Genomic DNA, 72,089 nt, shown 5'->3' with positions numbered 1-72,089 from the left:
GTCCCAAACGGCATAACTCGAAACTCATACGAACCATATCGCGTGAGAAATGTTGTCTTAGGAACATCTTGCTCCCTGACCCTCAGCTGATGATACCCAGAACGCAGATCAATCTTGAAGAAATATGTGGCTCCCCTTAACTGATTAAACAAGTCATCAATCCTGGGCAAATGATACTTGTTACGAATCGTAACCTTGTTCAACTCCCTGTAATCTATACACAGACGAAGCGAACCATCCTTCTTCTTCACAAATAGAACCGGTGCTCCTCAAGGTGATGTACTCCTACGAATAAAACCCTGGCTGAGTAACTGCTGAATCTGATCCCTCAGCTCTCTCATCTCTACCGGTGCCATCCTATAGGGTGCCCTAGTAATAGGCGCAGTGCCTGGAGCTAAGTCTATCACAAAATCGATCTCGCGACTAGGTGGCAACCCTGGAATCTCTTGAAATACATCCGGGAAATCCTGTACAATCGGTATGTTATCCAATGACACAGTAATCCCCTCCTCATTTTCCTCCTCCACATGGAACAAATAGGTGCTACCGCCTCCTTTAGAACGTGGCATAGCTACTACATACATATCCTGACCAGGTATGGTAAAAATAATAGATCTATCAAAACAACCAACTTGGGCATGGTAGTGAGACAACTAATCCATCCCAAGTATCACATCATAAGTGTGCATGTCCAGGACCAATAGATTGGCTAGAAATCTGAGTCTGCCAATATCTAGTGTCACAGGCCCATCATTCTCATATATAATAGTTGTATCACCCAATGGTGTAGAAAAACCCTGAGGTCTAGTACATACCCTCGTCCTCATCCCAGACAAAGCAACAAAAGTCCTAGCTACAAATGAGTGTATAGCACCCGTATCAAATAAAACACGTCCATGCAAACCATGAATAAGAAACTTACCATCAATAGTCTGAGGTGCCTGAACATCCTGTGGCATGGGGTTATACACCCTGCCATAGTGCAACTGCTGTGGTGCCTGTCCCTGAGTCTGCTGCGATGCCGGTAAAGCCAGATGTGTCTGTCCCTGAATCCGTGGAACCTGTGGAGCTGATAGAGGCACTGGCGCCCTCTGTCCCTGCTGCACATACTGTCTCTATCCCTATCCTTGTCCTGCTTTAGGACACTGCCTGGTGGTATGACCATACTCTCCACAAGTGTAACAACTACCCTGGAAAGTACCAAATGGCCTCCTCTGTCGGTTAGCCTGTGGCTGACCCTGTCCTGCCTGTGGTCCCCCATTCTGTTGCCTCTGAATAGGTGCCCCATTCCGGTGAGCATCTGAACCACCTTTGTGCTTCTTCCAAGGCTGTTGTCCTTGGAACTTGCCTTTGTCATTCTGCCGGTGACCATTGCCATTCCCCTTTTCAGCTGACTGATTAGTAGAGTCTTTATCTCCCCGTTTCTCACCACGAGCCTGTCTGATGTCCAAAGTCAACTGATACTGTTGTAGAGCGGCGTCTACCACCTGAGCATAGGTAGTATAGGCTGGACTACCTGTAATAACTCTCTTGATAGACCACATCAGTCCCTTGACAAAACTGTTGCACTTCTTCTCCTCTGTATCCACCTCCTCCGGTGCAAAGAGAGACAAGCGTGTGAACTACTGCTCATACTCCGCCACTGTCATATTTCCCTGCTGCAGACTTAGAAACTCGGTCTTCATAGCTGCCCTGACTGCATAGGGAAAATATTTCTCATCAAAGCGAGCACTGAACTCATCATAAGACAATGTCATCCTTTTCTCTGAGGTGGTAACTGACTCCCACCACTGTAGTGCATCCCCAACTAGCTTGAAAGTAGCAAGCATCTGCTTTTGAACCTCCGTGCACTGAACCAAACGAAGATGACCCTCAATGTCCTGTTTCCACTGGTGAGCTGCTCTCGCATCGGTTGATCCTGAGAACACAGGTGGACTCCCCTTTGTGAAATAGCTCCTAGCCTTTCCCCAAGAATCCGTCTGAACCACTGGTGCTGGTTCAGGTGCCGGCTGTACCTGAGGCTGATTCCGAAGTGCAGCTGTTACCCCAGCCTCTATAGCCCGAGCAACAAGGTCATTGAGGTGAGGAGGAATCTCTGGATCTCTGACCTGGTCCAGAGTCTGTTGAACATTCTCCTATTCCTCCTAAAACTGATCAATGTCATCTTGAAACCCAAGCCTTTGCTGTTCTTCCTCCATTTGCTGACGCCGTAGGAGATATTGTTGCCTACGTGCGGTTCTCCTTTCCTTCCTAGTTCCTTGCATGTTCTGTCCATTTCTAGCGTTAACCATCTGTTAACACTAAAAGACAGACGTCAGTACCCTTTCTATACGAACCATAAGGAATACAATGAATCCTAACTTAAGCTCTATTCAAGAGAAAACGCTACGCGGAAGACTTAATACGAAAACAACCTAGAGACACTTGAACCTGGAGGCTCTGATACCAACTGTGATACCCCTCGGATCCGAGACACGGGTTGATCAGGCCCAGGCCCAAACCCGAGGGAATATCAAACAATTAATATTTTATAATGAACACGGAATACAAAATAAATTAAGAAATGAAATTAAAGCTGGAAGAAACTAAAAAAAATAGAATCCACAAAATAATATAATTATTAAAATCCATCAAACCCAAACTCCAAAACTCCATCAGTTTACAACTTGGGAATCCATCTCTAGTGGACCCCTATTAAACATCCATACGGAAGATAGAACAACTGTAATAAACGTCCAGAAATAAAACTATAGAGAGAGCCCTACATCGTCGGAAGAATGAATAGAGACCTCTGCTCAGCACGAACACGTCTAAGCCTGGAACTGTCGTGTACCTGAAAAATAGAAGTGGGTCAGGCCCACGCGCAAGTTCTATACTACTACAATCCAAACAGAGGCCCGATAAGTATGTACATCCTAAACAATTCAATAATAGCTAATAGTCCGTAAATATATATATAGTCACACTAAAGGACTCTCACTGGACTACAAGCCGGTCTCAACCTGAATAGAGGTAATATGTTAAAACGCACACGAAGTGGGCATATGTACCTATACCTAAACAGGGTACACCTCCAACCATCGTAGCCAGCTACACATCCCGATGCATATACGCTCCTTAGCCAACGGTCCTGAGGCTCAAGCTCATACCGAGGCACCACAACAGTACATATATAAAATCCATCCAAAATCCCTGGTATTACCGCTCAACAAGTTGTTGCCATGACAATACAAATCCACGGGACTTAACTTTTAGTTAATCCCATCCTTATTCCAAGTAGGTGGGTAATGGTATTGTTTTAAAAACCAAACCCATCCTTAGTATGCCACCGTCCCATACCGGTACCTACTTTCCAATCCTCCAGTAGTCAATAATACCAATAAATCAAGTATATATCAACTAAATTCCAACATCCAACATTCAATGTTAGCAGTGATAAAATAAGCATTGATAAACAGGGTCCCAATAACAACATATACATGCCCAGTTTACGTTGTTCCCTTTAGTCTGATATAAAGACAGAATTAATTAAAACTTCCATTTAACACCTTACAAATGACATACAGATATGTAGGGTATGTATCACAAAATCATAACCTCCACAGTTGATACTAACTGTGATAATGTAAGCATCAAAACAATATTCACAGTATGTATGTAGACATGCTCAAATTATAGTGTTCCACAAAACCGATCTAGTGTTAAACTCAAATCCTCCTAGTATTTAAGTTCCAACAGTTGCTATTACAGAAGTTAAGATAGCTATCATCTAGACCCATCCTTCCAATAATTTATACTAGCAGTGGTAAGGAAAAACGTGAACCACAGAATCACAATGCATCCACAAACATGCTTAGTCTAGGTTGAACAAGCATACAACACTACTGTAACTACCAGTTTCATAGCAAAACAGATATCATTTTTGTTTGGTTTAATCTTCATTAATCCTGGAATCATTTAAGAGTGCAAAGAGTATGAAGCCTAAGGGAAAGAGTAAGGATAGAATCTTGCCTCAGAAACTTTTGTTCAAAGTTTCAACGTCGTCTTCTTAAAAAAATCCCGGCGAGTTCCAAAATCCGGTTACTGTTCACGGGTACGAAACACTATTCCCGAACTCAAAATCTGATCTTCACCGTTCAGATTGTGCGACACTGAGTCATGAACCTATCCTCCAAATTTCAGCTCGATCGGACCACGGACGAAGCGGTATCGGATGTTTGATGAAATCTGGGCAGAATGGAAAAAAAAACCTATGCGACCCGGTTACTGTTCACGAGTACGAATCACTGTTCCCAAGGTAAAACTCTGATCTCCACCGTTCAGATTGTGCATCACTGAGTCGTGAACCTCTCCTCCAAAATTCAGCTCGATCGGACCACGGACGAAGCGGGATCGGAACTTTGATCAAACCTTGGCAGAATATGAAAAACTGCGTTTTTCCTTCTCCACTTCCACAAAACGTGTGCTTTGTTTTAAAAAACTCTACACAGACATCTACCTTATGCTTATAAAGTTTTCCTAAACCCTAGGTTCATTTAAGTCCAACTCACAATCCTAACCGGTCCATCTAATTAACGTAGAAACCTACGACGGCTATAATGTAAAACGCTAATTTAAACTGTAATTAAAACCCTAGTTAGATGTATTTACCTAATTACCCTATTCACCATTAAATACTTAACAAATAATCTAATTGAACAAAATAATAATTAGTAAACCCAATTAAACCAAATAAGACACACATAAAATAAGACACACATAGAATAATTAAACCAATTACACTTAAACCATTAATGCCAATTAAATAATTAAAACACTAACAAGTAATTCAAATCAAATAACTAAACCAATTACACTTAAACCATTAATGCCAATTAAATAATTAAAACACTAACAAGTAATTCCAATCAAATAACTAAAAATAAATATCATTTAAATAAATTAAATCACCACAAAAGAAAACAATTAAGCACCTAATAAAATAAAAAAAAATGACACATAATCAAATAAAATGCACTTAAATAATAAATTAAATACCATTAAATACCAGGAATATCCTTTTTAAAATTAGGGGTATTACAGAATGTTATGAAATGACTAGGTTAGGTTGTATTCACCTCAGAGTCAAATTTCCCTTCTTATTTGTAAATTGACTATTTTGCCTTTAATTGACGGATTTTGTCCGTTTTGACTCTCGTTTGCTCATTCACTTTTCTTTGAGTTCGTGACTTCATAGAAGGTCACATTGGTGTCTTGGGGATAATTTACATCTCTATAGACTTTGATTTTTATCTTTCACTTCCGCATTTCAAATCCGTTATCAGGTCAACTTTCAGTTCATCACTGATGCATCGGGTTACAAAAACTTGGGCTGTCACATTGATAACCCGATAACGATCCGAATCCGATAACCTATTAACTTAACAAATTGGATATGGATTAGACTAATCCGATTCGATTATAATAATATATATATTTATATTTTATATATTATGTATATATATATATATATATATATATATCATATATCAACACCAGATTTGTATTAAATGTAATGACAAAAAAGGAATCACAATGCTTCAGGTACAATATTAGGGTGTTCTTACCCATAGAGTAATATATCCATCACTTATTCAATTGATACCACAGAAAGAAAATTCTAGAAGCCACTACAATTTTCCGTATTTGGCTTGAAGACTTGAGAAAAACAATAAGTGAAAGCAGAGTGATAGATCGATGGCAAAAAGCAAAAAGGGAGAGCCAGCGATCGATTGTCCAACCTTGCGGAGTAGTTTATTCTATTTTTATTCTATTTTATCTTTTCTTTTTTCTATTATAAACCTTAATTTTTCATCTTTCAAAGCAATTCCCCCATTAAGATCCAACAAAGAATCGTGAGGCCAAGAAGCTCAAAGCATGCATTATATTTAGTAAGGTCTTATTTACTCATTTTGTAGTTCTTTGTTACAGAAACTGAATTATCTTCTCTTTTCGTACCCTAATATTGGATCAATTTGCTTAATCTCTGTGTCTAAATTGCAAAAGGGTATAACTGATAATCGGATCGAACTTGACGGATCGAACATCCGATAGAGTGGATACCGGATATGGATTGACTATGTAAGAATCCGTTGGATTATCGGATCAAATCGGATCGGATTGCTTAATATGCTTATCGGATTTGGATCGGATTGACTCTGATCCGGTCCAGATCCGATCCGTTGACAGGTCTAGCTAGCACTATACCAACTGCCCTAAGCATGAAAGTTCCTCAGTTGCCACTTGTCAGATTCATGAAAGGCACTTCTAGATCTTGTCTTTACGCCAATGCCCCCCTATGGTTTGACCAAAGGGAGGCATTTAAGGAGATTCTTTATAGTTCGGGATGAGACATTCATATAGAAGAGATTATGTCCTTTTTTTTTGTTTACAGTCGAATAATTTAAAAAATAGATAATTTATAACTTCTATAACAGTCTAACTTATTATTATTATTATTTTAGTTAATAGTTGGAGGGATAAATATTTGTAAAGGGTAAAAGATGACTTATCCCTTCCATTATCCTTTCTCTCCTTGTCTCCTCTCTACCGAACTGATGAAGTTTATTTACTCTTTCCTATCTTCCCTTCACTCATCTTCCTATCCTTTCCACCTAACAAAACATATAGATTGGGTGATATTTCTATGGTTCATATAATTTATTTTTCTCATAATTTGATACTATCACACAAGTAGAGTAGAGGGTTTATAGTTATTTGTTATAAACCAAATATATATGTTGAGAGGGATAAATCAAAGAGTATGACGTCTCACATTATTTGGGGAAGTTATTTGTATTTATATCCCAATTATATAAATTTGACGTGGACATGAAAAATGTGCAAAGCGAATAATATATGTATAGATTCGATATTCATTCACAATCTCTAGAAAAAAATATATTTTTAAGTGGAGCATAATTGGCATTATAAAGAAGTAGAAAACGAACCAAAATTACCAAATTGCGAATTAATGAATCACACTCATTGGCTCATTCCTTTTAGTAGGAACACAACATATTCGATTCAAAACTATGCTCCTATTTTTTTATATTATATTTTATTTTATTTTATTTACAAAAAATGATACACTTTCAATTAACTTCTCAAATAACCCTCTAATTCATTTTAGATGATAGTTTTAAAATCATGCATAGTATTCATTAATTATTGATTCATTTATCATAAGTGTTTATCCCATTATTTTTAGTCAAATGGAAAGGTGACATGTGGCAAGTTCTAATGAGCTTGCCACACTAGATTAGTGCTTAAATATTCAAAAGAAAAAGTTATACTGTGGAATTGTTGAAGATTAGTTATATGACATCTACCAATGAAAATGAAGCATGTGTCGAGTTCTAATAGAACTGACCACACTGGATTGTAACTTTGGCAAGTTTTATTGGAGTATTAAAATGTGTATGGTTAATTTCATGTAGCAAATTAAAGCAAGGATCAAATAGGTCAATTATATTCCACCACATGGAATCTTTTGAGGTAAGTTGTAAGTCCTATAAGGACTTGCTATTTTAGAATGATGGCCCACGATTTCTTAATAAGGTGAAAAATAATAATTGCATGGAAATATTACTATACATGCGACCTTATGCCATTATTCAAGACAAAACTCATGCAAACAATCAGCTTTCAACACATGGAGCTTATACTATAATAATATTGGTGGACCAATTTAAAAGCAACATGTGGCGAGTTCTATAGAGCTTACCATGAGATGTCAATTCTTTTAAGGGTTAGTGTATGAGTTTTGGATAAACTGTGTGTTTTCAAAATCCTTAAAGGAATGAAGACTTACCAAAATGGCAAAGCAAAGTTGACCAAGCTAGCAAAGAAGGGAAGAACGTGGTCCTAAGATCTTTCCTATTTTTTTAGGGATTTTAAAAAATACTCAACCACTAACCATGCTAAGTCCAGGGTTGCAAAAGAAAAGGAACGTGGGGGATGATTTGTATTTATGGGTATATATTTATGTGTATGTATATATATATATATATATATATATATATATATACCACAAATACAACCCATATAGAGGAAATCACTAAAATCATGGGGCCACGATGCCATGGAAGCAAACCAGAAAGGAAAGTTCAAATGGAAGAAGTTACCAAAAGCCAAGGAGAACTTGGGTATATAACTAACAAATATATACATGCATGATATATATATATATATATATATATATATATATATATATATATATATATAATTATACAGGAAAAAGGTCTCTGTCAAAGGAAAAGACTACTAAGATCAAGGGACACTTGGCCAAACCCAAGCACATCAGTTGAAAGTGGTGGTATTTCATGCGGATACTACCACTGACTGAAGGAAGTTGTCAAAGATGATGGATAACATGGCTAAATTAATGTAATCGTGTGTCTGAGATAAAAGAAGAAATCGATAGCATGATAAAGAAGAACAAAAAAACGTCGGACACATGTAAGCTTGTGGAGAGGCCAAGTGGAAAGGTTCACTTCAAAACTACCCATAACTTAAAATTGTGAAAGGCTAAGAGGACATGGCTGGAGTTATGCGTCAGAAGAAACAAAGAGAAAGAAGAAGATGGAAGAAGGTGGATGCAGAAATAAAGGGTAACCGCTAAGGACATGGGACACTTGGCAGTCCGAAGCAAAGCCAAGGGGAGGCTGCCAAGGCTGCCACACATCAATTTGCTATATGAAAAAAGTCTATAAATAGAGGACTAAGGCTTAACTTGCAAATCATGTTCAACACACACAACAATACAGTATATTTGTTTATCAATTTCATTTCATGTATCTTTACATTTTAGTAATGTATTTCAATTATGTCTAATTTAGGTTCATCTCTTTCTTTTCCTACTTTCCAACAAGTAGTACATAGCTCTTTTTATTCAAAGTCCTGCACTTCAATACCGTTTTTCTTTCCACTAGTTATAGAACAATTCCGAAATCCTTTTTCAAGGCAAAAAGAACCTTTGAAGGTGGTTATTTCAGTCCTTCATACAATCACCTGATCTCTACAACTTCCTTTGGACCTCCACTTTGGAATGAGAGCAGTTCCTGGCATGCCTGCGACACCCACTCTCTTTTCCACACTTTTTGAGAGCCGAACAATAAGAATTATATAAGCTAATTAATTGTCTCAAACTTTCTTTATGTGTTTATATAATGCTTTTAACATTAATAAATCAATTATATTAATAAAATTCTGTTTATAGTTGTCACATAAAGTTATTTAAGATGAGTTTGTCAGGGATTTAAAACCCCTCCCTTCCCATCACTTTGTTTTCTCTTCTCTTTCATTTCTCAATCCGATTAAAGTTTTCCTTCCAATTTCTCGTACGCCCCTTCATTCCAATGGACCATTAAGCTATTAATGTCACCAATTTCAAGATTTATGTAATTAAAACTAACGTTACATTTGAGGGCACCAAATCAACATTTTAAATTTAAAATTGAATGAAATTTAGTTCAAAATTTTATGTGAAGTTTTTCAAATTTTAAATTCAAACAACAGATTTGATTTTCCCAAACATAACACCATGAATTGAAATACATTTAGATATAAACTATGCTATATTGACATATAAAAATTAAAAACAAAAATAGTAAATTGAAATAGATTTACATATAAGCTATGCTATATTGACATATAAAAATTAAAAACACAAATAGTGACTTAAAAAGTGTTCATATTCATCAAATGCATTGAACTCCAAATCTAGTATTTTTTTTTTTTTTAATTAGTCTTTAAAATAGGGCGAATTGCAAAAAACCTCCATGAACTTTCACCGATTAACAAAAAAATTCCCTTATGAATTTTTGTGGTAAAAAACCTCCCCTCAATCATAAGAGGGTATTTTAACTTTAAGGAGTTATGTTTTGGACCAAAATACCTTTAAACATTACACTGTTCCGGTCATGACCAACAAACGCCTCCATCAACCCAGAGGCCGTTGTTCATGGAGAGTAATTTCTATCTATACATACTCACATCATTTACAGCCCTGTTCCCTTGTTGAATTGAAACCTAACCTCACAAACAAGAATCCCCAAATCAATTTACAAGACTCCATTTCTAGGGTTTTCATTCCAACTCCAATTCTCTCTCTGTGGTCACTTTTTTTGGTCATAAAGTTCTTTGATTTCACATTTTTAAAAGAATAAGGTTTTGATTTTTGCGAGTTTCGAATCTTTCGATCAATGTGATTAGAAGATGTTGAAGCTCCAATCTGGATTAAAGCTATTTGGATCAATGCCGAGTCAAATACGCCATCAATGGTAGTGATTGCGAATAATGAAAGTTAGGGTTTCGGCGACTCGCGAGCGAAGCGGCGACAAGGACCTTGCGAGCGAAGCGGCGACAGACGGTTATTAACAAGGACCATCCGGTATGTATGTGCACCGCCGATCGCCATTTTCAGGTCCGGTGAGCGCAACAACAGCAAAGGTCCCCGCGCCGGTGACTCGCGTGAGGTTGTTGACAAGTTTGGTGACGAATCCAGAGAGCTCTACGCCGGTGTACGTCAGTTCCGGTGACGGCAACTTGCTCGCGTAGCTGTCCACCTGAAATAGCATGATGACAACTCATTGCCCAATCGTCGGATGTGAGGACTCCTTATCGGCCCGTCACAATCTAGCGGCACGGAAGGCTAAGATGACATTCGACCTTCTTGTTGTATGCTTTGGCGAAAGGTCGGTGCCTTTTTCGCACACCCACTTGAGCAATGCGTAGAGAGGGGGGTCAACCTTCACATCCATCCTTACAGTAGTGTGCGCTTAACTGTGTAACTAGTGTGTGCCTTATCCAGGTTGCGGCATCAATGACCCAGAACAGAGCTTCAACCGTTTAAGGGCCATTTTCGTTCAAAAAATAACTTCTTAAACCGACATCAGTTTAATTACTCCTCAGGGGGTTTGGGGTTTTTTGTCACAAAAATTTATAAGGTGTGTTTTTTTTTTTCTAACGAGTAAAAAAATAAAGGAATTTTTTTACAATTCCTTCTTAAATATATATATATATATATATATTTAAAAATTCGTCATTCGCGAAGCCTACTAGCATCCATTTAATACTCGTGAAAGCTTTTTCGGTGATGGTTACCTAATTGAAGGACTTCTTGAAAGTTGAAAGTTGAAAGTTCTGACTTCTTGAAAGTTGAATGTTCTTTCATATCTTTTTTTGGCCTTTTTGGTTTGGTTTAGCAAAACCAACAATACACAAAAGTCAATTTAATACTACATAATCTTTGTTATGTTGGTCCAAAACACCGTTCTTAAAAGCACGAGGCTAATTATGAGATTGTCTTCTAGAAGAATGGTCCCACAACCAACTTGCAATTATTCCCAAAAATGAAACAGGCTTCATTGTCTCTGTCCTATAAATTTATTATTTTAAATCTATGTGTTCCATGTCTTTGACTTTTTTTATCTCTTTTTTTGGGTTTCATTTTGCCACAGCCAACGGAATTATATCAAATATAAAGAACACAAAATTATAAAGAAGTGCTAGTTGCTCATTTGCTTTATAACTTGTACAAGGATAATGAATAAACATTTATATAATATAATTTGTGTGTGTGTGTATATATATATATATATCTATGAATAACGTGAAAAGTCGAACACAAGGACTTATCCACTTGAATCAAAAAGTTTATCCATAAGTTTTTTATTCAATAATCCAGCTTAATTATATGATTTTACATAAATTTCTTTTTCTTTTGGTAGATGATAAATTTAATAACAATCAATCTTTTATTATTTTCAATTTATCAAATTATTACTTCATAAAAAATATCCATCTTAATATATTTAATAAATATATCTTATTTTTATAAACGGACTACACTCTACTTTTATATTCGTGTTTTATGCAATGTTGAAACAACCCATTCTTACTCTACTTCAAATTTGTAGAATTACACCGATGAATATTGACTCGAATGGTATAATCTCTCCTTCAAATTAGAGTTTAAGTATACTAGTTTTGCTAAAGGTAATATTGTGAATTTTTATTCATTACTTGACTCTTTTGAAAAAAATAATAATAATAATAAATTGTAGAATTGCAGTCTTATAACAAGAAGTTTGCTCTAAAGCCTCTATATATATATATGCATTCTTCTTATAATTTATTATTGCTTTGTTTGGTTAGATAAAGGTACTGAAAATATATATATTTTATTTTGGTGTGCGTCAACAACGGTGTTGTTGGTATGGCTCTAAATGAACTGAGATGAGCTTGAGTATGTTCGGGCTCGGCTAGGTTGGGCTCGTTTATTTGTGAACTCAACTCGAGTTTGATTCGGAATTCTGATGAGCTCGGACTTAGCTCATTATTATATTGAAAAGCTTGAGTTCGACTTGTTTAATAACAAAAGTCGTTCGAACTAGATTGATTTGAGCTCGTGTTCAAAATCCCTTTGCCTTATTCATGAATTTAAGCGTGCTTACGCAAGTCTGAGCTTATACTCATGAAGTTATACAATTCTATATTTGTGAACTTGCTCATGAGCCTATACGAACCTACGCGAGAATATGTTCACGAGCATACACGATTCGAGCCAAATATTGTATAGGGTCGACTCGTTTACTATCTTGTTTACTTAACATTCGAGTTCGAGTTAACCCAGCTTAATTCATTTGCAATCTTAATTGTTGGGATTTCTAAATGCACCTTACAATTCATTGTCAGACCTACGTGGACTCCACAAAAATTTGAACTCAAGCCCACTTTTGTCCTTATGTGAATTTGAAATAAAGTATTAGTATACTATACACCCGACTAGTATTTTCAAATTTTGAATAATAAAAAATAAAAATAAAAATAATGAATTTTTATGAAAGGTGTTCTTTCATTAAAACTTAAACCAAATTATTCTTAAAAAAAAACACACACACACACATAACTTTCGTGCTTAGCCAAACCATTAAACGGAATTAATTACAACTTTTCTTATAAAAATTTTCATTCTAAATATGCAGTAGAAAAACTTTTCCTCACTCACACTTCAACTTTCAGTCAAACCGTGCAACGAGATCAGATTATTTTCCTCCCACCTAAAATTTTATTTTAGCTGATCCCGTGTAAAACCAAAACTCCAAAGTTGACTCCACACATTAAAATCACATCATGTGGCATTTACGTAATTATATGCAATCTCTGTGTCCACGCACTATAAAATTAAAATCTATCAGTAGTATGAAAACTCAGAGAGCTCACCAAGTTTGAAAAACAACCGTTGGTTTCCCCGATATTTCCCGGGAAAAATCCATAACCTGGAGCAACAAATTGAAACGTAGTCAAATGTCGAAAATACCCTCACCCTTCGTTTTCTTCTTCCTCCTCATCATACCCTTCCAGGTAAATTCACAATCTCCGGCCACCGACCGCGAAGTCCTACTGAAACTCAAGCAACAGTGGGGCGATCCACCGTTGATCCAATCGTGGAATGACTCATCCTCGCCGTGCGATTGGCCGGAGATTCTGTGCACCAATGGCACCATCACCGGAATTAAACTCCGGGACAAGAACATCACCGGAGAAATCCCGGCGGCGATATGTGACCTCAAAAACCTCAGCTACATCGACCTCGCCTGGAATTATATCCCGGGAGAGTTCCCAACCGTTCTATACAATTGTTCGAATCTCCAATACTTAGACCTCTCTCAAAACTACTTCGTCGGCACGATTCCGGCTGACATCTACCGGATTTCCACTCTCCAGTACCTCGATATCGGCGCCAACAGCTTCACCGGAAATATTCCCCCGTCAATCGGCCGGTTACCGGAGTTACAGAGTCTGTATTTCCACCAAAATGATTTCAACGGCACCGACACTTTTCCATCAGAAATTGGAAATTTGTCGAACCTCGAGTATCTAGGCATGGCCTATAACGACTTCGTGCCGTCGGCGATTCCACTGGAGTTCGGCAAGTTGAAGAAGTTGAAGTATCTGTGGATGACGGAGACGAATTTGATCGGAGAAGTGCCGGAAAGTTTCTCTAATTTCTCAAGTCTCGAACACTTTGATCTCTCGTCGAACAATTTACACGGTGCGATTCCTCGGGGATTGTTCTCGTTGAAGAATTTGAGTTATGTATATCTATTCAAGAATCGATTATCAGGTGAAATTCCTTCGTCGATTGAGTCGTTGAATTTGATCGAAATCGATATCGCGATGAACAATTTGACAGGTTCGATACCTGAGGGTTTCGGAAAATTACAAAACGTAACCATTTTGAAACTGTATTCGAATCAATTGTCTGGCGAAATTCCACCAAGCATTGGCCAACTATCAAATCTCAAGACTTTTAGGGTTTTTACTAACAATTTGAGCGGAGTTTTGCCACCTACATTAGGGCTTCACTCGAATCTCGAAGCTTTCGAGGTTTCAGATAACGAATTCACCGGAAAATTACCGGAGAATTTATGCGCCGGAGGGGCTCTGACCGGAGTGATCGCTTTCTCCAACCATCTCACCGGAGAAATCCCAAAATCGCTTGAAAATTGCGAAACTCTGCGCACGGTCCAGCTCTACAGCAACAACTTTTCCGGCGAGGTTCCTTCGGGTCTCTGGACTGCATTGAATTTGTCCCAGATGATGCTGAGTGACAACTCATTTTCTGGTGAGCTTCCGAGCAAATTAGCTTGGAACATGTCGAGGTTGGAGATCAGTAACAACAATTTCTCAGGTCAAATCCCAGTTGGGGTTTCTTCTTGGTTGAGATTGGTTGTTTTTAAAGCCAGCAACAATCAATTTTCCGGTGGAATTCCGGTGGAGTTGACCGGCCTTCCTCAACTCACCACTCTGTTGCTTGACGGCAATCAATTGACCGGTGAATTTCCACCGGAGATTTTGTCGTGGAAGTCCCTAACCAATCTGAATCTTTCTAGGAACAAACTCCAAGGCCAAATTCCAGCATTGATTGGATCATTGCCGGACATTCTTGAACTAGACTTGTCCTCCAACCAGTTTTGGGGTCCAATTCCACCTGAATTAGGCCATTTGAAGCTTACTTCTCTCAATTTGTCCTCCAACCAACTCTCTGGGCAAATCCCAGATGAGTTTGATAATTTGGCCTATGAAAACAGTTTCTTGAACACCAATCTTTGTGCCAGAAACCCAATTTCAAACATCCCCAGTTGTTTCACCAGAAGCAGTGAATCCAACAAGTTATCGACGAGGAGGGTTGCTTTGATCGTAGTTTTCGTGGTACTGGTATGTCTAGTTACTGTTTTATTGATTTTGCTTGTAACCAGAGACTACAGGAGGAAGAAGAAGAGATGTGAAATCGCGACATGGAAGCTGACCTCATTTCAGAGGTTGGATTTCACAGAGGCAAATGTTCTGTCCGGTTTGACAGAAAATAATTTGGTTGGAAGTGGAGGGTCGGGGAAGGTGTATCGGATTGCTGTCAACCGTTTGGATGATCTTGTTGCGGTGAAGAGGATTTGGAACAGCAGAAAATTGGACCACCACCTGGAGAAGGAATTTTTGGCAGAGGTCCAGATTTTGGGTAGCATTCGACATTCCAATATAGTGAAGCTGTTGTGCTGCATTTCAAGTGAGGATTCGAAGCTACTTGTCTACGAGTACATGGAGAATATGAGTCTTGATAGATGGCTTCATGGGAAGAAGAAGAGGGACTCATCAGTGAATGGTCCGGCTCAAAACGTTGTCTTGGGTTGGCCGAGGAGGTTGCAGATTGCCATTGGAGCTGCACAAGGCCTCTACTACATGCACCACGATTGCTCTCCACCCATCATTCATCGCGACATGAAGTCTAGCAACATTTTGCTGGATTCCGAGTTCAATGCAAGAATTGCTGATTTCGGCCTAGCCAAGATTTTAGTCAGCAGGCATGGTGAGCCTAACACAATGTCTGGTGTTGCTGGCTCATTTGGTTATATTGCCCCAGGTAAAAGCCTAACACTTCACTCTTCTCTTCTTTTTTAACTTGCTCTTGAATCAGAATTCGGTTAATTGGATGCTAAACTATATTGTATCTTGATCACAGAGTATGCTTATACGACGAAAGTGAATGAGAAGATTGACGTTTACAGCTTTGGAGTTGTGCTTTTGGAATTGACAACGGGAAGAGAAGCCAATGACGGAGATGAGCACATAAGCCTTGCAGAATGGGCATGGCGACACCAAGGAGAAGGGAACTCTGCTGCTGATGCATTGGATGAGGAGATCAAGGAACCATGTTACTTGGAAGAAATGTCAACAATGTTCAGACTAGGGCTCATATGCACGTCCACATTACCCTCCTCTAGGCCTTCCATGAAAGAGGTTTTGCAGATTCTTCGTCGGTGCAGTCCTCTGGAGGGCGATGGAGGGAAGAAGGCCGGGATGGAGTACGACGTCTCCCCCCTCCTAGGCACTGCCAAGTATCTCGCCAGTTATAGGCGCAGTAAAAGGGTATCAGATGGAGATGATGATGATGATGATAGTTTGGTCTCCAGTGTGTGACATTCTAGCTTGCTATATGATGATTTAAGTATTTGCTGTACTTGAGTTTTAGTTGGAAGAGTTTGCCCTTTTTTTCTTTTTGCCAGAATCAGCATAGGAATATATATGATTTCCCTTCATTATATGTAAATTTTGTACTCAACTGGTTAGCTCTTCTGCTAGAAAACAATCAAGCAAAAGTTCACTAACTTGTCTAAATTTGAAAAAAAATAGCTTCAATTGGGCCAACACCTTGGCTTTAAAGTTGGTGAATATATCAATAATACTTTGCAATTCTTTCAATTTAATGAGTGATACATCAATATGAATAATAAGAGTGGATAATCATTAATCATATAATTTAATCTCGATAATAGAAAAATAATATAATTTTAGAAATCAAGAAAGAAAATGACAATGGTAAAATAAGTAAGAAAGTGTTAGCTTGATAGAGGACGCATATGTAAACATGTTGACCTAGAGTTGATAATAGTCTCCTTCATGTGGGTTTTACAACTCAATCAGCTTGCAGCGAAGTCTTCTCCATTTGTATGATACAACAAAAATTAGATCTAAAGTTTATGTAAGTCTTCTTGCCAATAATAAACTCAATATGTAAAATACTCTCAAATAAAAAGATGGGAGATGTTTTTCTAAGAATAGCCTCGCAAACTGATACACAAAAATGTCACTCTATAAAATTACACTCCACACACACAGAAATAGTAGATACTTTATATATATATATATATATATATATATATATATATATATATATATAAGAGAGTATAAATACATCATTATTATAAATATGACACCAACATCTCAAGTAGAGAACAGAAAATATAACATGGAGTATAAGCAAACTAATAGAGAGGAAATAGCAGGGAGAAAGCGTTCACTTTTATTTTCTTTTAAAGGCTTTGTTTAGTTAGATATAATCAATTGAAAAAGAAAGGAAATAGAAAATTTTAAAATTGTTTGTAGTTTGGTTAAATAGAAAATGAAAAGATCTAAAAAAAAAATTAAGATTCTCATAACCCTGCACTAAACATTGGCAAATTTTATTTCCCCGTAAAAGCAATTGTCTTTTTATTTAGTATTCCTATTTTATCCAACAACTTTATTGACATTATTTTACCAAAATCATTTGGAACAAGTCATTTTCACTCTAATTCAAATTTAAAATGGTAGTCCAAGAACTGCAAGTTTGTCATATGCATATGCATCCTTCCTATAATTTACTATGGCTTAGTATGGTTAGACAAAAAGTAGTGGAAAGTGAAGAAAATAGAAATTTTATTAACATTAAGAATTTGAAAAAAAAAAAATTTGATGAAAAATAATTGTCATAAGCACTTAATTATCTTTCAAAAAAATTCAACAAAAAAAACGAAATTTTTTAGAAAAATTCTCGAAAAATTATGTTTGAACTTACAATTATTTCATTTTATTTATCTCTTTAAAATGAAATGTCTTACTGCATAATGTTTTAAATGGATGGTATAAGAATTCATATTTCCCTAGAAAATTACTCATTTAGCTTTTCAACGTATTTACTTTAATTTTTAAAATTATCCAAACAAAAAATTTCAACTATATATAAATTCATTTAATAAGAATGATAGATCCTCTGACATTAATTATCAATTTTTCCTTCAAATATAACGTGGTTGAATTCTATTAGAACTCTTAAAAAAAATATTATATCTTCATTTTGATTTTCCTTTCTTTCGGTCTAACTTTCTATTCACTTTTCAGTCAAACCAAACACATCTGCACGTGACATTTATATCAGGTCAAACTATTTCCTCTTACCAAAAGTATCACCGAATTCACGACCGGACCCACGAGAAATGTTATCTGAGAACCAACACTCCAAAGTTGACTCCACGTCACCAGGCATGTAAAAGTCCGTTCACACGCCATACAATTGTCTGTTCCATAAAAAGAGTTTTATTCCAAGACACAATCATTTTTCAGTAGCCGTTGCTCATTTGCTCTGAGTGTGTTTTCACCACATTCTCTGTGCATTCTCGTTTAAATTCTTTCTACTTATGATTTAATTCTATTATTTTCACATTTTCATTCCCGTATTCAGTCTCACTCCTACTTCTACGACTTAGGCGTGACTTAGGTTTTATTGTGTGAAAGGCTAGATTTAGTATAATGGAAAAGGAAATAAATAATAACATTAGTTAGTAATTATGAGAGAGGAAATAAAACATAATGTTAATCATGTGTCGTATTTGGTTAATTAATAAAAAATAAGAAATAGTAGTAATCATGTTTGAATAAAAAAAATATATGCCTATTATAAAAATACCAAGTATTAAAACAAAACCAATATTTAAAAAATTTTATTTAACTTTCTAACTCTTTTCGATATGCCTAAGAGCATCTCTAATGCCCCTCTCAAAGGACCTCTCAAAATCAAAATATAACAGGTAGATGAATATAATACATTCTAATGGACTATAAAAAAGACTTCTAATATTTTGAGATTATCAAAAGTATTGCCATATATAACAGTTCTTAAAAATTTTAAGAGATTTTTTTTTCTCATAAGGTGTCGTTTCTCAAAATATAACAAGTGAATGAAAATAGTACACTCCAAATAATATTTTGGATGAAATGCACTATTGAAACATAATTGTTAAAATATAGCATTTTGACACTGTAATTCCTCTCAAAATAATTTTGATATGAAAATATCATTTTGCATCGGAGATGTTCTAAGTTGTATCCCTTTAAATTCTTTTATTTCCTTTCTTTTTCTTTAGTAATTTATTCAAATAGGATATAACATTCACCTCCATAATTTTTTTGTTTTTTTTTTTCAACCAAATTGTGCCTAAAACTTTTTATAGGAAGATATAATTAATGCATTATTCCTTCTAAAATTACGATGTAATCCTTTTAAGTTTGAATATGTATGTTATTAAGTTTAAAAAAATTTAAAATTTAAAAAAATAATTATGAAACAAGCATTTATTTTTCTTTAAAGAACAATTAATTTAGAACCAGCAAAAAAGGAAATATGGATAATTAAGTTGGACTGAGAAAGTATATATAAATCTGTCATCGTAAGAAAAGTTGAAAAATCGCTCACCAATTTTGAAAACCGACCGTTATTTCTCCAACCTCTCCCGCGGAAAAAACAAAACACACCACCGAAGCAAGAAACGTCTTCAAATGTCGAGAATACCCTCACCATTTCTCAAAATCCAATACGCTTTCATCTTCTTTTTCCTCATCACCATACCCTTCCATGTAAATTCACAATCTCCGGCGACTGACCTGACAGTTTTACTGAAGCTCAAACAACAGTGGGGCGATCCACCGTTGATCCAATCGTGGAACGCCTCATCCTCGCCTTGCGATTGGCCGGAGATTCAATGCACCAATGGCTCGGTCACGGGAATAATTCTTCGGGACAAGAACATCACCAAAGAAATCCCGGCGACAATATGCGATCTCCAAAACCTCACTGAGATCGACCTTAGTTTGAATTACATCCCCGGAAAGTTCCCTACAATTCTATACAATTGCTCCAATCTCCGATACTTAAACCTCTCTCAGAACTACTTCGCCGGCTCGATTCCGGCCGACATCGACCGGATTTCCACTCTAAGGTGCCTGGATATCGGCGCCAACAGCTTCACAGGAAATATCCCGCCGTCAATCGGCCGGTTACCGGAGTTACAGAAGTTGTATCTCTACCAAAATGAATTCAACGGCACCGGCACTTTCCCTGCGGAAATCGGAAATTTGTCGAATCTTGAGTATTTAGGCATGGCGTATAACAACTTCGTGCCGTCGGCGATACCGCCGGAGTTCGGGAAGTTGAAGAAATTGAAGTTTCTTTGGATGAGGGAGACGAATTTGATCGGCGAAGTACCGGAAAGTTTCTCGAATCTCTCGAGTCTCGAACACTTGGATCTCACGTTCAACGATTTACACGGCGTGATTCCTCCGGGATTGTTCTTGTTGAAGAATCTGAGTATTGTGTATCTATACAAGAATCGATTATCAGGTGAAATTCCTCCGTTGATTGAGTCGTTGAATTTGATCGAAATTGATATTTCTAGGAACAATTTGACCGGTTCGATACCTGAAGATTTCGGAAAATTACAGAACCTAACGATTTTGAATCTGTATTTGAATCAATTTTCTGGTGAAATTCCGCCAAGCATCGGCCTATTACCGAATCTGAAGCATTTTAGGGTTTTCAGTAACAATTTGAGTGGAGTTTTGCCACCTGAATTTGGGTTTCACTCGAAGCTCGAAGCTTTCGAGGTTTCACAGAACGAATTCACCGGAAAATTACCTGAGAATCTGTGCGCCGGAGGGTCTCTGACAGGCGTGGTCGCTTTCTCCAACAATCTCACCGGAGAAATCCCCAAAACGCTCGGAAACTGCGATACTCTTCGCGCGGTTCAGCTCTATAGCAACAACTTTTCCGGCGAGGTTCCTTTAGGTCTCTGGACTTCATTGAATTTATGGATGTTGATGCTAAGTGACAACTCATTTTCCGGTGAGCTTCCGAGCAAGTTAGCTTTGAACTTCTCGAGGTTGGAGATGAGTAACAACAAGTTTTCGGGTCAAATCCCAGTTGGGGTTTCTTCTTGGTTGAGATTGGTTGTTTTTGAAGCCAGCAACAATCAGTTTTCCGGCGAAATTCCGGTGGAGTTGACCGCCCTTCCTCAACTCAACACTTTGTTGCTCGACGGTAATCAACTGACCGGTGAATTTCCATCAAAGATTTTGTCATGGAAGTCTCTAACCAATCTGAATCTTGCTAGGAACAAACTCCATGGCCAAATTCCGGCATTGATCGGTTCATTGCCGGACATTCTTGAACTAGACTTGTCGGAGAACCAGTTTTCGGGTCCAATTCCACCTGAATTAGGCCTTTTGAAGCTCACTTCTCTCAACTTGTCCTCCAACCAACTCTCCGGTGAAATCCCAAATGATTTTGATAATATGGCATATGAAAACAGTTTCTTGAACAATACCAATCTTTGTGCTAGAAACCCAATTTCAAATCTCCATAGTTGTTTTACCAGAAGCAGTGAATCCAAAAAGTTATCGCCGAGGATTGTTGCTATGATGATAGTTTTGGGGGTACTTGCTTGCTTAGTTACTGTTTTATTGACCTTGTGTGTGATCAGAGACTACAAGAAGAAGAAGCAGAGATGCAGAATCGCGACATGGAAGCTGACCTCATTTCAGAGGTTGGATTTTACAGAGGCCGATGTTCTGTCCAGTTTGACAGAAAATAATTTGGTTGGAAGTGGAGGGTCAGGGAAGGTGTATCGGATTGCTGTCAACCGTTTGGGTGATCGTGTTGCAGTGAAGAGGATTCAGAACAACAGAGAATTAGACCACAACATGGAGAAGGAGTTTTTGGCTGAGGTTCAGATACTGGGAAGCATTCGACATTCGAATATAGTGAAGCTACTGTGCTGCATTTCGAGTGAGGATTCGAAACTGCTCGTCTACGAGTACATGGAGAATCAGAGTCTTGATAGATGGCTGCGTGGGAAGAAGAGGATTGGGGACTCATCGGTGAATAGTCTTCTAGCTCAGCATGTTGTCTTGGATTGGCCGAAGAGGTTGAAGATTGCCATTGGAGCTGCACAAGGCCTGTGCTACATGCACCATGACTGCTCTCCATCCATCATTCACCGGGACGTGAAGTGTAGCAATATATTGCTGGATTCTGAGTTCAAAGCAAGAATTGCTGATTTTGGCCTGGCCAAGATTTTAGTCAGGCATGATGACCCTAACACAATGTCTGTTGTTGCTGGCTCAGTTGGTTATATTGCCCCAGGTAAGAGCCTAACACACTCTTCTCTTCCTTTTCCATTCTCTCTCGAATCAAAAATCGGTTAATGGGTGTAGCACTGTATGTATTTTGATTACAGAGTATGCTTATACGACGAAAGTGAATGAGAAGATCGACGTTTACAGCTTTGGTGTTGTGCTTCTGGAATTGGCGACGGGAAGAGAAGCCTGTGATGGAGATGAGCATACAAGCCTTGCAGAATGGGCATGGCGACACCACGGCGAGGGAAACTCTGTTGCTGATGCATTAGATGAGGAAATCAAGGAACCAGGTTACTTGGAAGAAATGTCAACAATGTTCAGACTAGGTCTCATATGTACGACCAGGTTACCCTCCTCTAGGCCTTCCATGAAAGAGGTTTTGCAGATTCTTCGGCACTGCCAAGTATCTCAACAGTTACAAGCCCGGTAAAAATGTATCAGATGGACTGCGCTGATCAAGCATCTATATGAGTATTTGCTGTACTAAACTTATGGTTAAAAGACACAGTTTTTTCTTCTTTTTCTTAACCAGAATCAGCATGGGAACATATGATTTCCCCTCACGGGCATAAGTAAATTTTGTACTCAGAAAATAAACAAGCAACAATCCACCAACTTACCTAATTTGCAAAAAAGTTGGTGACTTCAATTCCCAAGATGTCCATCTGACCATATTTGCTAAAAAGCATATTTGCATAATTCAATATGCCCAATACTATATAATTTTGTGAGGAGTAACCATCTGCTTCTGGCTAAAAGTTCGTTTAATGTTTCTTGATTTAATTTCCTAACCATTAAAAGTTCTTGAACCCATATTACTCAGATCTATTGTCACAATGAGGTAGCTAACAGTGCGTTCAAGCATGTCATGTTCATGAGGAACCAAAACCCTATCTCATTGCGTTTACCGCGGTTTGGTTGGTGAAATACTTAATTTCACCACAATAATTTCGCTACTATGACGGTGAAATTTCCCCGTTGATAATAAAATTCACCCAATACGGGGAACTGCTAAAAACAAACGTGTCTTAAAAGAAGTTTGATCCATGCATGAGAGAGAGAGTTGGGCGGTGTGTGGGAGGGGGGGAGAGGGAAGAACTGCATTACCAAAGCATATGTGTACCGACTACCACAGGTGACATAGTAAAACAGATGAAAAAGCACATCCCTTGCAACTCAAACCACACCACTCACTGAGTCTTATCTAGAACAGATGGCTGGATGACCTCATATGCACAATAACAAGAAGAAAAGCTACTAAAATAACACGCTGCCAAGTCTAGAAAGCACCAAGCTTCCTTTCATGTAGCAACTTCAAAGTTCAAAGGATCACAAGTTTTTTTTCTTTTTCTTTCGTTTTTTGTTTTTTGTTTTTTGTTTTTTTTTTCCTTTTTACTTTCAGTCCTTGGTACAGATGGCTAAAACAACTTCTAAGACAGCATAATACACCACCAGAACGGTATTTACTAAAAGGTCCGGTTATGCACAATTCTCTCCATTGCTCTTGCTCCCCAGTCTGTAAGATGACACAAATGTGTGCACCTTAAAGACCATGACGAAAGCTTCCCGTCCAAGGTGTTGGTCCTCTCCTTCCACAGCAACAGTTCATAGGATAATTCATTTCCCAACTTCTACGCAGTTGATTTCAGGCTCAACCTGCTAAAAAGAAAGCCACGCAAACAACCAAACACGGCAGTATAAAGATAAGATCAATCATACACAGAATTTAAGGCTAAAAAACACGTGCCTTAAGACCGACTTCTGCACAGATTCAGAACTAGCCCATCCTGAGCTTCTACCGTCCCAAGGGCAGTATTTGGCTACATAAAACAAGAGAAAAAAACAGAAGGTTTAAAATTCAAAAAATAAATAATAACTAGGAAATAGATGGAGAAAGGAGGATCATGTATCCAAGCCTTGGACACAAAACATGGTCGGGTTCTTAAGCACAGTAACTGCAGCTGTAGCACGTATAGTGGTGAAGGACCCAACCACGACATATGCACCAGTTAAGAGATTGTCTGAGGAAAAAGTTACAATGATCAAATGATAATGGAACACCTGATTATATAAAAGTTGCAGTCAGTTAACAGAAAACATATAAAAAATAAAGATTAGACAACGTCGAAAAACATCTGATTATCCTTCTCATTCAGCATAAGATCCTCTATTCCAAAATCATCCAATTATCCTTCACCACGAAGTCCTTTATTCTACCTTTGGTTCTGGGGCCATAATATGTATTCCCTTAAATAGGAGGGCTTTAGGTATCCTTCCCAAGCTTAGGGAGAGGTTTGGGGGATGAGTTCAGTTTCAGGACTTGTTGATCTGACAGATCTGTATGGTGGCGCACAACCCAAGCCATCTAGATTCAGCCCCAAGGGTCGGTTTATACATTGATTGTTGGCTGTCAGTCTTCTACTTGAAGGCCGTATATAAGTGCTCGACATACTTCATTAAATCTAAGTACCCTGCTTTAAGATTTTTCCAAAAAAAAAATCTAAAGAAAGGCCAGTGTGTCTGCCACAATGACCCACCATAAAAATAAATAAATAAATAATTGGACACGAAAAAGGGAATAGAATATATATCACACACAACTATAATAAATGCAACAGAAGGGGAAAAATTATATATGTAGCAGGGGGGGGAGGGGGGGAGATCAAGTAGCTTAGATTCACAACCTTCAATTCTTCCATCAAGTTGTTTTCACATATTCCGTTCCCATTTAGACACCCATTTCCCAGTAGTGAGTCTGAATCTGCTGCACACACAGCACCCTGCAAGGATTCCTAGTTCTCACTATCTTCAAAACTTTAGGTATTCTCGTTGTCATTTGCTAACCCAAAATCCTCAAGCGGAAAAACTCACCTCGCAATTGAGGTTCTGCATGCTGGAATCTGATCCAAGAACACTTCTGTCATTTTCTGACCCTGCTGTCTGCTTACATGGTTTTAGTAGCTCTCCATCCCCGCCAAAAACCATCTCCATCTCATTCGGCAGTCTCCTAGCATTTCCAGTCTCAGCATCAGTTAAAGCCGGATCTTCAACTTTATCCTCCTTTAGTCTAACCTTTAAATTAAACTGAGTCTTAACTTCACATGGAGCGAACAGCTCTTTGCTAGGAGGGGGTTCTGCCACAGGTTCATTTGGCTTTACCTCATTCCAAACTCCTGATGTATCACATGCATTTAAGGAATTACATTCATTCGGGGTGACGGATTTCTGATCATCAGTTTCTCCCAATTTTTGCACATCACACACAACATTACCTCTTTCACTCTCTACTAGCCCACTAGATGACCTATTCTCTAAATTGCTATCCACATTCCCAGCCACCAAGTGCTGTAATTTAACCTCCTCACTGAAGGCAGAAGAAACCGAATCAAGCCGTTGTGGGCTAATAGAGTTTCGCTTCCCTCGTTTTTCTGCCTTCACATCTTCCATTTCAGGACCATGTTTCCTCTTGGGGTGCCCTTCTGATCTTGACCTGCAGCCTTCAGCATCAACTCCAGGACTTCTATCAACCCCTTGGCTTGTATGCCTTGATGGTCGTGGTCGTTTATACCCATCAGGAAAAACATATGCCGGAATTTGCTTCCTTCGAACATGAGAAACATAGATATCCATCCCATGTTTCCAAAACATATACATGTTTACATCTTGTCTAAACTCGTCAACTGTTCCGCGTATATCAAATTGCTGGCCTTCCTGAACTCTCACTCCCTGTTTCCTCTGCAAGCCCATGAAAAAAGAACAATGGGGGCATGGCTTGGATGTGTCTGTATACTCATTTGGATAAGGATGGCACTGCAACATCCCATACGTGTCCCTTTCTATCTGCAAAGTGATTAAAAGAAAGCAGAAATAAGGGAATAACAATTTCTCTCTCATTGTCATACCCTCCAGACAAACTATCATGCATAAGTAACTTAGTTAATGATAGACCAGATAAACATAAATATTACCTTCAGTGTGAGCTGTCTGAGCCGCGATTCCACCCAGCCTCTCCAAGCTAACAAATCATCTGCATCTGCAGCAATTATGTCAATCTGCAAATAGTTTTTGTATGCCTCAAAAAACAGGTAAGGCTCAAAAAAAGAATTCCACTGGGCTTTGTTCAACTCTATCTCCTGGATTCATCAAAAAAAAAAAAAAAAAAACCGCAGGGGCATCAGTAATTAAACAAAAAACAGATAACGGAGACCAGTGAGCCAGTAGCCCAATGGTATAACCTCTCCTCCCTCAAAGGGAAGGTGGGGTTCAAGCCCCATAGTGGGCAATTTGTGAAATGTGTGTGTAAGTACTTACCTAACCAAAAAATAGAAAAGAGGAAGAATATCCCTTTTGACCTTACCTCACAGATGCTGTTTCCATGGTGAAATTGATCCATCATTACCCGCAGAGTACTTGTTGAGACATTGTAGCTAGAGTTCATACAAGGGTATGCGGGAGTTATAATTGGCATATGATGAGTTCGGTCCCGAGGATTTTTTCGAGGATCCCAGACGGGAAACCCAAGTTCATCCTCTTCTATCAAGCAAAGCATCACAGGATTTGGCCAACGCCACTGTGTATAGACTCTGAAGAATCTGGAAACCAGCATACTAGGAATAGCATTGGGATAAAGCTGGCATATCCTAGCAACCAAAAGAGCCCAATTTACACCGCCAAGAAATCCAGTAACCTATAGACGACGGGGAAAGAGAAAGAACATGAGAACCATAAGCTGAGATTGATATAATAACAGAAGGAAAAAAGTAAACCTGAAGGATCCCATCTTACATTTGAATAAACACCGCGCCTTTTAGCCCAAAACTTTAAACATCTGAGAGTCGTGCGGAAGTGCTACATTTTTTGAAAGGGTTAAAGAGCTGTAAAATCAATCAGATTGCTAGATAAGTCAAAATAAAGCAGGTAATATGTTCACCTCAATATTTGGAACAAGTTTAAGAATTTGATCTGCAACCCTGCATCCATTAAGACTTCGAACAGTTTGCTCATCCACATCATACAGAACAGACCCATGTGAGATGTCCAAATCCTGCAAACAAGTTAGTTCCGCAACAATAATATATCAGCCAGAGAGAAAAATGGATCAGAACCTCGAATATATATATATATATATATATATATATATAAGAAAGTTAAAATAAATTAATATAAAGTAAGAAGCACAGTATTACTGGAATCATACACCAACAATATGAACTGGAAGTAAGATATCAGATCTGAAATTGTCTCCATCAATTTTTTTTCACATCCCACGCTAATCATTCAACCAATATTTAGGACTACAAACTCCTCATTCACTTTGTCCTCCAAATAGCTTCTCAGGCTATGATGTGGCATGCAGAAAAGAAATAAGGAAGATAATAATGAAAGAACAAGAAAAGAACCACTGAAACTCGAGCATCGGAGGTAAGATTTAAATAGTGGTGTTAAATTAAAAAAGTTTCTATAAAGGCCGAAGCAAAAGAAGAATAAACCGCCAATAAGAATTAACTTTATACAGTTTACAGAATCAATGGAGGCTAGTTGCTAACTGGTGCGTCTGAATTGTCTGAAAAGTTTTTAACGGTCAATATGCTTATAGATCATTTAGTAGTTGAGAGAATGCTTTGCTGAGATATCCTCACATATCATTTACTGAACAATGTATTGTCAAATGACTACAATTTTTCCATGCAAGCTGAGTGCCAGATCATACACAAGCCCCACTATGTAAAAAATAAAGGCAATAGCAAAAATTTCATATAAGCTTGAGCAGAGTACAATCATTTAACATTTAAATATAACATATACAACAGTACTGAAATTCAAATAACAAAACAAAGGCTACAAACTCAAAAACTTGTCTGCACTTACTTCTGGTATAACCAAAAGGGATATACTTGCATAAAGGAGATCGATTGATATTCCCTGAAATTTGAACTTCATTACTGGGACATGAGCATCTGGAACCGGCTGAAGTTCAGTAACCTCTTCCATTTCAGCTAGAATATCATGCAAAACAATAAAGAAATCTTCCTGGAGGAGAATACAAACATTGAGTAAATCTTTTCAAAAAATAAAAAAAGAGTAAATCTTCAAGAATGATACTTGCAGATTCATCAAAACTAATCAAAATGAATCAGAAGACATTTATTATGCACCTCTCGGTTCACATAAGACGGCCCAACACACAAGGTGTCCATGTCAGACCCCGGCCCATGTACCTGTCAACAGAATAATTTGTTGCTATATCTCCCCATATCTAGAAAGAAACTCATTCAGCGATGGTATATGAAATTTGGAAACAATATAAAAATAAGTATTACAAAAGTCAGAAATTAAAGAAGTAAGGAATTCTTGCATTCTTTTTGGCTGCTATAAAACTTCCATCTCAGAATTCCATGTCAACACTACATCCATCAAACATGATTTTAGCTCCTACTCCATCTCCAGTATATTGTTTTCTTCGTTGACAATACCTTTATAGTGATCCTTCTAAACTGCCACACTTAGACCAATCCCTTCTATTAGTTCTCAGCAACTAAATAAGTGCAAGGCCAAGACCTGGATGTGGATTATGTTGCTTAATTCTTCTCGATAGCATCTTGAAACTCCAAAAGTCAACACTATTCCCATCACAAGATTTCAAATTCTACTCCATCTCCTATGTAACATCTTTTCCTTTTCTTTTTTTTCTTTCTTTTTTTCTCTCTGTTTTTGACAAGCTTGCCTGGTTATTCCTCTCAAACACCAAAATCTAAAACCAAACCACCAGTTGCTAGCTTGAGTGGTATCTCCTGCAGTCCCCAAAAGGGGAAATGCAGGATTCAAATTCCAGTTAGGACATGAGTGCATCTCAGTTATCAAACAAAAAGAAAAAGAAAAAAAAAAGTTCAAAATACAATGCCATCACTACCTTATGATTAAAACTTTAAATTATGAGGTCCAAATCAATTAAAGAAACCTAATATCAACCTGAAATTTTAACTCTGTAGCATGCAAGTTGGTCCAGCCCTAAAATTACCACAACCAAGATTCTCAACCAAGATTCATATGCTCGGTAGAATAGAAAAAATCTCCTTGTTTTTCGAACAGTAAATTTGGAAATTTATTATGGTAAGCTCTCCAAATTTTCAAATGGTTACCAAATAAATTTTTTTTTTTTTGATAAGTAAGATTTTATTAAAAACACTCAAAAGGGGAGCGAAGCCCAAAGAAACAAAAGGAAACAAAAGGGCCAAAGGGCGCCTTAGACCTTCAGAGAGGCCAAGAAAACAATAAAAATTGTTACCAAATAATTTGAACTCTCATACCGTTCCAGATAGTGTTATCGAAGGCCCAAGCCGCACTAAGGTGCTAGGGGTCCTCTGGAGCCTAGGCGCAAGGCAAGGCGTGTGCCTAAGTGAAATGAGGTGCACAATGGAAAAAAATAAATTACCATTAAAGTATTCATCTTCCATATAAAAGGCGCAAATGTTGTCAAAGGCACTCCTGGGGCACAGAACAGGAGCAAGTCTTGTGCCTTTATGAGCCTAGCGCCTAGGCGCACCTTTGACAACACTGATTCCAGATAATTCTAAGTGATACACTGTTCTGAGTGGCTTGATATGACTATTCTTTTGGCATTCATTAGAAATTTTCATCTTTTTATTATTATTATTATTATGTCATAATAATTATGAAGAAACTCTTGCAAAAGTTTGCATTTTAATGATTTCCAAATTTACATACACCAAATAGCCGAGCAACTGAGAATAGTGTTGCATTCTGACTCCCATGAGACCAACATCTTGAACAATCCTCAACCAGAACATGAAAAGCATCACTTTGTGATGCCTCATACGCAAAGCTCACGTGATATGGACAATTTAAACTCCCTAAAATTGTAAGATCCACCCAGTGGAGACCAAAGAGGGAAATCCAGAGCAAAAAGAGGTTCTCTTAAATCAAACAGAGAGAGAAGCATTGCAGGCTTATACTTACCCCCAGCCGATATGACCCAAAAGTAAATATGACAGCATTTGCATCTTCCACCATTTGATCTGTGTACCCTCTCTGGCGAGTTAACTGCTTCACCCAATATTTTACAATCTACAATACATAATTATCTTGGTCACAACCATTTGATTCATAAGGAATAATGCATCTAAAAATAAATGGTTATTGAACAAATCACCTACAAATAAGCAACTATTAGATCAACTAGAAAAGCAACAAATGGAGTCTGTCAAACATGATAATTATTGACTGCAAAAATAGAGAGGAACGTAACACCTCATCAAGGGTAGTGAAGTTGTAAAGTTATGTATACATTCAATCACAATGACACAATGAAGCATTGTGGAACTCTTTTCCACATAATTATGAAAAATTCCCAGAAAAAAATAAAATAAAATGAGAAAGTGGATAGAGAGTAAGACAATGCAAACCTATGTAAAAGACATAAAATATTGTTAAAAAATGAGTATAAAGATAAGGGCAAACTTCTGCCTGGTGTAGCTAATCGAAGCTTATTTGTAGGGAAAAACTCGGGGGCTTTCTTCAAGGTTTATCTGTGGGGAAGAAATCATTGAACCCTTCTTCAATCCTCAAGGTTTATCTGCGTGAAAGAACTTCTCGAGGAAAGAGAAGTACAAGATTCTTCAATCCTCAAGGTTTAGTGAGCCATGTGGCCAAGTGGCTTGACAAGTGGATTGCTTCTATTAAAAAGCCCATTAAAGAGCCACGTGACCAATGAGTAGCATCTACCCATACACTTGATATCCCACCCTAATTAATGGCACAACAACTAGATTTTTAGTAGCTCACAATTCCTTGAATAGGATATTTCATGTCCCTCTTTATTCGACATGGCGATGGAGGCTTTTGGCAAAATGGAGCCAAGGGTGGTGGAGAGAGGTTTGTTCAAAGATTTTGAGGATACTGTAGTTAAGGTAACCCCACCTCTCGGCTTCACATCTATTATTTTCATATGAAACCATTATTTTCTCTGAGGTAAAGGAAGAGTAACTAATGCATTCTTTAATGCTTTAAAGTAAGCAAGGGCTTAAGAACTAATTTGTAAAAGAATTAATTGATCCAGATAAGGGAGGTGATTAAAGTAGCCAATCTAGCGGACACTTTGGAAACTAGGTTGGGAACTCTACCTATGTCATAACTTGGCTTTCTTCCTTCAAATCAAGGACAACATGATAAAGCTGTTTGAGAGCAACTAGACATGAAAGAGTGGGTTGAGAGGAGTTTGGCAAGACTGATGAGGCGATATGGCAATATCTTTCGAAATAAGTTAGACTCGCACTTAAAAAAGTACTCTTCTCAAACTTCCCCTTGTATTTTATGTTTATCTCTATAGTTCAACCCCTAACAGAGAATAGGTTATAAAAAATTTATAGGGACAATTAACGATAGCAATAAGGGATGAGTTCAAACACCATTTTTTCAGGGAAATAAGAAAGAAAGAAAGAAAGAAAAGACACATTTTCCATTTAAAAACGTGGGATAGGGCATGAAAAATCTGAGACTTTTTACTTATCAAAAAAAAAAATCTGAGACTTTTTACCAAGCCCTTCTGGGAAACAATTAGGAAGATACATGGAGGAAAGGAATGCTTCCTGGAGAATAGCGATGGAGAGGAAGTATGTGATAGTGGTAGAGGTTATTGGCTGAGAGTGAAGTTCGCTCCTCTCATAGGGTGGATCTTTAGAAGAGTATTAAAAATAAAGAAGAAAAGGCGGCAGCTGAGAGTTCTCAAAATATATTATGTTTGTTACGAGAAATGGACAAAGGGTGAAATTTAGGTATAACCATTGACATGGGAATAGTCCTTTAGAGGAGACATATATAAATTTATTTAGACTTGAATTAAAATTGAGGCCATTGCACCAAATTACATTATGCCTACAGAGGGAGGAGAGGATTGGTTTTCATGTGGGTAATGCAAAAGGAGATAGAAATGGTGATTGCTCTATTTGCATATATTTACAGGGGAGATAAATATATATGTTTTTATAGGTTGATTTTGGCGGTGTAAACGCATCTGTGCATAGGTTGGACGCCTTTGGAACCCTTTAATGGATATTATCCAACAAAAAAGAAGGTGCCTTTATATTAATTCAAAGAGCTTGATTGTACTCTTTATATGGTAATAAAAAGGCTAAGTCCTAAGTTTATACTCCCTCCATCCCATATTAGATGTCCATGTTTATAATTAGAAGTTTTTAAGGGGACATGCAATAAATGCATGGTCTCCTTTTAAAATTACTAACTTGTCCTTTTTAGTTTAAATATGTATAGTTACCAAGTTTGAATTTTTTTGAAAACAAAAAGAACAATGATAGAAAGATAACATTTATTTGCTTTGACTTTTTTAAGGAGACAACTAATTTGGGACATCCAAAAAAGGGAATAGCGGACATGGGAAAGAGGTGTAATAAACTTCTCCTACTGGAATCATTAAAGTTCTAAACTTGATATCAAAAGTTCCAAGCAAAGTTGACAATGTCAGGTTTAGAGATCACACCGAAGGATATATTATGCTATTTATAGTGCACCCATCAAGCAAATGCTATTAATGTGGATATCTTAAGTGTGCTTCAAAGCTTAAAGAGCTTGCTTTTTGGATGCAAGCCATCACTTAAGAGGCAATCTTTAATTAAAAAAACTAAGCCAAAGAAGGAAAAAAAAAGAAAAAAAAAAAAAAAAAAGCAAAAAAAAAAAAAGTGCTGAAAATTACAATCATTTGATAAGACAGAGACTGTCGTGCATGGTTCCTTATTGGATCTACAGGTCAGGAAATGAGAGCAAACATCCTGGCTAAGATGAGGGAAACAATCCTTAAGCGTCCGGTCATCACCACCCACTTGATTTTGATTAAGTTTTTGTTTGGGGATAGTCCTATTAAATTATTTTACTTTGATGGTAGGACATGATGTCCACCTTTTTACATAATTAATTGCCTATCAAATTTGTCTTTTTCTAATAGAAAATAATAATTATATCACCATACTGAGCCAAGTTAAACTCCTACTTTTGTGGGTGCCACCCATTTCCATTTCTTTTTAGGGACCTAACAAACACGAGGGATCATTATGAAATTTTTTCCAATTACCATTAAACTTCACTTTCAAAAAAACAATAACTCTTGAGTAAGTATTCAAATCGAAGCTAAAAACTAATGCATTAAAAAGGGCTACTTGGTTCAATTATTGGAAACAATCTTTAGGGAACTACAAAAAGACTAGTCATTGAGAACAAGCCTTTTTTAACTCGGTTTTCATAGACAAAATTTAAAAAAAGAAAAATGATAACCAAATGAATTTTCCAATTGTTTACAGTATTTATATATTCTAAAAATGAATACTATTCTTTCAAAACTCACCAAAAAATTTTTTTTTTGATAAATAAATAAAAATTTAAAAAAAAAACACTCCAGGGGGGAGTGGAACCCAAGAACAATACAAAAAGGCCACTCAATCCTTCAAAGAGGCCAAAAAATCAACAATTTCCTTCAAAGATCTATGATCTCTCCCTAAAACCCAACAAAAAAAAGTGAAAATAATCGAGAATTTAAGCACCGAAATCGACATCGCCTTTCCTTCAAAATATCTCATATTCCTTTCAAGCCAAATGCACCACCATACACAAAGCGGTGTAGCCCTCCACACATCCTGACTGTGAGTCCCCACAGGGCAACCTCTCCAAGCCTCAATCAACCCTCTTGTAGATCTAGGCATAACCCAATAAAGCCCAAATAAGCCAAGCATCAAATCCCAACACTCTCTAGCCACATAGCAATGAATGAGAAGGTGATCCACTGATTCCTCATTACGAAGGCACATAAAACAACGATTGATCACCACTTGGCTTCTCCTTCGCAAATTATCCTGGGTTAGGATCTTACCCATAACCGAAGACCACACAAAGAAAGCCACCTTGAGAGGAGCCTTGGAGCGCCAAACAGACTTCCAAGGAAAACGAACATCAGGATCAAATGAGATACACTTGAAGAAGGACCTCACCTCAAAACGCCCATGAGAGTTTGCTACCCAAGACCAACAATCCGAATCCTCCTCCACAATCCTTTGGCGATAAAGCAGCTCCAAGAAGCGAATGACCTCCTCGATCTCCCAATCCTGAAAGTGACGCCTGAAACGAACATCTCAAACCAGTCTCCCATTATCAAGATGATAACAGTTGACCACCATGGCCTGCCTATCCGAAGCAATCCTGTAAAGCTGAAGAAAAGCGAGAGCGAGAGGAACATCTCCACACCACACATCCTCCCAGAAGCAAATCCTCCTCCTATCTCTAAGACGAAATCGAATGTGTTTAGAGAATTCATCCCAACCCTTCCGAATCACTTTCCAGACCCCTACCCCCCGAGGATCCCGCACTTCCAAGGAACTCCACCCTCCTCTCAATTCCCCAAAACGACACGCCACAACCCTCCTCCAAAGCCAACGTCTCTCCACACCAAATCTCCACAACCATTTCCCGAGAAGGGCCTTATTAAATGGCACCAATCTACGGAGACCCAACCCACCATTCCGAATAGGCCTGCAAACCTGATCCCATCGCACCAAATGGAACTTAAACTCTTCAGCTCTACCTCCCCAAAGAAAATTACGCTGCAACCTCTCAATCCTCTCCGCAACTGAAGAGGGAATTTGAAAAAGAGAGATAAAGTAAGTGGGGAGGCAAGAGAGGGTGCTCTTAATCAGAGTGACCCTGCCGCCCTTGGAAAGATACTGCTTCTTCCAACCCGCTAGCCTTCTTTCAAATCTGTCCACCACTGGGTCCCAAATTCCTACACATCTCGAAGGAGCACCCAGAGGCAAACCTAAGTAAGAAATGGGAAATGACCCAGTCCTACAACCAAGAATGTCAGCAAACATCTCAATCTCAGGGACCTCCCCAACCGGCACCAAAACACTCTTGCCCACATTCACCTTAAGGCCGGAGACAACTTGAAACCAAATCAAAATACATCTCAAATATCTAATCTGGGACACATTCGCATCACAAAGAACTAAAGTATCATCAGCAAACATCAAATGAGAGATCTCCAACTGAGAAGCAACATCCCTGCCCACCCGGAAGCCCCTCAAAAAACCCAAATCTGAAGCCTTTCTCATCAATCTACTAAGGGCCTCCATCACAAATAAGAACAAGAAGGGAGAGAGAGGATCCCCTTGTCTCAAGCCCCTTGAGCTAGAGAAAAAACCGGAAGGAACACCATTAACAAGAATCGAAAACCGAGCACTGGAAATGCAAAAGTGAATCCATCTCCTCCACCTATCACCGAACCCCATCCTCTCCATCAGATAAAGAAGGAAGCTCCAACTCACATGGTCATATGCCTTCTCTATGTCCAGCTTACACAGAACACCTGGGACCCCACTACGCAGTCTGGAGTCCACACACTCGCTTGCAATAAGAACTGAATCCAAAATCTGACGACCACCGACAAAAGCATTTTGAGAATCCGAAATGATGCCATCCATAACTTTCCTCAGTCTAGAAGCTATCACCTTGGCTATCAACTTATAGATACAACCCACCAAACTAATAGGGCGAAAGTCCCTAACATCCAACGCCCCCCCTTTTTTCGGAATAAGGGTAATGAACGTGGCATTCAAGTTTTTCTCAAACGAACCCCGAGAATGGAAAGCATGAAGAGTGCCCATCACCTCCCCTTTAACCACCTCCCAACACTCCAAAAGAAATTTCTTGGTAAAACCATCGGGACCTGGGGCTTTATCCCCATTACAACTCTTCAAAGCAAACAGAACTTCCTCCTCAGAAAAAGGCAACTCCAAACCCAAGCACTCCTCCTCAAAAATAGAGTCAAACTGTAACCCCTCAAGCAAAGGTCTCCACTCAACAGTCTCTGTGAACAACTTCTCAAAGAACTCTGAAAATTCTTTGCAGATCTCTTCTTCCTTACAAAAAACAACCCCTTCAACCCGAATCCTCCCTATGTGATTGCCTCTTCTATGAGCATTGGCCAATCTGTGGAAAAATTTAGTATTTCTATCTCCCTCCTTAAGCCACAAGGCTCGAGATTTTTACCTCCACGAGATCTCCTCCATGATTGCAATCTCAGTAAACTCCGCCTTACACTCCGCCCTCCTAATCTTCAAAGCCTCCACCAAATCCCCTTGACCCTCCATCCGGTCAATAGCCGCAATCTCAGCTAAGACCCGATTTTTCCTCCATTCCAGATTCCCAAAGACCTCTTTATTCCAAGTTTTAAGGTTCACCTTTAAAAGACGCAATTTGCCTGCGAGCACATGACTAGGGGTGCCAGCCACACCATACCCCTCCCACCAAAGACGGACCCTCTCCAGAAAGCCCTCAGCCCGCAGCCACATATTCTCGAATCTGAAAGGAGAACGTCTACTACACAGTCCCCCACAATCTAACATCAACGGAACATGGTCAGAGATAGGACGTGCTAAAGTAATCTGGACAACATCAGAGAACCTCTCCTCCCACTCCCCTGACACCAAGAATCTGTCAATCCGAGAGAGGGTAGGGGGAGAGCGGCCACTTGACCAAGTAAACGGACCTCCAACCAAGGGCAAATCAATCAGCCCAAACTCATCAATAAACTCCGAGAAAGCCTCCATATCAGACGTCCACCTACCTCCCGTTAACCTCTCAAACGGAGAACGAATAACATTGAAGTCCCCTCCAATACACCAAGGCAAACACCATTGACTTCGAATCTCCCCCAATTCCTCCCAAAGCAAGTGGCGCTCACAGTCCTCTGAAGGACCATAAACACCCGAAAAAATCCAATGAACTCCATCCTCAACTAAAGCAAGAATGCAAGAAACAGAGAAATGCCCAACCTTAGCATCCACTTTAGACACCCATCTGTTGTCCCACAAGATCAAAATGCCCCCTGAGGAGCCAATAGCATCCAAAGCAACCCACTCCACAAATCGCCCCCCCCCCCCCCCCCAAAGACTCCTCACAATCCTATCAGACATCGAAGCCAGTTTAGTCTCCTGGAGACACACCACATGACCCCTACTTTTACGAATAACCGACTTCACCACTTTCCTTCTAACCGGATCATTGAGACCCCGGACATTCCATGAGAGAATTTATAGCTTCATAGGGAAACACTTGGAAAAGCAAATCCTCCCCTCCTTACACCACCTCTCCCTCCAGATCTGGACCCCCTATTCCTCCTTTCGTATGTGATAACATCATTGGGACTTTGCAACATTGTCTCCCCTCTCTCCTCCTGCCGCCCCACCTTATCACTCACCTTTACCTTAAAATGAGAACTGAGGACATCATTAAACAAACACATCGCCTCATCCACCCTGCCTTCAAAAGAAACACCCAACAAAGGGCCCACTTCCAAGCCCTTCTCCCTCACCCACTCCTCCTCAAGGTCATTCACTCCAACCTCAGTCGAGTCACTAACCCAATTCACCCCTGGTGGAACAACAGCCAAAGGGACAGCCAAATTCACTGCTTGTTCCAAATCTTCCCATGGAATCATGCCCGAGTCCCCATCAAGGGATGAACCTGCAGCTCCTTCCCAATCATCAAGAACTGAAGAAGAATGTGAACAATACTGTGAAACAGGCTCCTACTCTGTCAAAACATCTCCTGAATCAGAAAGAAAGCCTTTTAAAGCCAAGTGGTCCCGTAACTCTTTCAATAGAACAGAGGCTGTTTCATCATCCAACTTTACCTTCACATCCCGACCAATACAAACCGTAATTCCCTCACCCATACCTTCACTTCGCCGAGAGAAACCAAGCCTATAACCAGAATCACCAACATGCCTTCCAGCCAAAACCGAGTCCTTCTCAATCACCGGTGCCAAGGATTGAGAAACCATGTCAGTCCCACCCATCACCCGATCCAATGAAGTCATCGACCCCCCCAAAGAAGGAGAAGAAGTAGAAGGAGAGCACAACTTAGGAGGAGAGGAGTCAGAGGGAACTGAAACTGAAAACATACCCGGATCGAACCCCGACTGCGAAGATGCCACCCATTTCTGTTTATCTTTCCTTGACCACTTTTTGCGAAGAGCGGGAAGAATAATTTTCTTCTTGGGCAACCGACGTCTCAGCACCGGATCCTTCACTCGTCGATCAACCTTGACATTCGCAGATAACAACCCGGCAGCACAGGAATCTCTGTCATCACTCATTGATACCAAGGGCTCAAACCTATTACACAGAAACCCAGATCCACAACTCGGCCCACTCTTCAACCCCGAAAGTCCACCAACAGAATCATCTCTAGAAGAATGGGCGCTCGGCCCACCAACCACCTCACAAGAGACTTGCTCACCACAATCCAATTCCAAAGAATCTGACAGAGGCCTTTTAGCAGTAGGCCTATTAGGCCCAACAAGCGGCCAACAGACCCAGGCAAAACATTATTAGAAACAAGGGCCCCATTCTCAAGACCACCATAAAGCCCATCTGAGTGGGGAGCCGAATTTGAATAGATCGTGGGAACAGTTGTTCTCCATTGGGAATGGGCAAAGCCTGAGCGCCAACCACGTGGAAAAGCTAAAACCCTCCCCCTCCCACGCGCCTGCTGAGCGTGGAAGCCACCTCGTCGTCTTGTTTGATCTCGCTGCTGCGCAAAAGGTCTACGACTATTTCCGGCGAGACCTCCACCCCACTGCAACTTCCGAGACGCTTCCTGCCATCAGCGATCCGACAAAAAGGAAAGCCCATCCTTGCGATTCTGATTATAAATCCTTCTAAAACACTCTGAATTGCGAATCCATAAGTCTTCACTCCATTCCTTCCATGCCTGGAACTCAGCCATACCTTTTTTCCCCATGGATTCCCACCGCAACCATACTTTCTCCTTAAGCAAGTGCGAACCATCCCCGCCTTCCAGGCTATCAGTCGTCGGAACAAGCTCAGGATGCTTCTCCTCCCAAACAAACACTTTATAGCAGAACTGGTCATCATGAATGAACACAAACGGAGGACAAACCTTCCCATCAGAGACAGTGATTCGGACGCTTTCAGCATCCAAAGCTTCATCGACATCCACCCAAATGAACCCACCACAAAGATCACCAACTGTCACAAACAGAGCATGGCTCCAAAGGTGGAGAGGAAGACCGTACAGCGTCACCTTTTTCAGACCCTGCTCTTTCAACACCTCCGAGCACCCTACCCTAAAATTCCAAGCTTCCAGAGAGAGAGAAGCCGTTCCCCAGTCACGGCGACCCCTCTTGAGAACTCGAGAAGCTTCCGTCGAGGAAGGAAACCGGAAAAGCAATAAAGAATCCGGCAGAGACGAGACCATCACACCAGAGGAGACCTTCCAAACACGCGAAGCCCAGGCAGCAATTTGAGCCCCATCACCCACTTCCTTATCAAATTTTCCAACCAGACACGACCGAAGGTCTTCTCTTCTTCTTCGTACCGAATCATCATCCAAGAAAATAGATGGGCCTCTATACGGATTTGCAAATCTAGCAGATCCACCTTGGAACAAGCGAGGCAATCTAGCAACCTCCAAGAACGAGCGCATGACAGAGAAGAAAACCAAACCAGACTAGCAATACACACCAACCACGAACCACAGACCCAACAGAGAGAGCGAAAAGCGAAAGAAAAATAGCAGAGGATTTCACCGGAGTTAATGACTCCGATGACTGGACGGAGCAGTAGACTCCGACCGCGTCTCTACCATGACAAACTCTCCCTTTGATGATCATGTTTAAGAGGCACAACATGATCATCAAACCAAACCAAACCACGAACAGCATGACAGAGAAGAAAAACCAAACCAGACCAGCAATACACACCAACCACGAACCACAGACCCAACAGAGAGAGCGAAAAGCGAAAGAAAAATAGCAGAGGATTTCACCGGAGTTAATGACTCCGGTGACTGGACGGAGCAGTAGACTCCGACCGCGTCTCTACCATGACAAACTCTCCCTTGATGATCACCAAAAAATGCCAATACTATATTCTTCTTTCCTCCATAGTTCACGTTTTATTAAGGTCTGTATGTGTGTGTGCAATACGCTATACCCAAACTACAATGCTTTCAATGTCCATGACAATTTCCCCAAGTGTACTGCTTTCAAGCAATTCTTGTACCAAAACTACGAAAATTCTTCAACATGAATCATCAAAAGCACGACATGCATATGTGTATATTAGTACACTTTCACCTATAAATGTAAAATTAAGGTTTATACACTTTCATTTCTACTTCTCAAACAACCAAACAAGTCAATTACCTGATCAATACGCTGCATAACATCTTCTCTGCTCTTAGAGTCTTCCTTGCTCTCATAAAGCATAGACTTGATCAAAAACTTCCAGAAAATTAAAATAGTCAGAAAAATCATAGCTTTGCATAAGAAATACTAGCTTATTCCCGAAAAAATGAAGAAATATCTACCTTTTTCAGTTCGGCATTTCGGTGAAGATCCGCCTCAGTTGGCCCAGCAAGAGATATTGGCTTTGTCACACCATACTCCTTCGCTGCGGCCGGTTGTGGTGGAGTTGGCGAAGATCTCTCAGACACCACCATCTCAGTACCAGAAAAAAACCCTAACAGAAACCCTAAGAACAGAAGTGGACAATTTTAGAATTTAAAAAAGAAAAAAAGTTACAGACACTCAAGCCTAGACATCCAACGCGCAAATCAATCTCCATTAAAATTGTGATACGGTGATCGATTGTAGATTATGAATCAAACAGTGATTGACATCACTAAGAGAGAAAAGTTTTGCTGATGAAATTGACGAATAACAGTTGATGAAAAACCTAACTCTATGAAAATCAACTTTTAGATACGGACATGTACGAACACAACACATCATATATGATTATGTAAATATGTATACATATATGGATAGAGAGAGAAAGAGAGAGATCTGAACCAGATTTAATGGCTCCAGCGAAAGGGATAGAGAGAGAAGACGGAGCGAGAAATATCATAGAACCGGGCCCGTCAAAGCGGTTTGACGGGTTACGGTGGTTGGCATAAGGAAGTGTTTGGGATGCAGTCAAAATCTGTACTTGAGATCGTGTACATTCCACCCACAGCTGGTTTTGTCTTTTCCTTTCAAATTTCATTTCCTCTGCATTTCCTTCGTGGAATTGTCAGTGTTACCCTCCTTTGTAATGTAGTACGAGCAGGTGTGTGTCTTTATGACTATCTTAAAATAAAGGGTAAATTACAGAGATACTTCGCAAGGTTGGGTCATATATTATTTATATAAATGTTTTAATTTTAATTTTCATTCATATTTGAAAGAGTGGTTTATTACTTCACTTACACATATATTAAAAAAATATCATTTTTTTGTGGGGTCAGAGTATTTCTGAGGCTTTGAATGGCTATGTTATTCATTTGACCTATTGTTAACTTGGAAATGGTGGTTTGAATATTTTTTTGACAAAACTACCTCAACATATAACTCTATAACCACTACACATCGCCACTGCCCAACCCTACACCTTCATCGCCACCATTGCCCCACCCTACACCTTCATCACCGCCGCCGCCGCCCGCCACTGCCACCACTGCTCCACCCAACACCTGTATCACCACAGCTCCACCCAACACCTGTATCACCACAGCTCCCACCCAAAACAAAACCCAAAGCTGTAAAACACAACAAAAAGCCAACCCATCTCATTGTACATTCCCAAACCAAGTCTACAGCTCGTCACCGCCAATAACCAACGCCGTAATCGGTTCCCAAATCGAGCAGTTCTCAAACATGGGTTTGGGTGTTTGCAGTCTCGATTCGCTCTTGCCTGCCCATGATCTTACTTTCTTCTATTCTTTGAATGATTGAGTAGTCTGTGGTGTGGTGATTGTTTGGAAGGTGTTTTGGAAGTTTGACGAGGAGAGGGAGTGTGTGATTTGCTTTCACTGATTTTCACGATGAACAAGCATCCTGGTTTCGCCGGTGGCGAGATAAGAACCTCCGACCAACCTGTGATGGCGATGGTGAATTGAATGATAGTGGAAGGGGAAACGATGGTGATATGTAGCAGCTGCTGCCTTTTTTTTTTTTTTTTTTTTTGTAGATAGATAGATGGATAGAGAGAGGAGAAAGAGAAAAGAGAAATAGTGATTTGGAATATTAGTATTACATATGGATATTTTTGTCATTTTAGTTTGTAGAAAATTTGTATTAAATTGTATTAAAAAAAGTGAGGGTAAATGGGTCAATTCACATGTGTCATAGTTCAAAAAGCAATTTGGGATGTGAGTGAAAGTTAAAACCAAAAGTTTCATGTAGTTAAAATATAAACTAACCTCAGGGAGTGTCGGTGTAATTTACCCTAAAATAAAAACAAAAAAAAAGTATCTTGATTTTGTTGATGAGGAGCATGTGTGTGTCTCTATGGCTTTCTCAAAATAAAATAAAATAAAAAATAAAAGAGTCCTGATTTTGTTTGAATTTTGGCAAACGAATCAAGTTAAGCCGAGTTTCTAATATATTTAGCCTTAGCTTAATTGTTTGTGTGCTAAACTTGGATTCAACTCGAAATCGTAACAAGTTCGGACTTGACTCATCATTATTTTGAAATGTTCGGACCCAAATCGTTTAATAATAAAAGTCATTTAGCCCCAATTTAAGCTTGTGTTTAAGATTACTTTGACTCATTCACGAACTCGTACAAGCCTACATAAGCCTATGTGTTCATGAAACCCACATAAGCTTATGTTTATGAGCGTGTTTATGAGCATAACTTTTTGAACACTACTCATTTACTAAACAAGATCGAAAATTGAGGTTGAGATAGACTTGTATACTTAATGAACAATGTAACGACCCGAACCCGTAGGTCCGAACCGTTAACCGGGTCCTTGCCTTGACCTGAGGTCAACTAGGTCATACATTCATTTCTTATGTCCATGGTCGTCCTACTAGCCGATCCTAGTCTCAAAATACTTTAGAAAAATAGCCCAACAGAGGGGTCTAAGTGGTACAGGTGGAAAAGGAAGGATCAGCCGGCTGATGGCCCTTCATCGGTCGGCTGACAGAGCAAGTTCAATCGGCTGCCAGCTGAAACAATGGGGAAAAATGCAAGCTTTAAGGACTTTCACTGTAGAACCATTGGTCGGCTGATGGAGGGGGTTCGGTCGGCCGAACCTGGAGTTCCGGTCGGCTGATGGTGAGGGTCAGCTGACCGAAACAAGGCCCCTGAACCTTGAGCTCACTAGCATGGCATTCTGGCTAAGCTTAATGCATACACAACCTATACCTGACCTGTTATGCAATTAAATTCCGAATTCACAGCAACAAAATATGGTATTACACAATCAAATGGTCTCAAAAATAGATCAAAATACGATTTCTATTCCCATTCATCAATAAGTGGTTACATAGTCATAATTTCCTTCAAAATACCAACATAAGGAAATGTTTACAATACATGGCCATGGCTTACAAAAAGAATACATTTCATTATGGTTTTGTGGTTTTACAAAAGTGTAGTAATTATACAAAAGATGGCAAAAATAATTCCCTAGTCCTTCTTAAGCTTGTGAGGGGTCGGCGTCCACTACCTCCTTTCCCGGCCCGGAAAAATGTTTAATAAAATGGGGTGAGCAATTTGCTCAGTAGGTGATGCCTAAGACACACCTCTTGTGACCCCGTAAACCTAAACAATTGAATAGAACAATAGGGAATGGGGTCATGCTAAACTGGAAAAAATACAATATCAATTCCAAATTCAAAACAAGCAAATGTCGTGTCATGAATGCAATGCCATACATTTCTCTCCCCATTTTTAGAAAACATCCATCACTTCACAAACTGTTAATATAGCCCGTCCTTTGGTGACTCCGCAGCGACACAAGAGAAAGGTTGGCTACTGTCCCTAACCCTTGGTACCCCCGCGGTGTCATTTGGGGTCCAGATAGCTCAACCACGCTAAGGCAATCTCCCTAGTTCCCTCTAGGTTACATTAACACACCGGCCCTTTGGTGATTCCACGGCGACCGGGTTTTCTTAAAACCATATTTCTCAAAATTTCTCCCCAAAACCCCTTTTCATTTTCATATCAAAACACTTTCCCTTTTTCTCTCATGCCCAATGCCATGAATGCATGCTACATATTTTCCCAATAGTATCAAAATGAAGGAAATTTTAGCTTCACAATTTAACATGCTTCTTCATAGAAATTTCTAAGAAAATATCATAAACACCATGGCATGGAAAATTAACAAATTAAGCATGTTTTTTCATACAATTCAATTAAATACACATACTTACATATTTTATGTTCACAATCAAATCAATCTAATAAGCAATCAACATAATTTAGCATGCTAAGACACTAATCAAGTAAGATTAATTCACAAATGTACAAGACTTTAGGAATTAGAGACCCCTACCTCAAGATTATGTAAAAACCCCAAATTAAATGCCCTGGATCTCAAAATTCCCAAGTGCACCAAACTACGAATTGCTCCAATCAACTTGTAGATCTTGCCATGAGCTTTAATTTGCCGCAGACGACACTTAAAAATACCAAGAATAAAGGGAGAAATCAAGGTTTAAAGCCTTGAAGTGAAAGAAAAAGAAATATGGAAGTTTGAGAGGAAGAGAGAGAGACCAACGGGAGATGATGAGAGAATAGAGACCAAAATGTGGTCTCATGACCACTTAAAGTGGTAGTGGGCCCCACCTAAAAATTATTTTCTTTTTCTTTTATTTTCATTTCTTTTTGACACCATACACATATATATTTATACACATGCATTTAATTCACAATCATTTAAAACACATTAAATAAAATATATGTGATGCAAATGGACCCAATTAAAATCCCCGCATGTAACAATTTCGGTAGCGGGTCCCACACTGGACTGTCCGGCCCGAAAAACGGAAAAATGCTAAAATAATTACCATTGCATTTCAAAGAGTCCCGAACTCAATGAAATGCTCCAAACAATTCTTGAACACAATCGGCACACTTCGCAGTGCCCGATACGTAAAACGGTAAAAAACGAAAATGCCCTTGCAGCAACAAAAATTCCAAAAAAAATGAAAAATGATGAAAAATAGAAATACTACAATCTACTCTCCTTAAAAAAAAATTCATCCTCGAAATCTACCCTCTTTAAGAAGAAGGCCCACAACCACACACTTTCCGAGAACACTTCACAAAACCCCAAAACCATGAACTCACTAACATTATTGCCTTTGACACCGAACGTCACCAAGCAATTACACACCATTGCCACTAAAACCCAATACGGGTACTCATCTCTCACCTCATCATAACATAAGACCAACTAGGCTCTATGCCTGACTCAAAACGAACATCAGTCTACTCCACACAGCCATGAAAGGCTCCAAAGCCCGAAAGGAAAACGATTACAAGACCCCGAAACGTAACAACATCCAACCTCCACTCATCCTTCAAAGGACACTCTAAACCCCAAACGAGGAATCTCGTTCATCTTTCAATCAATCTCAACTATAATCTACACGTCCCTGACAGACCAAACACTTACTATCTAGTACGTAACTACACTATAATGACCCGAATTTTTCGGATAAATTTTTTCCGCTGTCTTTTCCCTTCTGAGTTTGGTTTCTTGTCGATTAGCGTCGACTCAAGTGCTCTGGAGTGATTTCTGAGACTCTTTTTTGTGGATTGACAACTTCCTTTGAGGACCGAATCATTCTCACATTTTTCGTTTTTCGACACTATTCACTTTTTGTCTTCCCTATTTCGTCTTTTCCTCATTTGTCACTCTGTTTGTGTAACCACACTTCTTGTGTTCGGAGTTGGTTTCTGACTTCACGTATCTTTATTATCAGTGGTTTTCATGAGATACGTATCTTTACTTTCGTGAGAAGGTACTCTGGTTGCTCCCGGTGTCCATAAAGGCATGGATGCAAAGTTATTTGGAAACTTTTTCTTTTCTTGGGGTGTTTTTCATAAATATATTTTGAAGATATTTTATTTCAGGGGTATCTAAGAAAATATCAAAGATATTTTTATTCTGGAGCAGTTTTGCAGTTTTCACTTTTCGGAGGGGCTATTGTGCAATTAATGAAAGTTATTGCTCAATGCCTTGTTTTGAGCCTGAATCCTCGTATGGGATTCATTTTCACATTTCGTCGAGACGTGGACTCTTAGAATTTCCTCCTGGACGATGTTTTCCAATTTCAGAGTTTTTGGCCCGAGTTTGCGCCAAACTTGTTTTGGGCATAACTTTCTGCTCGGGACTCAGTTTTCGACGCCGTTTCTTCCATTATTCATATTTTCTCATTTAAAATCTTTTTTGTTCATAGAGTTTAGCCGTTTGAGCATGTCTGCTCATATTTTACTTTTTCAGACTCGGCGGGGCCCGTTTGGGGCACTTTTTGAGTTTTTCTATAAATTGGGGGCCTTTAAGTGAAAAATTAGATTTCACTCTCTCCCTCCCCTCTCTTGGCCGGATCTCATGGCAGCCATGGCTGCCACCTTCTCTCTCTTCTTTTGAGCTTCCTCCCCTCACTAAAAAGTGGTGATGCCTTTATGTTTAATGTTCCCCTCGGCGAGGTATTCGATTCCAACCGATTGGAATCTCGTTTTGGCCATTTCTTGAGTTCGGGTTTGAAGTCATGTTGTGTTTTTGATGGGCCTTCCTTGGGATTCATGCTTGTGGTGTTGTCCCCGACAAAACCTAGAAGTTTTGCCAAATTCAGAGCCGTTCCATTTTGGTAGGGATTTGAGATTTCATCTCAAATAGAGGTAGGGAATGTTTTAGGCTTTTGTGTGTGTTGTATTGAGTGTTTAGCATGATTATACAACTTATATATGTGCCTTGTATCAAATGTAGAAAGTTAGTGATTTTTAATTCTTTGTATAAGATTTAAAATTCATGATGATATATAACTTTGATTTAAATTGTGGCATGGTAGAAAATCTTATTTTAATATGTTGGTTAACATATATTAAATTTGGATTAATTAAATAAGTTTTTTTTAATTAATATTTATCTTTTGTGAAAGATTAAAGTTCATGGCCGTACCTTGCATGAAATTGAGTTGTATTATGCTTCTAAATTAAGTTTTGGCATGTTTGTTAACATACTTTAATTTGAGAGCATTTGGTTGAGTTTGAAAATCTAGAGACTTTAATTAAGAGAATTAATTAAAATCTATTTTGGTGGTTTCATGGACCTAATTAAGCTTTTGTGTGAATATATGTAATGACCATGATACGTCTTTTATCATATATTAAATTGAGGCCATTTGGAAATGATTTGAAATCTAGAGAGTTTAATTATTTTGATGTAATTAAATTCTATCTTGTTTATCCATGGATCTAATCATGTTTTTGAAGTTGTTTTTATTTTAAGAGCATTGATTTTGACTTGTGATGTGTTCACTTGATTGTGTTATATGCATTGAAGAGCATTATTGTTTAATTTATATTCATGAGAGTATGTTTCTAATTTGAATATATTGTTGGCTTGTGATTTCATAGCATTATGGATATGAAATGCTTATTATGCACTATTGGGAGTTAATTTGCTAACTTGTTACTATGTAGTAGTAATATGTATAAGTTGTGAACTTATTTGGCTTATTTTGGAATCTTGGGACATTGTTGAGGAGATGGCTAGGGTTTGGCTCTAGTACGGGGACGTGAGTCCTCTAAGTCATTGAGATAGTGCGCACTTAGGGTGGTCTTCCCTGTGAGTCAGTGCCCGGAATAACCATTGAGGTCTCGGCAGAATTTCGAGCGTGATGTCCAAGTCTTCCACTATTTGTTTTCATATTCAATTCCAAGTTGATAATCATGTTTACCTTGTTGACTTGTGGGTTTGGCTATTGGCAATTTTGATGTTGTTAAGTACATCCATACTAAATTGACATATTTAGTTGATTTCACACTTTTAGATTTCTAGTTGATAACCTAGAGAATTTATGTCTTGATGTGTGGTATTAGATATTCTAATTATGCTAAATTGTTATATTTAGTTGATGTTGTATTTTAGACTTCAAGTTGATAACCTTGAGAATCTATATGTTGTTGCTTTGTGTAAACATGCCCTTATGGTGTTGTTTTGTGTAAGCATGACCTTATGTTGCTAAAATTGCATGAATGAGGTGATTGATGCTAGAAATGATCTTAGGTAACTAGGATGCTCCTTAAGTCTCACATTTGACATAGACGTTAGGTGGAATGAACCACAATAATTAAATCATGCAAACTTGTAAAACGTAGGTCGATGCATGCTCATTTCCTACGAGTAGCTTTATGTTACTCACCCCTACGATACTGAGGCATATTTCAGGTACAAGAATTAAAGTTGAGACTTCCATTATGCTTGGATGACTTGTGAACTTGAAGACTTCCATTTTTATGAAGGTTGGCTCGGAATGCCAATTGTAGTCTTAATTGTCAAATGTGTATATTTGATTCGAAACTTGTAATGTGTGCCTAAGCACACTTTTGATTCTCATTTTATGTATATGACATGAGGCCAAGGGCCAAACTTCTTTTAGAATCACATTTATGTCATGGATGTTAATTTTTGTCTTTAATAAGATTATATGAAATTCATGCGTTTTAGTACGCTATTTTGCACCGGAGCGTGTATTATGTATGAAATTCGTTATCTATAATTCATTTAACATGTATGAGGTGTGGCCAAAGGCCAAACGGTATTTTGAAGTCATTTCATAGTTTTGAATTCCAAGTTTTTATTCCAAATTACATTTTTGGCATTTTGGCCGTTGGGGGGGTCATATTTTGTATCGGCCATATTTTTGGGCCATGGACTATTGTAGCACATCTTACTAGGTAAGTTAAGTTTGTGTGCATGGTCGTTTCCAGGCAAAGCTTCTTCTTTGGTGAAATGAGCCTCCTACGGACTCATTTTACACTTTTGTTGCATATTCTGACCTAAGGGTATTCTGGGAATTTTCTTTGGGAAATAAATTCTGTTTTTCACATGGTTGAATAGAAAATGTGATTTTAGGTGGGGTTTCTTCTTTGTGTTTTTCCGGGAAATGTCGTCTTGGTACTGAAAATCGTTCACGAAGTTCAGCTTTCTGTTTTCCCATTTAGCAGTTTTTTAGACCCTCTGGACCAGTTTTCATGGAGGGGCATTTTGGGCATTTTGCGTTGTGTATTTTTCAATTTTTCTCATGATTTACATAGAAAACTCAATTTTGAGGGGAGTCTCTTCTTTGAGTTTTTCCATAAAATGTCATCTTGGCCCTCAAATTTCCATTTTTCCCGAAAAAACCCCTGCTGCCAGGGTTTCTTGCTACCCATTTTGCCGCCTTCACATCTAAACGGTTACGAGGGGTTTCGTAACCAGTTAGATGAGTGTGGGCAGTGTATTTCTCATGATTTTTGGCCTCCTAACTGGTTAGGAAGGTCTCCTAACCGATTAGATGATCTAGGGTTTGCACTTTTTGACCGTTTTGCCCCTTCTTCTTCCGTTAGCCATATCTTCTTCATCCGGATTTCGAATCAAGTGATTCTTTAGTCTAAATTTATTAATTTTTCGTTGTCTTTCCAATGGTGTGCTCGGTGGCACCCACTTTTAAGTTGGAAATGATGATTTTGCCCCTAGTTTCATTCTTGTTCATTTTTTAAACTTTGCTTCCCCATTTGATTCCTTTGGGTTCCGTGACCTCGTTGAGGGTCATAATGGTGTCTTAGAGCCATGTTGTATCTCTAGAGACCGTTGTTTTGTCTTTTGATTCCGCATTTCAGATCCGTTATCGGGTCATCTTTCGGTTCATCACTGACGTACCGGGTTGAAAAACTTAGGCCGTCACATACACTACCACATAACCATACCAACGACTACTAATTACACTATACAACAATCATTACACTTAATAACTTCATAATGATTAAACAATGAGTCCCCCAATGACCGCATAAACATTAGTCACCAAATCAATAAGCGTACTATCCTGTACCCAAGACACAAATCCTCGAAACAAGATCTTTAATAATCAAACGGATCAGGCACTGGGTCCCACCTAACACACCTCGTCACCCGAGACAACTTCCTGAATCCACACCACCACACTAACACACACCCAATACCATACTCTCACTATTCGTGACAACTCAAAACAATCATTGACCTTTGACCCAACATCGTGCTAAAGAAGGATTGATTCAGGAGAAATGATTGGACAAGCCATTATCATCCTCGATCCAATCTCAGCACAGACGTCGTTCTTGTCCTCAGGTCCACACCTCAAATACAATCTTACACAGTCCACAAAACAACAATGAGATCTACTCACCATCTATCCATCGCTATACGTAACCTCAACAACTAAGCAATCACATACCAGCTTTAAGAATTTCAATCATGCCTTACTCACACAATCATAACAAGTTAAAAGCAACACGACACCTAACGTCATAATCATCAACCCGTACAAAAGATCTTTAATTTCCTCATAACACCCACAGTAGATAAACGACTTCACAGCATCATTCGATTCAATTCTTACCTCTTTAGAACACACAATACACTCGTCTCATGCTTGAAACCTCAAAACTAAAGTCAATCACTCTTATTATTCCTCAATAAAATCACACATTCTCTTTCTCTAGCTGCTTAGCACTCAAACAATACCAACACTTGTCCTCAAGGCACTGCTCAATTCAGACATCAATAAAAGTATCCGGATACACAACTCACATCACATCACCTAGTCGTCCTCAAACTACCGTTCACAACACACTTCCTAGCCATCACCGATAGTATCATACATCGGAAATAAAATCCCTATTTGGCAACCCGTGCCTGTCATTCCACCGGTCAAAACCATTTTCAGAACAAGCACTACAAAACTCAATACTCCACCTCCCTCTGTGGGAGTAAGCTAACCTATACAACCAAACCTTACTGGTAAACTTTAACAACATAATAAACCACACACAGGTCCGTTCACCCACGGACGCGTACAATTCCTAAACGGAGAACAAGACTCATGACAAACGACGTCCTTACCAGGACTAGAACAACGGAAAGGGTAACAAACCCTACTCTCACAAGAGTCCGATGACTCACACCTAAATGCACCCGACAACCTATCACATGCTACTCATCGTTCGTCCAACCATGGACACCCAATCTCTCCTGAGATGAATTGAACCTCTTATACACAAGGAGAAAAACCAACTTGGAAACACATACGAAACCACGAACACCAATTTAAGCGACCTCGCCACTAACGAACCGTCCTACACAATCAACACAGAAACCTCACACACACTTCTCCGCAACACTATACTAACCGAAACCAATCAGATAAAAACACCAACACCCTCAATGTACTAACACTAGGAACCATCACTGCACGTTGGACACCACGTCCCATCCTACCCAATAATCTCCCAATGAGAAGCTCTATGAAATACAACGACACATGATCACCTGTTCCACCTTTACCCTTTGAAGGCGACACTACCTCAAACATTGTGTACACAAAACCTATGACCTCAATCACAACGACCCACTGGCTCGTCAAAAGAAAAAGCTGCCTATCTGGCAACATCGTCCTCACTGACTCTAATGACCACACCGTTCACAATCGCCTTAACTGACATACAATCCATCACCTACCTGACAATACACAATAAATAACTCGTAATTTCCAAACCGCAATTGGATCATACCTTAAAGCACTCTGCTCATCAGCACTAAACATCACATTATAACACCATAACACCTCTACTCCCACTTATTCCAACCACAGTTCTATCCTATCATCCCACCGGACCAACAATCCACTACCAAGCAATCCTTCTTCCAACATCATTAAGGCAACACCATCATAACAAGAAAATAACCATTACTCTTGATACTCCCCATAATGATCACTGCATACCACTAGAAAAGAACCTTAATACGAAAATACCATGCCGATAATTCCTCAAAACAAAAATGAGCATAAAGCCCAGAATGCTCAACACCCAATTATCACCTCAATACCATCAATAATGCCATCAATCATTAACGCTTAACTGACAACTTAATCCACTCATTCTAAGGTGATCTACGTGCCTAAATGAGAAAACATCATACTCTAGGTTCAACGTCACTACCTCCCTTCTTCACTATTCCTTAGAACACTATTGGCCCCAACAGAAATCAAATGGCTTACCAACTAAGCCTACAAGATCAACCTCGTTCCATTCATTCTTATCATCAGTCTACTTTTCCGGATCCTCAAACACCGAGCACTGTCTCTTAATACATCAGACACAATTGAAAAACAACCTGAATCCACAGCTTCCAAATTCTAAAACATAATCCATTTGATAACACCATACTCACCAGCTATCACTTCATCTACAAACAACCAAGCACTCCAATGACCCCATACTACCTGCCTTATAGTGCAATCATACTATACACAACTAAAACTAACCACTATACGCCACCTCAAGACTCTCTAGACAGCCGTACCAACCAAGAACTCCGCTCATCGACCGAACCATGCAATCGACTCACCGAGAGTCAATTACTCATAGCACACTCCTGTAGTTCTCCGATACGAGGATCACCCCTTGACAAATCAGTCTCCATGACAGCCAGAACCAACATGCCTCCTAGATCGTACCAAAGGATTCATATCTACAACTCATAGACTACATTTGTGACTTAAATAATCTCTATCACACCTACCACGTCCTGTTCGTTAAGAACCTCCGCACCAAACCGTGACCCAAGTCACTAACGCTAACCTTCTATGGTCATACCAAAACCCTCACTCACACACCTAATCTCCACGGTCACCAGAACTCACACACCAAAGCATGAAACTCTCACACAATGCAGTCACGATGCCTTAAAATACAACCCGTTCGAAGTCGTGCTCTAAGCACTACACAAAATGCAACAAGAGGATAAAATTAGTTACATACTAAATAGCTCAATCTACGAGCTAAAAGACCAAGCCATCCGTTCGATAAGAACTGACACCCAACCACCCTAGAGCAACCGAGCTCCCCGCCAACTCAAGCCAAAACTCACATAACCATCCCATGCTCGACGCATAAACACATAAAAATATAAATATGCACGTATACAAAATGAACGAAACCACAATACCATGCTCATTACTTGTCACATTATCATAAAAAAATTGCATTGACCGTGCCTACTTCTCACCAATGTCATATATCTCATACTTTCTGCCTCATCATATATGGCATGCTTACAGTTAACATAAACACTTCATTTACATGTATCGATAATTTAAACATGTATGCACTTAGCAAATAGGCAGGCCTTTCAAAATAATAAACATTTAAATGGGTAACAAGTAAGCATGCCTCTTAAACAGTTAAGTACTTTAACACATAGGCACATAAACAATGCAAGTCGACTCTTTACCCCTTCTAGGTAAGCTATTACCTGTCGTCTGAAAGGTATTCGAACCTAAAGCTCTGATACCAAAATTTGTAACAACCCGAACCCGTAGGTTTAGACCGTTAACCGGGTCCTTGCCCTGACTCGAGATCAACTAGGTCATACATTCATTTCTTGTGTCCATGACCGTCCTACTAGCAGATCCTACTTTCAAAATACTTTAGGAAAACAGCCCTACAGAGGGGTCCAAGTGGTACAGGTGAAAAAGGAAGGATTAGTCGGCTGATGGCCCTTTATCGGTCGGCTGACATAGCAAGTTTAGTTGGCTGACCTACAGGGTCGGCCTGCTGAAACGATGGGGAAAAATGCAAGCTCTCGGAACTTTTACTGTAGAACCATCGGTCGACTGATAAAGGGGGTTCGGTCGGCCAAACCTGGAGTTTCGGTCGGCTAATGGTGATGGTAACCCTACCGAAACAAGGCCCCTGAACCCTGAACTCATTGGAATGGCATTCTAGCTGAGCTTAACGCATACACAACCTATACCGGACCTGTTATGCAATTAAATTCCGAGTTCATGGCAACAAAATATGGTATTACACAATTAAATGGTCTCAATAATAGATCAAAATACGATTTCCATTCCCATTCATCAACAAGTGGTTATATAGTCATAATTTCCTTCAAAAAACCAACATAAGTAAATGTTTACAATACATGGTCATGGCTTACAAAAAGAATACATTTTATTACGGTTTTGTGGTTTTACAAAAGTGTAATAATTATACAAAAGATGGCAAAAATAATTCCCTAGTCCTTCTTAAGCTTATGAGGGGTCGGCGTCCACTACCTCCTTTCCCGGCCCTGAAAAATGTTTAATATAATGTGGTGAGCAATTTGCTCAGTAGGTGGTGCCTAAGACACACCTTTTGTGACCCCGTGAACCCAAACAATTGAATAGAACAATAGGGAATGGGGTCATGCTAAACTGGGAAAAATATAATATCAATTCCAAATTCAAAACAAGCAAATGTCGTGTCATGAATGCAATGCCATGCATGTCTCTCCCCATTTTCAGAAAACATCTATCATTTCACAAACTGTTAATATAACCCGTCCTTTGGTGACTCCACAGCGACACGAGAGAAGGGTTGGCTACTGTCCCTGACCCTTATACCCCCGCGGCGTCATTTGGGGCCCAGATAGCTCAACCATGCTAGGGCAATCTCCCTAGTTCCCTCTAGGTTACATTAACACACCGACCCTTTGGTGACTCCGCGACGACCGAGTTTTCTCAAAACCATTTTTCTCAAAATTTCTCCCCAAAATCCCTTTTCATTTTCATATCAAAACACTTTCCTTTTTTTCTTTCATGCCCAATGCCATGGATGCATGCTACATATTTTCCCAATAGTATGAAAATGAAGGAAATTTAAGCTTCACAATTTAACATGCTTCTGTTCGTGTATCTCGCAATAATAAAATACCCTCTCACAATAAAATGATATCGTGTAGGATAGCTTTATGTAAAGAGGATGTCGAACCCACAGGGAGATGAGATTTGCATTAGTCTTTAATTTCATTTTATGGTTTACAGGTAACTTGGTTAGAAAGTTTGTTAGTTGTCACGATTTAACAAACTAAAATTATAACAAAATATTTAACTATGTCGAATTAAACTAATTTAAATAATCAGAGAGAGAGAGAGAGAGAGTCTTAGGGCTTTGACTTCACCACAACTATTATATTATGATTAATTATATAAACTCTGGGAATTTAACAATGATATTTTTCAAAAGAATTGAACTCAATAACATTCGTTCAATTCGGGTTTTAAATAAAGATGTTTTACAATATTAGCTAACTATAACCTATCTGCGGTTAGCGTGGACTATCCGTCTACTTACTCTACCTACTTTAATTACTTTGCGAATGAACCACCTTTCCTAAGCATAGATTATGAAAACATTCTTTTGTAAAAAACATGAAAGTACCATTATATGACCTATATTCTTGTGTCCAGCAGGGCTCCGCCAGATACCGCACAACAAGATAGGTTGGGAATAGAACATAAACTATTACATCTAAGACAAGGAAATAACAGTTTATATTATACTAAAGCGTGAAAACCACTTGAGTGGTCTCAAGTGCTCATAGTCATATAATCAAGAAAATAATCATATATTAAAAATAATCCCAGAGTTAAAACAATCAAACCATAATATTAGGTTGGGTTACATCAGTGCCCTAAGAGAAGAATTAACTACTCATGACGAAGATGGATATCATCTATGTTGAGTTCATCTCCATCGTCACGGACGACACTTCTTTTCTCGGGACCTGCACTTCTAAGGTTGTATGAACCCTAAAAGCCACCACACCTTCAGCCATCTGAATAACACCGTCAAAAGAGATTAAAATTTTGGACCTCTTCTATCAAGTCTTATACATTCTTTTATAGAAGAAAATAAATATTTGGTAGGCTTTTAGTTCTTCTGGCCCAACTGGGATGAGATACGGCTGATAAAGAGAAAAATCCCGCAATATTAATCTGACATGTCATGGAAGGCTCGAGCTTCAGGAACAGAGGCTCGAGCTTTAGGGTTTATGCTCGAGCATTAGGAGCAATGCTTGAGCTTCTCTGGATTGATGCTCGAGCTTCAACAATTGGTGCTCGATCTTCACTTTGACACTTAGCCAATTTTCATCAACTATTTTCTAAAGCGTCTTTTTCTTCAACACTTAGAATATTTTTGGGGTTGAACTCTTTTAACATTGCTCGATCTAAGCTTTATGGGCTTGAGCACTACGTACCAGGCTTGAGTACTTGGGGCTCAAGGCTCGAGCATCAGTGGATGGTGCTCGATCCTAGAGGTGAGGCACGAGATCTGAGAGTATTGCCTTCAATTAAAATCAACTCTTTAATTTTCGACGCCTCATGCTCGAGCTTGAGGGTCAAGGTTCGAGCACCCTTGGTTAAGGCTCGAGCACCCTATGGTAAGGCTTGAGCATCAAGGTGCAAGGCTCGAGCATTTGGGCTTTGTTGGCTTTTATTCACTTCTTTGTTGTGATGCTCGAGCCTCAACACTTGGGCTCGAGCTCTAAGGCTTGAATTTCTTCAAACTTCACCATTTAAGCTCTCGGCTTGCTCTGAATGACCGACAACGACTCTGTAAGCTTCGATATCATCATAAAGTCCCAGTTTTAACCATTTATCTAGGAAAGTACATATAAACACACATTAAACATAAATTAGTCTAATTATGGATAGAAGTATCACTTTAGGCCTTAATATATACGTAGTTAGGGGCTCGAATATGCATATATTCAGTGCTCATCAGCTTCTTCATAAAAATTTCTAGGAAAATATCATAAACACCATGGCATGAAAAATTAACAAATTAAGCATGTTTTTTCATACATTTCAATAAAATACACATACTCACTCTAATACCCCTAATTTTAAAAGGATAGTCTCGGCATTTATTTATTATTTTTATTGTATTTTTGCGTGATTATTTGGTTTAATTATTTTTATTTATTAATTTGATTTAATTGTTTACCTATGTGACATGTATTTAAATTGAATTAAGTAATCAATCTTTTATTATTTAATTGGCGTTTATTGTTTAAGTGTTTGTAATTGTTTAATTGAGTTATTTAATTAGAATTAATTGGTTAAGTGTATTTAACTATTTAATTGGATTTTTTTAAATTTAATTATGGTTTAAGTTACAGTTAGCTCTGGGTTGCAATTCACGTATAGGTAAGCCGCAATATGGTAACAGAGATAGGTTCATGGGCCGACTAGGCTTAGAATTAGGGCTCTGTCTCTAATTGAACAAGGATTTGGGTTTAGGATTTTTACGCCTATACATACACGGTTATAATCTGTATCAAGGGTTAGAAAAACCCTATTCACGTACCAAAGATACAGAGAGAGAAACAGAGAGCAGTTGTGGGAAAACGGAGTGAGGCTTAAGAGGAATTGTACAGAGAGGACCAAGGAGGTTGAGTAAGGATTAGAGACGGAGTTATAGAAAGCTTGATGGTGTTCAGAATTGCCGAAAAACTTAGAGACGGCACAGGGATTTCATAATTGAAATCACAGGCAAGTTCTTCTCTTTCTCCTTCTCTTTGGCTCGTGTTCTGTGCACCTAGATAATCTCTAGGGTTTAATCAATCAATAACTGGAAGATATACGTTTAATATATGTCATATGAATGATCTGTTTATGTTGAAAACCATTCTGTTACAGTTCATGCATGGCTCGTTATAGTTTTCTAATCTTTAAGCATGCTGCTCTGTTGTAACTCTAGTCTTTGGAATTGTTTTTAATCTCTGTAAATGAACCATGGGGATGTTATTGGGATTGATATAAGATCCTTAGGTTCAGTGGTGAAGAGGAACAGAGGGTTTGGAAGAGAACTGAAATTTTCTTAAACATGTTCCAGTGTTGTTTTCCAAGCATGCTAGTTTTATGTTTTTGTTTAAACTCTGTAATTGTTTTCAAATTTATTGTAAGCAACCTTGGGGATGCTTCTAGACTCAATTAAGACTCCTATATTAGTTTTAGAAACCAACAGAGTGGTAGGAATTGATCAGAGAGGGAGCAGACGGACTGAAACGAAGCAACGGGGACAGAGGCTCTCAAAGGAGGTGAGAGCCGGCTCCATGGATGTGGGAGCCGGCTCCCACAACAAGTAGAGCCGGCTCTAGGCTGAAAGAGCCTGCTCCCAAAATTTGGAGCAGGCTCCATCTTCAATTTTTGTTTTCTGTTTGTTTTTTTTTTAGTTTTCTACGTACTGTTTAATACTGTTGGAGCATGGAGACTATTTGAGTGAATCTGAAACTTTATAGAGGGATTAAGGAATGAATTTTGAGTGTTATTAAGATCTTAAATTGATTAAGGTTTAATTCTAAATTATCGAGACAAACAGTGTAAAATTTAAGACATTTCCTATGTTGTTAACAAATGGAAGATAAATTAATTGTTGAATTAAATTTCAGCAATTTGATGGAATGTAATGTGTTTATAAAACTTGTTTTAAAATGCATTCAAATGCATGATAAGGTCATTTAATTATTAATTTTGATCTATGCATGCTTAGGAGGCTAGTTGCTGAATTATTAAATCGTTTCCTGCAACTATATGGTTAATGCTTGGATTTAAATTGCTGAAACATTAAACAATCTTCTGAAATTGTTTCAACAATTTATTGGATAATAATAGGATTATTTAACCTATTCACATGCATGATGGAGTCCTTGACATATTAAATTTGGTCTATGCATGCTCTGGATGTTAGTTGTTGATTTATTAAATCGTCTCCTACAACTATATGGTTAAATTCTTGGATTTAAATTGCTGAAACTTTAAATACTTTTCTGTAATTATTTGGATAGTGGTTTTGGACTGTAGATTACTTGTTCATTATGTATACATTGTAATTTACCTGGATATGGAGGATTGTATGTACCGGTATGGGACGGTGACATACTAGGGACGGTTTAGCTCAAAACACCTAAACCTAACCTAACGGATTAAAGGAATAGATTTATAGATATTGAATCCTAATTTTGGTTAAGACATATCAACTGCAACTAAGTTGAGTGGCTTCCTGGATTAATGGACGGTAGTTAAGTCACATCAACTGAATAAGTTGAGTGACTAACTAGTTGGTTTGTTGTATGTCAGTTTATTAAATATTTGAACTACATACCCTGGATTTGGACGGACTTTATATGTATGTTTATGGTACCACGAGCTGAGCTTTAGTCTCAGACTCGTTGGTTAGGGTGCGTATATGCAGTGGATGTGTAGTTGGTTATAATAGGTTGAGGTGTACCCTGTTAGGTCTAGGTACTCATGCCCACCTTTGGGTGCGTATTCGCATGTTGCCTTCTATTCAGGTTGAGACCCTTATTATAGATTAGTGAATGTCCCTTAGTGTGGATATATTTATACGTATGGACTAGATAGATATTGTGAGGTGTCTACGGTATATCTGCGTATCGGGTCACTGTATGGATTGCAGTTAGATTATAACTTGGTCGTGGGTCTGACCCACTCCTTTATTATTCTTTTCAGGTATAGGACAGTTCCAGCCTTAGAGCTGGATCGTGCTTGTCGAGGACAGTTTCACATTTATTTGATTACGTAGGATTTCTCTCGATGTTTCTAGCATTATCTATTTTCAGTTTTCAGTTTCAGTTGAACTTTTGGTTAGGGGTCCACCAGTGGATTCCCAAGTTGTAACCTTGAAGTTTTAGAGGATTGGAGTTTCATTTTTCAGTTACATGAAGGGTTTTATTATTATTATTTCTTTCAGCTTTATTCTATCTTTATTGTTTCTTTTTGTCATCTTTGTTCATTTTAAAATACTTTAATTGTTTGATATTCCCTCGGGTTTGGGTTTGGGTCTGGGCCTGATCAACCCGTGTCTCGGATCCGAGGGGTATCACACACACATACTTCATGTTCACAATCAAATCAATCTAATGAGCAATCAACACAATTTAGCATGCTAGGACACTAATCAAGTAAGATTAATTCACAAAGGTACAAGATTTTAGAAATTAGAGACCCCTACCTCAAGATTATGTCCAAATTAAATGCCCTAGATCTTGAAATTCCCAAGTGCACCAAACTAGGAATTGCTCCAATCAACTTGTAGATCTTGCCGTGAGCTTTAATTTGCCACAGACAGCACTTAAAAATACCAAGAATATAGGGAGAAATCAAGGTTTAAAGCCTTGAAGTGAAAGAAAAAGAAAAATGGAAGTTTAAGAGGAAGAGAGAGAGACCAACGGGAGAGGATGAGAGAATAGAGACCAAAATGTGGTCTCATGACCACTTAAAGTGGTAGTGGGCCCCACCTAAAAATTATTTTCTTTTTCTTTTATTTTATTTTTTACACCACACACATATATATTTATACACATTTAATTCACAATCATTTAAAACACATTAAATAAAATATATGTGATGCAAATTGACCCAATTAAAATCCTCACATGCAACAATTCCGGTAGTGGGTCCCACACGGGACTGTCTGGCCCGAAAAATGAAAAAATGCTAAAATGATCACCCTTATATTTCAAAGAGTTCTGAACTGAATGAAATGCTCCAAACAACTCTCGAACACAATCGGCTCACTTCGCAGTGCCCGATACGCAAAACAGTAAAAGATGAAAATGCCCTTGCAACAACAAAAATTCCAGAAAAAATGAAAAATGATGAAAAATGAAAATACTACAAACAAGGTTATGTTTAAGCTAGCTAATATTGAGTTATTCATAAACAATTTCATTCATTTGCAACCATACTATAATGTCACACGTCGCTTTGGGTGAAAAGTGTGAAATATAATATTTGTAATTGGCAAATTTTGGTATCAAAACGTGTTCGACTGAGTTATAATTTTTCGTCTACTTTTGAGTCTTGATGTCGAAAGCAGAACAACAAGTGCAACCAGTATACATTCAATTTTGATTCAGTTGAGAACATTATGTTAGAAAAGGTATGTTTATAAGGACACCTTATTTTTACTTTTGGTGATTTGGTGTTAGACACTTAGGAAATTTTCACATTTCATATTTCAAAAGTGCACTTCACACCGGAACCGAGCGCGCTTTAACATAATTGATTGTGGTCTTTGTTTCTCAAATCATGTTTTTGAATAAAACCTCACTAGCATAGTGGAACTAATCGCGTTTTAAGCGGAACCAATTGCATTGGTCGTTTTTTAAATTCACGTTGCTGAATTTCACACTGGTCTCGTGAAACCGATTGCGTCTAAATGGAACCAATTGCATTCTTCTAGAACTTATATGGAAATTACAATTTGAGTCTAACTTGGTTTCATTTTTTATCAGTTTTTGGGGAGTGTTTTTGCACAAATTTGTCTTGGTTTCCAAGCATTTTTAGGTCTTCCTAACATCTATATAATCTCTCTTTTACTCCTAAAATTTTACAATTTTTCAAGAAAAACTTTCATATAATTTAGAGAGGCTTTGAGAGATATTTTTATTTCAGAAAATCAAATATTTTTGAGACCACATATATAAACACAATAGTGATTTAGGGTGATGTTATCTATTAGATCAGAATTAAATCATAGCTAAAGATTCAGAGATTTCGAGAAGCATGATTTTGTTTTACCTTCGCATAATTCATAATTTGAAGAAGAGGGGTGTTTCGATTACACTTTGAAGGGGTCAAAGTATTCATGGAGTGTTGTTAATCTTCCAACAATTCTTCTATAAGGATCAAGGAAGTAAGCCTGAAGTTAAAAACGTTTGGATGGGGGAGTCGCAAAACCAGAGACGTTCAACAAATTGGTTCTTGGTAGAGTGAATAGGTGTGAGCCTGAGTCGAAGTCTACTATACTTTGCTTCATACATAGTGGATCGTTTTGCGTGGGATAGCGTGAAAGTTCTCGAGGTTTTTCGTTTAGTGTTCCTAGCTAATTAAAAATCATAGTATCATCTTTCAAACTCTACTTTACTTGTTTTACTTTACAATATTTATTTTTGTGCTTGTGGATGTTCAATTGGTCATAATTATGGGTAATTTAATAAAATCTCAAAAATTAGGCAAGTTGACTCATTCACCCCCCTCTAGGTCATTAAAGTAGTAATTCACAACTAAATAAATTAACAGTTTCTGCACAATACTACTCACAAAAAATCGTTGGCACTTATGAGGGAAATGCCTCCTACTGGTTTGAAAATCGTGAGCTCCAAGAAGTCGCAAAGCGGACCATATCTACACAATATGAGTCAAGTTTTGACATACAGTATTAGAGCTAATCTCTAGCTAAAAATTGATGAGCGTACACAAGCCCGTGAGGGTTAGGCTAGCAAGGACACTAAATTCTAAGAAAAGGTAATTGTGACGTCTCACATCATATAGGGAGAAGTTGCTTGCACTTATAAAGCGAGATGACTCTCACCTTTGTAGACGAATACCAAGAAGACACAAAACATACAATACTTACATAGTATGAGGTGGGTCCCAACATTCACTAGGAGGCACAAAACAAGTTGTAGAATAGATTTTATTACATAAAGAATGAAACTTGGTTCGAATTCAGACCAAGTATCACCACTCCTAATTCATTGAATGAGTTTTGGTACTAAGGATGTCAATAGAATATGTTTGGGATGGGTTTGATTGAACACTACTCTGCCTCGTTAAGAAATATCACATCCCACCTCCATTAAAAATATGTCTTATCATCCCAATCACGTGAAAAATCTAATAATTCGGTTAGTCAACCCGTCTTCATAAACATAAATTTACATATACACGCAAAGGAATATAGAGAGAGAGATAGAAGAGATAAATCATGAATGCAAGGCTTTATCAATTTTTCCCCACTGAATGAAATTTATATACAAATTTCACTCCCCTTGTCCTAAGCACCCTTGCTGGGACCACTATAGCTCTCACAACTATTTAATTACATGATAAAATATGAGTATACATCTTACAATAACTGTTACAAGATGATTAAACAGCTAAAAGATGAAAATAGTACAAATTTAAAGTACTTAAACAATTCTGTAGAATTTGAGGTATGAGTACTCAAAATGGAATGCAACTTCAATATAGACCCAAACTTGATTTCCACAACATTATTTCACCAAAATACACCAGCTCTGATGATATACATGATGAGTATAACAAGGTATACCAATATCAACATACAACAAGGCTTGGTTTATGCAGAAAACATAAACTGGCTAGGTTTGAAAGTTTAAATAAAAAAATAACCATAGCACAGTTCAAAACTCAACTTACACAGCCTCAAATCAACAAAACAAACTTGCTCAGAAAACTTCACAAAAAAACTGAGGTATGAGGAGTCAAAAACTACTTTAGTGATATAATGAACACTAACATGATTTCTGCATATGTAAAATATCAAAATAAACTTGCCTCAGCCTTCTAGGAGCCATGGAGATACCTCACACCAAAAATGACCCTGGACACTATCTTGCACTAGAAAACCAGTTTCACAAAGCCTTATAGATGATTTCTATATGAGCGCACTCACTATCTTGATTTTTTTAGATGAATTGAAGTTCACTCAATAGATCCAAAACTTATAAATGTTCATTCTTCTTTAAATCTCGAGTGTCTCACACAATGTAGCTCACAAATGGCTCTTAAAAGCTTACAAGAGACACACACACGCAAGCTTCTATAACAATGTATATATAGTGGTACAATGTGCGCTGATGCAGCCCTAAAAATAGTTTTAATTGTGATACAATCCATCAATCATTGGAGAAAAGAATATTCTTACATTCTACGTGTGAAATGACCACTTTACCCCTACCAATTTAGCTTATTTATCTTGTAGTGCAGTGTATAATATATTTCATATATGTATAGGCATGTCAATACAAAAAGAAACTTGTTGCCAAATAATTATGCAACTGTCATGGAATTCTCTCATAAGGACCACTTCACACGTGTGAAGCATGTGCACTACTCATACATAAAATGACATAATTGCCCCTGAATGGACATATGTCATTGTAAACCAAAAATATGACCCGATGAACTTGTAACAATGATCTGTAATATAATGTACCATCCTCAATGAAATTTAAATGAGCTCACACATATTAAAATACCATACTGTTCTTAAAGATGCCAGAATTTACTAAGCACACCAAAACTTGAAATATATATTAGAAATGGACCTGTGAACACATTTTTGACATTAAAAAGGCAAACATGAATTAAAATCTTGGACCAACAATCTCCCCCCTTTACCTTTGAATGTTAAAAACCTAAAACACTATAAAAATATCAACTGAAAGCATAACAAAGAATATAAATATCATTATCTCAGGTTCATTTCTCCCCCTTTTTGACATTGAAAGTCAAAAGGTGAGAGGGACCAACAATGAAGAATATCAAAAAGAGTAAGTCACAACCGTGAAAAGCTCTCTTAGGATTGAAAATCTCTGAAGAAGTAGTGGTTAGGTCATGATATCTGCAAGTTGATGTTCTGTTGGAAGATAAGTGATATCAATAAGCCTTTATTGAACATTGTCTCTGAGAAAATGATACTTGATGTTAATGTGCTTGCTCTTGTAGTACAAATTAGGGTTTTTACTGATTGCAATGGCACTTTGATTGTCACGGTATAACTTTAGAGGACCAAGAAAGTGGTTAATTTTGATTATCATTAACATAGATTTGAAGAATGAGAAAGTGGTTAATTTTGAGAAGACCTTACATAGAGTCTACTATCCACCTTGCCTTTGTGAAATCCCTAATCAATAAGAAAGTTGTAAAGCTTTTCATACCAAGCTCCAGGCTTTTGTTTGAGACCATATAAAGCTTTACTTAGCATGTAAACATGAGTGGGATACTGTGAATCTTCAAAACCCTCAAGTTGCTCAATGTATACTTCTTCAGAAATGTCTCCATTTAGGAAAGTTGACTTGACATCCATCCGATATACCTTGACATGTTTATCACAGGCAAAGGATTAAAGCATTATAATGGATTCCATCCTTACCATTGGAGTAAAAGTCTCATCATAGTCAATAGCAGCCTATTGTGCATAGCCTTTACATACAAGTTAAGCTTTATTTCTGATAATTGTGCCCTTTTCATCCAATTTGTTTATGAAAATCCACTTTAAACCAATAACATTCTTGTTTTCAGGTTTAGAAAAAAGTATACATGTATCATTCTTGTGAATTTAATCAAGTTCTTTTTTCATGGCTTCAATCCAGTCTAAATCATGCTTGGCTTCAGAGTAACTCTTTGGTTCAATGGAAGAAAACATTACAAAATGACTGTATTCTCCATCTTATTCATGTTCCAACTCATTTAACTTCTTCTTGGCACTTATCTGAACACTTGCTTTGGGATGACCATTGATATTTTCATTTTGAATATGTTTCTAAAGTGTAAGATGAGCATTCTCCTGGATAGTTATAGACTCATATTATGAGGTACTAGTTTCATTTGATCCTGGTGGTGGACAATATTAATTAGAGATAGTGGATTGAGGATTCTCATCAAACTTCACATGAATAGACTCAACCATCTTGGATCTTCTGAGATTGTAGCACCTATAAGCCTTGCATTTGATTGAATAACCCAGAAAGATACTTTCATCAGACTTGGAATCAAACTTCCTTAAACTATCTGTATGATTCAAAATGAAATATTTACATCCAAAGGCCTTAAAATAGTGGACTGTTGCAGGCTTTCCAAACCACAACTCAAATGGTGTTTTGGTGGAATTAGGTCTCAGAAACACTCTGTTGTTGATATATACAGTTGTATTCATAGCTTTAGCCCAAAAAACTTTGGCTAAGCCCTTCTCAAAAAGCATAGTTCTTCTAATTTCTTGTACAATTCTATTATTTCTATCTACAATACCATTTTGTTGAGGTGTTGCAACAATTGAGAACTCCTTTTTAATTCTTCTTACATCATAGATGCTTTCAAACTCCCTCATAGTGAACTCAATACCAAAATCTGATATGAGTTTCTTGACAGTGCAACCCTTTTCAATCTCAACAAGATTTATAAACTTAATAAAGTGTGTAATGGCTTCATACTTCTCTTTCAGAAAATAAATCCACGTCATTCTACTGAAATCATCAATTAAGTGCATGAAGTACTTACTTCCACCAATGCTCATGGTTTTAGTTGGTCCACAGAGATCCACATGAATCAAATCAAGTGATTTTGAGGTGTTGACATCCTTAGATGGGAAAGAAACCCTGGTTTGTTTCCCTTGTTGACATGCTTTGTAGGTGTGATCATCTTTAAATTTCAAATCTGGTAAACATTTGATAGCTTTGAACTTCAAAATCTTGGAAATATTTCTGGAATGCTCACATTCAAACCTTTAATGCCATAAAACACTTTCATCAACAGATGAATAGTTACACAAAGCTGGTGTGGCTTCTTCAGAGATGGTGTATATATTATCTGAAGACCTGATTACTGAGAAAAGTATCTTATCAGAGTTTTGATCAATGACTTTGTATTTGTTCTTGCCAAAACATACCCTACTACCTAAATCACAAAGCTAGCTCACACTTAGAAGATTGTGTATAAACCTTTCAACATACAAAACTTCATAAATCTCTTGTAACTCTTCAAATTTTGATATGGTACCAATCCCAACAATTTTATTTTTTTGGTTATCACCAAAAATAACATTTACTTCATCAAACTTCTTTAGGGAAAGGAACTTTATAGTATCTCCAGTCATGTGCCTTAAATAGCCACTGTCAACATACAATTTTTTTATTTGAATTATGGGCCTTGAATGTTATATAAACCAACATATTGGCAGAGTTCAATTTCTTATAAATCCACATCATTTTTTATTTAATGATGGATCATTTATCCTTGAATTTCAATGATTGATGTAGTTCAAATTTATTCACATAAGCTGGAGTGAATCTAGTATTCTTCAAGATGTGGTAACAAAATCACACGTATTCATCCTCGGCGAGATATATTTTTTTTCAAGTATCGTATACTTAAACCTATTTGGCTTTGTAATTATGGGAAAAACAACATATATCTCACCATTTTCAAACTTGACAAAGGTTGAATGAGTTTGGTTAACATTCCTTGCAGTGTTACTATTGTAACCAATCCCACTTCTTCCTACTTGTTTAGTTGAGTTCTTCCATATCTTTGACATTTTCTGAGATCTTTTTTCAAGAGCCATGGCTAGTTCTTCCTTGTATTTCTTAGTACTCCAAATTTCATCCTTATTTCTGAGTTTTGAAACAGAATACGCAACTAAGGATTTAGAGCACAGTGTTGAAAGTTTGACCTTTACATGCTTGATGAGTTATTATTTGGACATTGGCAGTTCAAAGTTGAGCTTCTTGATTTGAGCCTTCTGATGATTACATTTCATAGCAAGTCTTTCACATTCTGGTAGAATTTCTTCAACTTCATCATTATCACATTCTTCAGCTTTATTTTGAGTTTCAGAGACTTTATGTAAGGCCATAAATAAACATTCAGCTTCTGGAGCTTCTTCTTTGACCTCTTTAAGTGTTGAGTCCCAATTAGTAATCAAGACATTCTTTTCAAATATATTATTGTTGTTAAAAGCTTTTAGTCTTTTTTTTTATTTTTTTATTTTTTGTTTGAAAGACAATTTGCAATGAAGTGTGTAGACTTTCCACAACCAAAACATGTTTGATTTTGAGCTTGACCTATCTTTTCGAATCTGAATTTTCTGAACTTCTTAGCCAGATAAGTAACTTCATCATATTCTTAATCATTATCATCAGACTTATGTTCTGTTTCTTCAACAACTACTTTGGCTTTCAAAACATGTTTGATTTTGAGCTTGACCTCTCTTTTTGAATCTAAATTTTCTGAACTTCTTAGTTAGATAAGTAACTTCATATTCTTCTAAATCATCATCATCAGACTTATGTTCTGTTTCTTCAACAACTACTTTGGCATTCAAAGCTGCTTCTCTTTTATGTTGAGTAAAAATCCCAATTCTCATTTCATAAGTAATGAGTGAGGCTTGTAGATCATTAATCTTCATTTGAGACATCTCCTTTGTAATGTGTCCAATTTTTGTCATTTTCTAATTTTTAGAATTTTTCGTTTTTGCAAGGGCATTCTCGTCTTTTCTCATTTTACGTGCCGGACACCAGGGAGTGTGCCGGTTGTGTCCGAGGGTTGGTTGGGATATTTCGTTGAGTCCAGGACTCTTTGAAATGCCAAGGTTTCCATTTTTACATTTTTTTATTTTTTCGGGCCGGACGGTCCCGTGTGGGACCCGCTATCAGAATTGTTACGTATAGGGATTTTTAATTGGGTCCATTGGTATCCCATGCATTTTATTTAATATGTTGTATGAGGTTGTGAATTATTAAATGTGCATATATATATGTGTGGTGTAAAATGAGAATAAAAGGAAAAAGAGATATTTTGGTGGTGGGACCCACCACCACCTCTTTTAAGGTTGAAAGGCCATTTAGGCCTCTCATTTTTCTCTCTGCCGTAACTCTCTTCCTCTCCTCCTTCTTCTAGATTTTTCTTTTTTTCTTTTGCTCTCAAAATTCCAAACTTGATTTCTCTTTCAATTCTTGGTGTTTTTTATTACCGTTTGCGGCAAATTAAAGAGCGCATTAAGATCTACGATTTGATCGGAGTAATTCTTTATTTAGTGCACTTGGAAATTTCAGGATCTAGGGGACAAAATTAGGGGGTTTTGCTTATTTTGATGTAGGGGTCTCTAATTCATATTTCCTTGTTCCTTTGTGAGTTAATTTCTTGTTAATTGTTGCTAACATGTTTAATTGATGTTAATTACCCCTAGAATGATTTTATTATGGTGCATAAAGTTCATGATTATATATATATGTTGATTTGTAAGAAAAGCATGCCTAAGTGTTGATCTCCTATGTTTATTGTGTTGTTAATTTGTTAAAAATGAGGTCTGTAAACATATATGATTTTCCTTGAAATTTTTGGTAAAGAATACTTAATTGTGTTATATGAAAATCTCTTATTTCCATAGTATTGAAAGCATGATACATACATGCATGTCATTGGGCATGAATGAAGGGGAATGATTTAAAGTGAATGAAAAAGGGGTTTTTGGGAAAAATATTTGAGAAAAGGATTTTGTGAAAACCTGAACGCCAAGGAGGTACCGAGGGTCCGTGGCATTAATGTAGCCTAGAGAGAACTAGGGAGATTGCCCTAGTGTGGTTGAGCTATTTGGGCCCCAAATGAAGCCGCGGAGTTACCAAGGGTCATGGACAGTAGTCAATCCTTCTCTCGTGTCGCCAAGGGGGTACTGAGGACGGGTTACGTTAACGGTTTGAAAAGTGAAGAATTGAAGTGAATTTGGAACAAGGGGAGCGACATACATGGTATCGCATTTCATGGCACAACATTGTTTATTTTGAAATTAGATTTGATATTATACTGTTTCTCGGAATAGTATGATCCCTATCCTCTATCCTCTATCCCTATTCATTACTTGGATTCACGAGGCGACAAGAGGTGTGTCTTAGGTGCTACCTACTGAGCTTTACGTTCACCCCATTATATTTAACATTTTCAGGACTCGGGAAGGAAGCAGTGGACGTCGACCCTTCACAAGTGTAAGAAAGACTAGGAACCTATTTTTGCCACCTTTTGTACAATTATCACACTTTTTTTAAAGTCTTAAAACCATAGTGATGTGTATTCGTTTTGCTAGCCATGGTCATGTAATGTAAACTATAACTTTTAAGGGTATTTGGATATAATTTGAGACTATGTAAATACTTGATGATGAATGGGAAAAGAAATTATCTTTCGATCCATTATTGATGCCATCCAATTGTATAATATTATGCTTTGTTGCTGTAAATTCAGAAATTCATCCCATAACGGGTCTGGTATAGGTTGAGCATGTATAAAGCACAGCCAGAATGCATTTCCAAGTTGGGTTGTGAAGGACCTTGTTTTGGCTGGCTGACCGTCACCATCAGCTAACCGAAACCCCAGGTTCAGCTAACCGAACCTCTCCACCAGCCGACCGACATGCCTACAGTAGCAAGTCCCGAGAGCATGCATTTTCGGTAATCGTTTCAGCTAACCTACCCTGTTGGTCAGCCGACCGATTCTTTACTATCAGCCAGCCGATCAAGGGCCATCAGCCAGCCGATCATCCCCTTTTGACCTGTATCATCTAACCCTCACTGTAAGGTTGTATATTGGAATGTTTTGGGGACTTAAATTGACTTGTATGACAGATAAGGACACAAGAAATTAACGGGATGACTTAGTTGACCTCGGGTTCGGGTAAGGACCCGGTTAATGGTTCGGACTCCGGGTTCGGGTAGTTACATCATTTTCTTTAAGAATGGTGACTTTTGCATTGAATCTAGAGGTTAAAGACCTGATAATCTTCTTACACACATCAGAGTCCTTCATATCTTCACTAATAGCTTTTATGTTATTAAATATCTCGTTAATTCTAAAGAGATACTTAGAGAAAATTTCCCTTTATTCCATTTTGCATCCTTCATATTAAACTTTAAAAAGTTAAATATTGTTATCCTTGATCACAGTGTTTCCCTCATAGGCAGCCTTAAATAAATCCCACATTTCTTTAGCAATTTTACAATTCTTGATTGTAGTGAATTCTTGTTGGTTGAATGCATAGAACAAGGCATGTTTAGCTCTTCCATCATTTGACAAGCTATTTTATCAGCTACATTTGTGGTAGTGAATCCAACTATGATTACTTGCTAAACTTAATAAGACTAAAACATCAAGAATGCTTCCATTCTATTTTTCAGGAATCATAGTTTGAACCATCAAACACTGGAGCTTTGTTAGTGACTTAACCTTCTTCCATGTTTCAAGATCTTTTCTACAGGATGTTAAGCCTATATAGCAAACCTTGGCTTTAATACCAATTGATAAACCAAGAGGGGGGTGAATTGGTTCTTCTTCTTTTTCTTTTCAATACTTAGATACTTTTTACAGTTACATATAACACCTTTGCAACTTTAAAACATTCACATATTTCACCAAGTTTATAAAACCTTAATATGTCACAAGTGTTTAATGAAACATCACAACCATAAAGACACGAGGTTTTTACAAGGAAAATGCCTCTCAATGAAGATAAAAAAAAAAAAAAAAACATTTCCAGCTTCACCCAAAATCATCTACTATTGTATGTAAGTTGATACACACTCAATTGTCTTACACTCTGCACACACCCTAGCTCACTTTATGCACACGATACTTCCTCTATCCTAAGCACACGTGCTTAGACCAATACAGCTCTCATAGCTCTTTAAATACATAATAAAAACATAAGTATACATCTTACAATAGCTGCTACAAGATATTAAGATGATTACATAGCTACAAGATGAAAACAATATAAAAGTACTAAACAATTCTACAGAATTTGAGGTCTGAGTACTCAAAATGGAATGCAGCTTCAATATAAACCCAAACTTGATTTCCACAGCCTTATTTCACCAAAAAAAAAAAAAAAAAAAAAAAAAAAAAAAAAGAACCACTGGTTTTGATGATAGATATGATGAGAATAGCAAGGTATAACAATTTCAATACACAACAAGGCTTGGTTTCTGCATAATGCACAAATTGGCTAGGTTTGAAGGTTCAAATTAAGAAATGACCATAACGCAGTTTAAAACTCAACTTACACAGCCTCAAATCAACAAAATAAACTTTCTCAGATGATAATCATAGTAGTCACAACAAGATATCAATATATAGTACTCAAATAAGAAGCTATGCACTAAAAAACTTCCCAAAAACTGAGGTATGAAGAGTCAAAAACTAATGTAGTGATATAATGAACACTAACATGATTTCTGCAGATGTAAAATACCAACAC

The 72,089-nt window shown here is 38.0% G+C and overlaps 3 protein-coding genes across 8 annotated transcripts; 2 read left to right on the top strand and 1 right to left on the bottom strand.

Annotated features, from left to right (window-relative positions):
- The first annotated feature begins 13,269 nt into the window (after positions 1-13,269).
- On the top strand, positions 13,270-16,663 carry LOC132303754 (receptor-like protein kinase HSL1). Its single transcript, XM_059801153.1, has 2 exons — positions 13,270-15,964; positions 16,064-16,663. The coding sequence occupies exons 1-2, from the start codon at positions 13,351-13,353 to the stop codon at positions 16,519-16,521; spliced, it is 3,072 nt and encodes a 1,023-aa protein (XP_059657136.1). The 5' UTR covers positions 13,270-13,350; the 3' UTR covers positions 16,522-16,663.
- A 2,938-nt stretch (positions 16,664-19,601) lies between these two features.
- On the top strand, positions 19,602-22,860 carry LOC132303751 (receptor-like protein kinase HSL1). The gene is made up of 2 exons (XM_059801146.1): positions 19,602-22,336; positions 22,431-22,860. Exons 1-2 carry the CDS (start codon positions 19,696-19,698, stop codon positions 22,760-22,762), a joined length of 2,973 nt encoding a protein of 990 aa, XP_059657129.1. The 5' UTR covers positions 19,602-19,695; the 3' UTR covers positions 22,763-22,860.
- A 704-nt stretch (positions 22,861-23,564) lies between these two features.
- On the bottom strand, positions 23,565-41,450 carry LOC132303752 (nuclear poly(A) polymerase 4-like). Of its 6 annotated transcripts, none has more exons than XM_059801150.1 (14): positions 41,228-41,450; positions 40,744-40,907; positions 40,580-40,657; positions 30,310-30,417; positions 28,488-28,550; positions 28,201-28,362; positions 27,263-27,376; positions 27,118-27,180; positions 26,690-27,019; positions 26,301-26,465; positions 25,204-26,172; positions 25,017-25,124; positions 24,080-24,152; positions 23,565-23,991 (listed from the first exon to the last, which is right to left on the bottom strand). In XM_059801150.1, the coding sequence occupies exons 1-13, from the start codon at positions 41,421-41,423 to the stop codon at positions 24,081-24,083; spliced, it is 2,592 nt and encodes an 863-aa protein (XP_059657133.1). In that variant the 5' UTR covers positions 41,424-41,450; the 3' UTR covers positions 23,565-23,991; position 24,080. The 6 variants fall into 6 exon arrangements, with proteins under 6 accessions (XP_059657133.1, XP_059657132.1, XP_059657130.1 ...); XM_059801149.1 differs by having other exon boundaries at positions 23,565-23,988; XM_059801147.1 differs by having other exon boundaries at positions 23,565-24,393.
- Positions 41,451-72,089: the final 30,639 nt, after the last annotated feature.

This window comes from Cornus florida, unplaced genomic scaffold, assembly GCF_030987335.1.
Source record: "Cornus florida cultivar Cherokee Brave unplaced genomic scaffold, ASM3098733v1 CherokeeBrave_3.0.0_Hap2_Chr04, whole genome shotgun sequence".
NCBI lineage: Eukaryota > Viridiplantae > Streptophyta > Magnoliopsida > Cornales > Cornaceae > Cornus > Cornus florida.
Note: the sequence above shows the minus strand (reverse complement) of the source record. Positions and strands in the feature narration are given on the sequence as shown.

Bases quoted from the DNA above. Each gene is read 5' to 3' on its own strand.
- LOC132303754 (XM_059801153.1), top strand. From the start codon at position 13,351: ATGTCGAAAATACCCTCACCCTTCGTTTTCTTCTTCCTCCTCATCATA. The intron at 15,965-16,063 runs GTAAAAGCCTAA...TCTTGATCACAG, and splicing joins ATTTGGTTATATTGCCCCAG to AGTATGCTTATACGACGAAA.
- LOC132303751 (XM_059801146.1), top strand. From the start codon at position 19,696: ATGTCGAGAATACCCTCACCATTTCTCAAAATCCAATACGCTTTCATC. The intron at 22,337-22,430 runs GTAAGAGCCTAA...TTTTGATTACAG, and splicing joins AGTTGGTTATATTGCCCCAG to AGTATGCTTATACGACGAAA.
- LOC132303752 (XM_059801147.1), bottom strand. From the start codon at position 41,423: ATGAAATTTGAAAGGAAAAGACAAAACCAGCTGTGGGTGGAATGTACA. The intron at 27,377-28,200 runs GTAAGTGCAGAC...ACTTGTTTGCAG, and splicing joins CCCTTTTGGTTATACCAGAA to GATTTGGACATCTCACATGG. The intron at 26,173-26,300 runs GTAATATTTATG...ATCACTTTGCAG, and splicing joins TCAGACAGCTCACACTGAAG to ATAGAAAGGGACACGTATGG.